The sequence below is a fragment of the Mirounga angustirostris genome, unplaced genomic scaffold, assembly GCF_029215605.1.
Source record: "Mirounga angustirostris isolate CCGP_5_RB_7025 unplaced genomic scaffold, mMirAng1.0.hap1 SCAF_3, whole genome shotgun sequence".
Lineage (NCBI taxonomy): Eukaryota > Metazoa > Chordata > Mammalia > Carnivora > Phocidae > Mirounga > Mirounga angustirostris.
Window position 1 is genome coordinate 137520985 of NW_026991711.1, and position 60948 is coordinate 137581932.

At 43.9% G+C, this 60948-nt stretch overlaps 1 protein-coding gene and 1 long non-coding RNA gene across 2 annotated transcripts; one reads left to right on the top strand and one right to left on the bottom strand.

Annotated features, from left to right (window-relative positions):
• Positions 1–15214: 15214 nt before the first annotated feature.
• On the bottom strand, positions 15215–17130 carry LOC135363775 (uncharacterized). The gene is made up of 2 exons (XR_010409839.1): positions 16612–17130; positions 15215–16053 (listed from the first exon to the last, which is right to left on the bottom strand). It is a non-coding gene; the product is annotated as an uncharacterized LOC135363775 (long non-coding RNA).
• A 13938-nt stretch (positions 17131–31068) lies between these two features.
• LOC123838385 (ferritin light chain-like) lies at positions 31069–36853 on the top strand. The gene is given in 4 exon segments (XM_064585825.1): positions 31069–31134; positions 36221–36594; positions 36629–36795; positions 36798–36853. Coding segments are annotated over 4 exon segments (663 nt in total).
• Positions 36854–60948: the final 24095 nt, after the last annotated feature.

Sequence of the window (60948 nt, forward strand, 5' to 3'; positions counted from 1 at the left end):
AGGGCCTGCAGCTAACGCTTAGCACCACAAAGGGGACAGTAGAGAGCTACCGGCCAACCATAAGCACACTAGAGCCCAGGACAGGGTCTGAACCCACTCTTTGCTTTGCCCACCAAGTCACCTTGTAGTCTCTACAACGTCAACCTCTGATGGGTCTCCATCCTCTCTGTCTCTATCCTTCTGAGGGAGGCGTGAAGGAAAGGGGAAGCATCTCTAGATCTCTTTAAGACAAAGAGAGGTTGGAACTGGGGGCCGACTCTGTGAAAACTACCCACAAAGGGAGCCCGCAGAGGATGGGTCACCCTGACCGCCCTGCAGACAAGGCAAGAACCACCCCCTCTGGTGCCCAAGGCCAAACCAGTTAATTCTCCTTCAGCATCCAGTGTGCTTGCACTTGGTCAGCATGCAAGCCACCACCCTTCATCCGGAGAGACTCAGAGCCCAAGTCTTCATGCAAACCCACCAGCCTTCTCCACATAGACAACCTCCTTCAATACACCCCAGGGTACCTGTAGGCTAAAGAAGAGGTGGGGTGACAAGATAGCCCCACTGGGGGTAGATGGAACAAATCAGCTGAAGACCTTTGAGGTGTTAGTTAGAGGTCCCCCAGCGATGCCATCCACGCTCAGCACAAGGAGGCCTAGGACTGTCCTGATCTTCAGAGTAGAACAAGACAGACTTCCTCTAGGTTCATATCAATCTCCTCTCACAGCTTGGCTGCACTACTGACTATTAAAGACTCTGCTCCCACCAGATGAGAAGGATCCCAAACGAGAGAGAGAGAAAGAGAACAGAAAAATGTGTCAGACTACATCTCGACCAGGTGTGGAAATCAGCCTATATGCCTTCCGTTTACTTAGCGAAGGTCAAGAACAACGTTTCACAAAGGCTAACGACTATACCAAAGTTATATATTTCAATTTCCGGAAGGAGGTGTAAAGAAAAAGACTGAATGAAATAAAACGTAAATCATCTTTCATCTTGTTTAGCATCTAAAATGATTTTTGTGTAAAGTGGTCATTTAGGCGCCTGGGTGGCTCAGTTGGTTAAGCGACTGCCTTCAGCTCAGGTCATGATCCTGGAGTCCCGGGATCGAGTCCCGCATCGGGCTCCCTGCTCGGCAGGGAGTCTGCTTCTCCCTCTGACCCTCCCGACCCTCCCCCCTCTCATGCTCTCTCTCTCTATCTCATTCTCTCTCTCAAATAAATAAAATTTAAAAAAAAAAAAATAATAAAAAAAAAAAATAAAGTGGTCATTTAAAACTGTTTTATAGATGGCCTTCTTTCATGCCTCAAACGTGCAGAACCCATTTCTGCCTCTGAGCCCTCACACATGCTGTTCCCTCTACAAGAACTCCATGCTTTGCGTGACTTCCCTCTTTCATCCTTCAGACCTCAGCCCGAGTATCCTCTCTTCAGTAAGGCCTTGGCGAACTGTCCCATCTAAATTAGGGCCTCTCCCCTTGTTGCCTACCCTAGCACGCGGTTTCCTTATAATCCACACTTGTAATCATCTATCAGTTTACTTTGATCTCTCCTGCTGGAATATAAGGATTACAGGCCCAGCAGCAAGCACAGTGCAAAGCACCTCAGAGTGCTCAGTGAAAATACACTTAAGTGAATGGAGGGAAGAACAAAAGATAGGATTTGGGTTGGTAAAAATGTACAAGGGCATTCTAGGAAGGGTGGGCCTACAGGTGTATGGGGAGGGGGGCTCAGGGGGAAGCCAGGAGACTGGCCTCATCTCTGAGGCTGTTCTTAATACCCCCTCTCCCAGCCCAGCCCTGTCTCAGCCAGTTCAGCATTAAGCCCCTACACTGCCCTCTACACGCGGCCCACGCCCTCATCTGCAAGAGTCTCAGGCATGAAGAAGGTACAAGGCTTAGTTTCCCGTACCCGCTGGCTTCCCAGGGGGCAGCCCCCTCCACTAAACCTTTCCAAAGGCCAAAAGGGCACCGAGACGGCCGGTGGTATGAGGGAGGGTCAAGTACAGTTGCAATAAGCAACATCACAGAGGGCCACACTCTCTGTCCACGTGGGGCATTTTAAATCCATGCTCGAAATAGCTTGCTAATAGAATTGAACCTGTTTTTTACATAGACTTTACTTTTTAGAACAGTTTCAGATTGACAGAAAACTGACAAGAATCCAGAGAGTTCCCATATACCCCCTATATAGGAAAACTAGATCGTTTTCCCTAATGTTAACAGCGCACATTGATATGTACATTCGTTACAATGAATGAATCAGTGGGGACACCTGATTTGTAACTGAAGTCCACATTTTACTAGATTTTCTTAGTTTTGACCTAATGTCCTTTTTCTGTCCCAGGATCCCATCCAGGACACCACAGTATATTTCGTTGTTATGTCTCCTTAGGCTCCTCTCGGTTCTGACAGATTTTCAGACTTTCTTTGTTCTTGATGACTTGCACAATTTTGAGTGGTTTGAGCAGTCATTTTGTAGAAGGCCCTTCTACCGCGGTTCTGGGGGTTTGGGATGAAGACTATAGAGATGAAGTGCCATTTCCATCACATGAGATCACGAGTACATACTATCAACGTGACTTACCACTGTTGATGTTGACCTTGATTATCTGGCTGACGCAGCATTTGTCAGAATCTCCACTATAAAGTTACTCTTTTCCCTCCATCCACATTGTACTCTTGGGAAAGAAGTCACTGCCCACAATGAAGAGATGGGGGCTTATGCACACCTTGAGAGGGAGGTCCACATAAATTATTTGGAATTCTTCTGCACAGGACATCTGTGTCTTCTCCTTCATTTATTTATTTACTCAATCATTTAAATCAGTATGGACTCTTGGATATTTATTCTATACTTTGGGTTATAATCCAATACTACTTTATTTTGTCACTGAAATTGTTCCAACTGTGGCCGTTGGGAGTTCTTTCAGTTGGCTCCCCTCTCCCTTCGACATACCTCCAATTAAGTGGAGTTTGGTTTTGTTGTTGTTGTTGTTTTAAGCACTTTCCTACTTTTCAGAACTACAAGATGCAACCTGTTTATTAAATCATGCTTACAGCAGACTCCAATTTAAGGCAGCCCCAGAGGTAAGTAATTAAAAGGAGGTCCCTGCCTTTTATCCATGGAAGAGGATATTTCTAGACTGCATGGTTCCCTAGTGCTCACTTTCATGGATCTTTCGTTTTTGCCCCTCAACCAGAGGTCATTTGTCAAGTGTCAAGGGGCACAGAAAGCCACAGGACAGGGGAAGCTCTCGACCATGGTAGGGGGGCGCCAATAGCAGAGTCCGAAAGACTGGATTAGCTGTGGCCTCCATGGTAGCTGAGTTACTTAGAGCAGGTCCCTCTGCATTTCTGAGCCCTGGTTTCCTTGTATGTTCCTTGCAGGACTTTGTGAAGATGAAACGTAATGCATGTGAATGCCCAGCACAGTGCTGGGCCCAAAGTTGTTGCTTAAAAAATGGTTAGACTTGGGGCGCCTGGGTGGCTCAGTTGGCTAAGCGACTGCCTTCAGCTCAGGTCATGATCCCGGGGTCCTGGGATCGAGTCCCACATCGGGCTCCCTGCTCCGCGGGAAGCCTGCTTCTCCCTCTCCCGCTCCCCCTGCTTGTGTTCCCTCTCTCGCTGTGCCTCTCTCTGTCAAATAAATAAATAAAATCTTTAAAAAAAAAAAAAATGGTTAGACTCATAGAAGAAATAATGAGCCAGTCCATTCTGTAAGGATCTCAGGGTTGGAAGGAAGAACATCCCGCTAGCTCCGGCCTCTCCAGCCAGCTGGGGCTCCATCAGTTCAAAACCAAACAAATGACTCATAAATTCTAATCCATTCTCCCAGTCTCAGCTTCCCTCCTTCATGCTGGGAGGCCAAATTACAGTATTTTATTATTTTGCTTCTTTACTCTGTATTTTATTTATCTCTGTTGTGTTGCCTAGTTTTTGGCGTTTTTTCAAAAGCTCTACTTGTTCCTACCTGCTATTTGTATCCTTGGTAAAACCATCAATCACTATAATGTACCTCTCCCAACGGTCAGGGAGATTTCTTTGCCATATTCTTCCCACAATGCCAGCTTCATTAATCTGGAAGCGATTGCTGGAATTCCATGTACTGTTTTGATTTATATGTGTGTTATTTTCCCAAATCAGACATTCTGCTCCTGGGTAGGCTGCTCATGGTGGCCCCCACCCACCAACCACCAACAGAATAATAGAACCGGTGTGGACAGGATAGAGGTAGGATGCACCAGATTTCTAAACTGACCTGAAATCCGAAAGCTCAACAGTGCTGCAGTCAGATGTCCTCTGAGTACAGAGCTCCCCGTCACAGTGTAAGCTGGTGTATGGCTTTCCTTCCTGAGCTCCAGGAGGTCAGGCCCACCTCTGTCCCACCTACCGCTGTGTCCCCACACCTTAGTGCAATGCCTGACACATAGCAGGTGTTCAGTGAATATTTCCTGAATGAATGAGTGGGTTTTTCTGAAAAGTGCCCACTCCAGCTGTTCTTTCATTTCCAGGTAGATACAGAAGTGCTCTTCTCCTTAGTCCAAAGATTGCCTCCATTTGATGAGTCCTACCATGTTGATTGTCTCCTAAATTGGAATCTGAGTTAGAAATTGGGAGTCCCCTGGATGGGAAAAGAGAGAGAGAACCAAGATGAATTTGAATAAGAATGGTACCTTAGGGACGCCTGGGTGGCTCAGTCAGTTAAGCGTCTGCCTTCGGCTCAGGTTATGATCCCAGGGTCCTGGGATTGAGTCCCCACATCAGGCTTCTCCCTCTGCCTGCCCCTCCCCCTGCTTGTACTCTCTCTGTCTGACAAGTAAATAAAATCTTTAAAAGAAAAAAAAGAATGTTGCTTTAGGCTAAAGGTTTGTGTCTTTTTAAAATTCATATGTCAAAACCTAGTCCCCAATGTGAGGATATTTGGAAGTAGAGACTTTGGGAGGTGATTAGGTCATAAGCCTGGGGCTCTCATGAATGGGAACAGTGGCCTTAGAAAAGAGACCCCAGAGAGCTCTCTCGCCCCTTCCACCGTGGGAGGACACAGTGAGGAGACATCAGTCTGATGGAGGAAGAACATTCTCACCAGACACCGAATCTGTTGGCCCCTGTACCTGGGACTGCCCAGCCTCCACAACTGTGAGAAATACATTTCTGTGGTTTATAAACCACCCTATCTACGGTATTTTGTTGCAGCAGCCCAAGCGGACTAAAACAAATGCCCCCTCCCCTCCTTCTCCATGGAAGCTGCCGAAGCATCCACACCGCATGTCCCTTCCAGGCCCGGCCCGCCCAGTACCGAGGTGGCTCTCTTCCACAAGGCCTTCCCGAGCCCACTGCCTCAGCATACTGACCCGTGAGGCTCATCCGCATGACAGATGCCGTCCGGCCATCTTCTCTCTTCTGCTAATCCTATATCATGACTTCACTTTTCACATGTTCCTATCTTATCTCCCCAACTACACTCTAAATTCCTTGAGAGCAGAGACTGCCTCACTTATTTATTTTTTTTATAATTCTCTCTTTCCTCTAGCACCGCCTCCAGCACATGGAAAGTTCTTTCTAAAGTCACCCACCTCCAAGGCACTAGCTCTATCACTTCATCAAAAAGGAGGAGAAACGAGGATGAGGAGAGAAGGTGGGAGAAAGGAAAGAGAGAGAGGGTGGGGCAAGGCCAAGAATATGAGATAATCAGCATAAAAATAATGGCACCAAGGGCGCCTGGGTGGCTCAGTTGGTTAAGCAACTGCCTTCGGCTCAGGTCATGATCCTGGAGTCCTGGGATCGAGTCCCGCATCGGGCTCCCTGCTCAGCAGGGGGTCTGCTTCTCCCTCTGACCCTTCCCCCTCTCATGTACTCTCTCTCTCTCATTCTGTCTGTCTCAAATAAATAAATAAAATCTTTAAAAAAAAAAAATAATGGCATCAAGACAGGCTCTGGCAGGAGGTCAGATTAAATTTCACCCAGGTCTCGAGTGCCTTCAAGAACCGGGTACGGCGAGCCCACTTCTCAGTGCCCTCGCTGCCTTTCTCACGCATGTCACGTGGCTAACTGGAGAAGCCCCTGGGTGCAGCTCCAGCAGCCAGCTCTGCGACCAGCGCGTTGAATTCAACGCCCTTTGCCATCAGCAGACCCTGAACCACCTGGAAGTGGCAGAACCCTAGGTTCTCTGAGCCGGGAGAGACCCATCCAGGTTGCCATTCTAAACCTAAAGTCCAGCGTCTCCTTTCAAAGTCGAGATGACCCTCTGGGAACGGTGTGAAAAATCTAGTGTAAGCCCACGTAAGCTCTTCCAACAGGAAGACTGATACATTTCATCGGAGTCCTCAAGGGGTCGTGCTGCCAGAAAGTTACAGATCATTCCTCTGGGCCAAGTCCTTGATGTTCCAGACCTGGGAGCTCTGACCCGGAAAGGTCAGCAAACACACCCAAGGACCTGGCGCCAGGTGGTAAAGGAGCCTGACTCCTGACCCAATCCTCCTGACTTCTAGCGGCCACTTTTCCTCCGGCATTTACTATCCTCCCTTTTTGGTTATAAAGAGATTTCCTTTGTGACACCATTTTCTCTAACAGGATTTGACCTGTGGTGTTCTGGGTGCTTTGCTCTGTTACATTTTAAGTACCTTCGCTTTGCCTGCTTTCTTTCACCCTAATGATGCCCGCAGAGATGTAATTTCCTCACTTCTCTCCTTCTATTATCACCTTAGCTGGCCTTTGCCCACTCTCTTTTCTGCTACACATGGCATGTCTCTGGGTGCCCTTTGGTCCTCCCATCCTGATTTTATGAGAAGTATTTATTTCCATGTTTTCTGTATTTGCCTGGATGTATTCTTACGGAGCTGATAGGAAGACCCTTCTGTCCCAGCAGGAGACGATTGCTCATGGCAATTACGCCCGCTGTCTTCCTTTTCATTTTCCTCCAGCTCTTGATGAAATTGTGTTTCCAGAAACCCTATGAATTCTTTCTCAGACTCTTACATAACTCAGTATATTCAGCCATTTATTTCTTTTTCATCCGTATTTTTGTTTGGTTGGTTGGTTGGGTATTTTGGCTCATTTTCTCTCCAAATAATTTGGTGGCTATTTTACCTTTGGTTTCTCTCGCACGATAGCCCATCTCCTGCATCCGAATGGACGGTCAAGATCCAGGCACATTTGGGGGTTGTTTGTAACATGAACCGCAGAATGAGTCTGTGACCCTACCAGTTGCTGTGTTGTTTGAGTCTGTTGGATTGATTTGTTGTTGCGGGGGGGGAAGTTTGTTGGTTTGTTGGTTTGTTTACTCTTTTGTGGGAAAGGGATGTTCATTTTGGGTCCAGTCTTAGGGCTATAGTTTGGAATGTGTTCTTTTGTTCCATGTTTATATCCTTTGTATCTTTAGAGAGGTTGCCCCTTAGGTAGAACTCTGTGTGTGTGTGTGTTTTCTGGGGATGATTCTAGAGAATATTTCACTAGAGTTGAAATATGGGTTCCAACATCTTCTCCATAAATAAATTGACACTTGAAGATTATTTCTCAATTCCACTGTCCCCGCCAACCCTACCGAGGCCCAGCCCCTTGCTCTGTCCCACTCTCAATGTGAGGGTCCCAGTTCTGGGAAGAACACCAGCAAAATTAAGGCAGAAATCCCTGACAGGCCCTTACACACCACTCTGGGGTTCAGAAGAAGCCAGTAGCATCATGGAAAGGGGCTGGGGATGAGGCAGGAGGTAGTTCAAGAGAAGAGAATCCCAAAGCAACTCAGCTACCTGGGGTCCTTTCTTTGGGCCATGGGCTTGTTCCTAATGTACCTTAGGAACAAATAAGACTGACTGATTGTATCTGTTGAGACAAGGGAGGAGAAGATTCATCCCAAACCCCACCGAATGAGCAAGGGAGTAGAGGAGGGCTAACACTGAACCTTGGCTGTATTTCCTGGCTGGTTCAGGAGACAGGGCAAGACAGATTCTACAAGGAGTTTGTGATGATCCTTTGGAAAGGATTTGGGGGCGGCAGAGGCAGTGAGGCAGGGCCTAACATCCTCAGGACTTTCATTATGACAACTGCTTGCATCCACCTCATTCCCCTCTGTGCATGGTACCCTGGTGAACTTCGAACCCTGCCGGGGGTGCCATCAAAGTTTGATCGATGTGTAAACTGTATTTTAGCAGTAATAGAGAATACATACTGGCAATGTCCGCCAGATAAAATCTTGAGCTGAATGGGTCACAGTATGCAGCCTAGAGTCTGGTACAAGTGCCTGCCAATGGAAGGAAACAGATATAGCATAATGTCAAGCCAGCCTGAAAAAGAGATCCCACATTCAATGCAGCTCACTAGACTTCTGCCCTTATGAATTTACAAGAGTGTAGCCCAGCCAGTTAGCAAGTCTAAACCTTGGTGCTGAAAGAGTCAGCAAATAAATAATGTGGAGACTATTGAAAACTTTTTTCAATGTTCTCATTTTTTTTCCTATGAAGAGGTGTTGACCTTCAAATGTGCTGCCAAAAACTCCAAGTATTCAGAAGGTCGCCATGAAGTCAGAAAGAATTGGCGGAAAGGATGATACGATTTTAGAAACCTAGAAATTAAAAATAAAAATAAGTCATATGCACTCTCTTCCTCCCCCTGAAGATACCCAAAATGTCACCACTAGAAATTTGAGAGACAGTATAATGGAGCAAATTCTGGCATCAGAAAAGGAAGGCTTTGACCCAAGTCTGCCTTTCATATGGCCCATATCCCTGGGAAAGTCACCAAACTTATCTGGTTCTCAGCTACTTTTTCCATATAATGAAAAGGTTGAACCTCATCCTTAGTGAGGACCAATACAAGAAAAATAAACATGTCAATGGGCCAAATGTGTCCCTTTGTTCACTCAAAATACAAATTACTTTATTGATCCCCAGGGCAAAAAAAAAAAAAAAAAGAATATTATTTCAATTATTCTATGTATAAAAGAATATGAATGATAATATAATCATGCCTTTGTTGAAAAGGTTGATATCTGGACATTTTTAAAGAAGAGACGATAAAGACACGATTTGCTAATCTTTTAATCCTTGCAGCTGTCTAAATTGCATCTGAACATTCGCACCATACATTCATAGCCATTATCTTATCTTTCCCTCCAAAACGGTAGGAGAGAAAAGCACAATTATCACCCCCATTTTACACATGGGAAACTAAGCCTAGAAATAACTTCCTAAGGACAGTGAATTGGAAGCAGAGTTGAAGCTAGAGTTAGTTCATTATAGGAAATGCACAGTACAAATGTGATTTTTTTGTATACTGTATAATGAAATGTGTCAACATTTAGAAGATCTACATAGCTCAGTGAACCATATGTTCCAAATGAACACTGAATAACATAAAATCATGCATGGGTAAGTGATCCATTCAAAACAAGATAGATCAATGGGTTATAACATAACAGAATATGAGAAGTTCATTGATGTGTTTTCAAATTTCATATTGTAATTAACCATCTAGTAACCACACTTGTTGAGTTTGAGAGTAGTGTCAGTGATGAATTTCCATGACTATCTGAAAAAGCTATTACAGTGCTGATTCCTTTTCCAACTACCTATCTGTGTGAAGCCGGATTTTTTTTTTTAATACTTCAACTTTAACCAAAACAACATCCCAACAGATTAAATGCAGAATCAGATATGAGAATCCAGTTGTCTTCCAGACATTAAGGAAGTTTACAAAAATATAAAGCAATGCCACTCTTCTATTTTTTTGTTTCAGAAAATAGAACTTCAAAAGATTTTTAAAATGTTACTTGTATTAACATGTAATGAGACTATTGCTATTATTTTTTCACAAATTATTAAATAAATACTTTAATCTTTTCTCAGTTTTAATTTCTAACATGGTGAATATGAATAGATATAACCCATACAAGCAAAATCTCTGGGGTTCTCAATAATCTTTAGGAAAATAAAGGGATCCCTGAGACCAAAAACTACCGAGGAGGCCACTATATGATGATAAAAGATTCACTTACCAGGAACATACAACAATCCTAATCTTGCATGCACTTAAAAAAAAAATAGCCTCAAATTATATAAAGCATAGAAACTGGCAAATCCACTGTCATAAAGGAAGATCTAATCCCATCTCTCTCAATTATTGTTGAGTCAAGTAGGCAAAAATGAGTCCAGAGTTTATATCAGTTGGGTCCCGGCGGCAAGATGGTGCCACACTGATAGGAAGTGAAGAGAGTTTAATGAAATATTCACAAGGTACGGGCCAGGTTAAGTTACCCCACCCGAAGATGGATGAAGCAGCAGGTGCAGGACTAGTGACGGGGCAACGGGGGCAAAAGGGCCCAGAAGAGGACTTAGTCACACACATCAGTGAGAGCTGTAGCTGAAGACGAAGGCTGACAAGGTCTGCCACCGCTGACAGAAGATTGCCATCTTTGCCAAGATGGCCCCATAGGAGGGAGCTGCGTGAGCTAGTGCTCTGAGCTTTCTCTCTACCTCTTTCCATCCACCTCCCCAGAGCTCCTCTGGCTGAGTCCAAAGAGGCCAGGGCTAGGGAGCCCTTGATGGAGTTCACACAGGTCAGCCTCCCCCAGCACATATCAGGGTGAGGAAACCTAGAACGTAAACCTGAAGGGGCCAAAGGAGAAGATTCAACACAGACATTGCTGATCTGAACATCATTTACAGGCGAAGGTGCCGAGGAAAGTAGAACCCTGGCTGCAGGCATTGGAGAATATACATTCTTCCGAAGCACAGCACATGGGTGGTGTGCACGACCACAGTTCTAGGTCGACAAACAAGTCTCAGCGAATTTCAAAAAATCCATGTCAACTAGAACCTGTCCTGTAACCATAAAACAATTCAGTTGTGAGGGATGAGGAATCAGTAACAAAAAGATGAGGGGGGAAACCGCATATTTGGATATTGTAAGAAGAAACTTTTAATCATGCAAGAAAAAAATCAGAGACATTTAGATATACTCAGAAACTCACGATAGTGAAAATACTACACATCAAACCTTGCGGATGCAGCAAAGATAGTACATAGAACTGTAAATCCTTAAATGCATAAGTTAGACAAGTTAGAAACTAAGAATTAACAAGCTAAGCAACTCAGGACATTAAAAGAAAAACCAAAAAAGATGATAAAAATATAAATGTAGATATGAGTGAAATAAAAAACAAAAAAATACAGAGCTCCACAAAGCCCAGTGTTGATTCTAGGATAAGATTTAAAAAAAAAAAAAAAAAGCTTCTGTGAAATCAGGTTTGTAAAAAGATGGGCCAGCGAGAATACACAAAATTGCATCTCGGCTTCGTCCTTCCTGGCCTCAGGGCCCACTCCGCTAACCTGCAGCCATCGTGTCTGGTGCTCTCCGGGCGCTGGAAGGGCGGGTTGGCAATCCGAGCGTCTAGGAGCTGAGGACACAAGTGGGTGGGCGGCCTTGGAGAGCCGGTGGAGGTTGCCCGCATTCTGCCGGCTCACGCTGGCTGGGCACTGGCAGCCTTGGGCCCTGCGCTCCTGGCCCAGAGAGTAGCCCTCGCCAGCTATATGCGGATAAGAAGAGCAAAGTGGGATGCTGGCAGCTGAAGTGGTGCAGACCCGGGAGGCCGAGCAAGCAAAAGTCAGTATTTTATCTACAGCCAGCTTTGCACTTGCTACTCATGCAGCGTGGGGTCTGTCTACTCGTCCCGCCACGCAGAGGGACATGGGGTGCTGGAGGGCTCTCACTGGCTCCCGGAAAGCATTTGTCATGCTGGTTGGGGAATTGCCTTCAGTGTTTGTATTTCCCACTTTTTTTCTGCCGTCTTCTCATGCCTTTCCTGCAGGGACCGCAGACCCCTCACAGACCTTGGTCATTGGTCCAATGGAGGCCCCTTCATGGGTGCCATCTCAACATGTGTAGGCCAGAAATAAAACACTCCCCCAAATCCTCTGAACCCTAAAGTTTTATATGTGTGGAAGGCCGTGAAAGGTAAAAAGAATTGTGAGTTTTGTACACAGAGGCATCTCCAGCTTCATAATCGCTGCGGGGAAGCAGCATTTCTAAACCATTGGTGTGGAACACAGGTGGGCTAGGACAGGTGCAATTACACGGTTAAATCATTGCCAGCTACACCATCCACTGTAAATGAGTAATAGCAACACTCTGCCTTTGAAATCTATCTGTTGTTACTGTATCTCAAACCACAGCCAAATAAACTCTTAAAATGGTAATACAGTAGTTCATTTTCTCACATCAAAAGCCAGCTACAGTCCTTTTGACTCTTGAAGTGATCAGTCATTAATCTGCGAAAATACTCCCTGCAGCTGGGAAGAAAGCCCCGAAGTCCGATTTCTCGGAAATTCAATTCAGAGTTCAATTAAAAATATCAATATTCTTCATTCAGAGAAACATCCCCAAATAACTCTTTCATTTCCAATTTTAATTAAAAGAACAGCCTAAGAAATTGCATGTCCCATTGCTTCACACACCCATTAAAACACAGAAATAGACTGCAAGTCTATTTCTTGGTAACTATCCTTGTGGTGATGACTTTAAAATTCTCATCCTGGTCACTTATAATCACCTGAAGGAAGTGAAATCTGCGTCCTTATTTATCTAACCTCTAAGGAAAGAGACCTTGTTTGTTACCCACTCATTTCTTCAACATAACAGAACTCAGACTTGAAAAAGAATTTTCTTCTGTTTCAATATCTGGGTATGATGAGATGTCCATGGACCATTATAGTTTTTTCTATATTTTTTAAACTTTAATCTGGATTATTTCTGTATATGCCCAAAGTCACCTTCTATGCCTTTTAATTCTATGACATAGAAATCAGGAACTATCTTCGTAATCTCTGAAAGTGCCTGGTGAATACGCTACATAAAGGTCTGACCCGCTACTCCAAGGTTTGCATTATACTGGCGGTTGGTATCCCTACTATCAAACCAAAGATGTAGATAAGGTGATAAACCTCTAGCTAAAGCTTATTACACAAGACTGTAATTTTTCTGAATTCTTCTTAAGAATTACCATGCGCGGGGCACCTGTGTGGCTCAGTCGGTTAAGGCACTGCCTTCGGCTCAGGTCATGATCCCGGGGTCTTAGGATGGAGCCCCGCATCCGGGCTCCTTGCTCAGCGGGGAGCCTGCTTCTCCCTCTCCCTCTCCCTCTGCCCCTCCCCCTGCCTGTGCTCTCCTGCTCTCTCTGTCAAATAAATGAATAAAATCTTAAAAAAAAAAAAAAAAAGAATTACCATACACAAAATATGAATGTTTTCTTGTTGCAGCCTACTTTTTCTCCTTTGAAGCCTGGGGTTTGTTTTCATTAAAAATTGTCATGTAATCCATGATATGTCTTACTGCAACTAGTTTAGAAATAACATGTGCAGGCCTGCACTTAGGGTACAAGGGACTCATCTTATTTAAATGAAAACATGGCTCCTGTGCAAGAGCAATACTGAATTTTCACCCAAAATCGCATAAGCCTAGCATGTAAATGATGTGTAAATGAAGTGCTCCCTGAATGGGCATTAAATGAGCATTAAGAGGGAAGACCATAACAGTCCATCATTTCAATGGTCCCAGCCCAAAGGTGCTTGAGTCGCTTTGACACAACAGAGTGTGACAGCTTCATAGGCATTGTTTCAGGCTGCTGAATCCAAACTCAGTGGAAAAGAGGGAATAAAAATCGGCCCGACGAGTCACTGATGGCTGGACCCCAGCCCTCCACCCCAGCCAACACAGTCCATCAGTTTTCTAGATTGGGCTCACCAACTTGATCCTCGGGAAGGAGGATTTTATATAGTTTTGCTTTAAGTAAAGAATGAATAGTTGACATGGAAATAAGCCAATCAGTTAACTTTTTGTTTGAATCCAAACCCTGGGCAGCGTTTGTGAGGTGCTCCCCAAAAGATTAAGAAGCGTTACTTGGAACAGCTCAGAGGGAGCTGTCTCTCGGGAGTCTCTGCTCCAAGCTTTGCCTCAGAGGCTGAAGGTGTGCAGGGTGAATGCCTAATGATCATCTTTTACTAGGAGTGTTCAGAATGAAAATGTGCTGCCTTTTGATGGCCAAGGATTAATATCTATACTATACATATTTCCCCATTAAAAGATGGGGAAATCCCCATACAACAGTCCAACTCTGGTAATAATCCATCATTCATATAGGAAAGTAGATCCAATGTTCTCATGGGATCACCACACAGCCCAGTACCTACTGCTAAGCCTTGAACATGATAGGTACTCAAAATTGTGTTATTCAAGTCAATGGGTTATTAATTATCAAGGATGAATATTTAGTCTTTCTCCACAAACTTTTATCCAATCCCATAGGCCTGCATTTGTACCTTGCTAGCTGGAGGTGGGAGTGAAATCTCTGTTACAGAACACAACATCATCACTCAGTTTGTGAGAAAATTACCCATCAGTTGGCCTCATTAATATCAATCTCCACTCCTATCAACAACCCACTGAATATTTTATTTCTCAATTATATTGTGGAAGGAATAGGTTTTAGGTCTAATAAGGAAATTAAATATCTAGGTGTTGGCATCGAAGAATATAGTTCCAGAAAATAAATAAATATACATATGTATACACATATACACCATTCACGTACATATATTTTTTTTTCTGCACACAGCATAGTCATCTGACCTCATCTATTATTTTCCAAATAATCTTTTCTTTAAGAACAAATCTTAATTTTTGTCATTTTTATGACATTTCTTTTTAATGTGTGACTACAATAATGTAATTTAACCTTTTCTTAATATTTAGGGTTGAGTTTAGAAATGCAAGTTAATGTTCTCTCCTATAACACAGTGGTGCTCTCGGGGCCTATTAATGTACATAGAACTCCCCTTTTTTGTTACACTGAAAGGCTTTGATTTGGGGGGGGAGGACCGTGTCTGTTTGGGGTTACTTCTTTGCCTGCTGCAGGATTTCTGTCACCTCAACCCAGAGAATGAGAGATTTATCACTTCTCCCTGTTGTCAGGTGTCTGCTTCTGACACTCTTCTTTCCTCCTCACCCCAAACCCTTCCACTTTCTGCTCCTGAAATGCTTGTTAGAATGATTTATTCATGGGCGCCTGGGCGGCTCAGTTGGTTAAGCGACTGCCTTCGGCTCAGGTCATGATCCTGGAGTCCCGGGATCGAGTCCCGCATCGGGCTCCCTGCTCGGCGGGGGGTCTGCTTCTCCCTCTGACCCTCTTCCCTCTCGTGCTCTCTGTCTCTCATTCTCTCTCTCAAATAAATAAATAAAATCTTTAAAAAAAAAAGAATGATTTATTCATTCATTCCTTCATTCTACACATATTTAATAAGGTTCTACTAGGTGCCAGGCACTGTCCTAGAGACAGCATAGAACCTGATTCTTGTAGAGCCCACAGCCGGTGAGTGCACAAAGACATTAGTCAAAGGATCACAGAAATAAATGCGACATCACCTCTTAGGAATGAGGGGGCTATGGTGGGAGAGCCCCTGGAAGTTTCAGGGAGGCCAGAGAAGTCTTCCTTGAGTAAGCGATGGTTGAGCTGACCTAAAGAGTTAACGCCATGAGGAAGGGCCAGGGGAGCATTCCCAGCAGAGGACCACACATGCAAAAGCCCTGAGGTCAAAGAGGATGCAGGGAACCCATGACACGGGACACCCATGGCCAAGACCGAGGCCTTTTGGTATCCATTCTCAGAGCAATGCAGGTGTAAGTGGGTGGGGGACAGGTGACACCAAATTTTGCATTTTGAAAACACTACCTTGGGTGTCAAGCGGAGGATGGTTTGGATGTGGGCAAGTGCGTGCAGTGCATCCAATGGGAGAGCGTGGCACCATCCACAGATGGTGGCTTGGACGGAGGCAGGGGTTCTCAACGTGGGCTCGGCAGACATCTGTGAACTTGGGTGGGAAAACAAGCACTTCTTTATTTCCACCAGCTTCGGAATGCAGTGTAGTATTTCCTTCCATGATGAATATAAACAACATGTCGCAGCACCTGTGACCACAAGCAAGAGGAATCTCCCGCGTTCGCAGATCACATCACGGTTGCTGCACACATATCAAGACATCACTTATGCTCGTCGCTCCTGGAGAATTACTGTAGTCGTTAGGCTTGCCGCGATGTCGGGTTACACAAGGCATTAATAAAAGAGCACATATGTCATTATAACTCAATTTTTTAAATAGTTTGATCAATGTATTCTTAATAGAATCAGTTTCCTCTGTAATTGTATGTATTTTATTTAATGACTTTAAGTCTTATTCTAAAAAGGGGCCCATAGGCTTTACCAGACTGCTAAAGGTTCCCACTGCACAAAATAAGTGAAGGACTCCCGTGGGTGAAGTGGGGTAGACGGTTTGAGAGCTATTTGGGAGGACAGTGGGGTATGACCTGGAAGGGATGAGCTAGGATGATGGAAGGGGTCTGGTTCATGCAAGAGGGTGGACAGGGAAGTTCCAGTGTTTTACTCAAGACAGAAAATACTAGATGATCACAAGAACATCTATGGATAAAGGGCAAGGGATTTTGTTAATGGACTTGGGGGCATTGCATTTGGCCACTTTTTTCTCACTTTTTGGGTCTCTGCAAAGTTGCAGCTAACAGAAATATTGGTAAATTAGGTGTCACCATAAACAGACATACACAAAAATATAAATAGGAATACTTACCAAGAAAATTACAAGTTTCGGGGCGCCTGGGTGCCTCAGTCGGTTGGGTGGCTGCCTTCGGCTCAGGTCGTGATCTCAAGGTCCTGGAATTGAGCCCCACATCGGGCTCCCTGCTCAGTGGGGAGTCTGCCTCTCCCTCTGCCTCTGCCCTTCCCCCCTGCTTGTGCTTTCTCTCTCTCTCTCAAATAAATCAATAAAATCTTTTAAAAATTTACAAGTTTCTATTCACAAAACGATTTCCAGCTACAAAGTATCTTTAATATTCACAGATGAAAGTTGTCCAAAAATCTGCCATTTCCTCTATATTCTAAGACTGTTTTTCAGAGGATCGAATTTCTTTTCCTGGAGGACAGTTCTCATTAAAACCTGTAGTTAAGCAATGGGTGTCGTCACCCAACGTCTTCCTTCTCTGGGTCCGGATCTCCATTCTATTAAGACCAGAAAATCAACTGCAGCTCCTTCAAAAAATCAGAAACAGCATCAACCCAAATACCCTCATTATTTCTATTTCTACACATGAGCAACATATTGACTTTGCCAAAACAGTTAAACAAACTTAAATCATGAGTCACTAGCCAGACAGTTCCCTGATGACTTCATCCAAGCCTCCTGCCAGCTATCCCATCAGGCATCTGCTGAATTCTGGACAAGGGGAGGGTTGCAAACAGAGGAGTTTAGATTCGGTGCATGTCTCCATTCCTGTTTACCTTAAAAATTGTACAAACCTTCTAAACACGAATGCATTCAGAATGAAGTTTTAAATATGAAAGTCAGACGATCCAAGCATGGTTTGCCCTTGGTTCTGCAGAACTTGATAGAAATTTTCTCATTTTCTACTGTTTTCCCTTTCACCTGTGGAAAGAACACATCAGACAAGAATCAATTCAAAAGCCAGTAGACAGTGTTGGAGAACAGTGGTTTTCCTTGCGCCTGTCATTCTCAGGTGCCCATGAACATTGTGCCAGCATTATGACTCTTGCAATGATGTTTTTCTTTTCATTTTCTTTTACTCATGCACCAGCCTACAGCCCTTTCCTACAGAAAGATCTCAAAGAAATCAAAACCTTCCCCATCAAACAAACTATGATTTACACTACGCTGAATGAAATCCATTTGTTGTCCTGCCTTCAAATTTCCAGAACTTAATACAAAAGGTAAATATTTTATTTGATTAACACACTGTTCAATGTTCTATTACTATATCTGATCAGGGGCTCGAGACAAAAAAAATTTTTTTTCAAAGGCATTACCTGCTATTCTAGGCTGCTTCTTCAGAGAACCAGTTCCTCTCTGTAGGAGAAAGCATTTCAACAAAAACTTTTGCATCAAACTGGTTAGTTTTCAAAGAAAATGCCAAATTAAAGTCTGCTTGGAAGACTAGGCTTCCTGGCGGTAGGATGAGCTTAGCCAGGTGGCTAGCCACCTTTCTCAAACTTTCTTTTTCTGATTTCCTATTACACAGTGATACAGAGTGAATGTTGAAGTAAGAGAGAAGTTAGAAAAAAATAATGTGGCGTGCTTGTAAATATCTGCCTCACACAGAGAATGTGATCTACATTCTAGGGTAGAGAAGGCATATTTGCTTAGCTAGTTTATCTAAGAAAGCAAAACAAAATCTGCATGTGTTAGAACTCTTTGAATGGTTGACTGCAAATCCTCAAAACACAAACCAGCAAAAAAGAAAAAGTGTATCTTGTTGTCTAATACCAGAGCCCAAGAAGAAGTGTGTCTCTCAAACAACTGGACCAGGCCCCACAAGGCTATCAAAGATCTCTTTCTCCTCACCCCCCCCCCCCCCCACTCCTCCTTTCTCCCTGCTTCTCTCTGCTGGCTGACTTCATTCTCGCAAGTCACCCTTACCTATCTGGCTAGAACCAGCGCTACCTACACTTCATATATTTGCAAATTCCCAGGATCAAGGCAAGAGAGTAAAGAACCTCTTCTTCCCTCCGACCAGCTGCTGTTCTCATAAATGTCACAGAAAGACATCGATCAGTCTAGCTCAAGACCCGTGCCCCCTTCTCAGACCAATCATTGTTCCCAGGGAATAAGGTCCTGTGATTGGCCCAGCTCTTGCCAGCTTCCTGTCCGGGGACAAGCACAATGCCAGGGAGGTGAGGCCCAATTTAAAAAGTGCAGCTCCCTTTCAAATCATGTATTAGACCAGGAACTTCCCGAAATACAGTCTCAGAAGGAAAGGAAAGTGCTATGTAAACAGAGTAATAAATGCTCACTCCATTTATGCAGCAATCATGACTGTCCAGTCTTTACCAGGGAAGGTTTTGCCCCGCTATGACTCTCGAGAGGCCAGAGACCAACATAAGTTATTTTATCTCAAAGGCCTTATTTCCACAAAATAAAATTATAATTGTGTGAATCATTAATAACGACGCAACATGGAAAAGAATAATTCTAGGGGGTAGGGGGATGGGGAGATGTTGGTCAGAGAGTACAGAGGTTCAATTATGCTGTTCCAGTTATGAACAAGCCCTGGAAAGCTACTGTACAGCATAGTGACTAGTTAATAACACTGTGCTGTGTACTTGGAATTTACTAAGAGTGTAGATCTTAAATGTTCTCACCACACACATACGAAAGGTAACTATGTGAGGTGATGGATATGTTAATTAGCTTGATTGTGATGATCATTTTACAATGTATGCATATATCAAAACATCATGTGCGCCTTAAATATATCCAGTTTTTATTTATCAATCATACCTTAAGAAATCTAGAAAAAAAATAAATATAGTCCATTCTTAGGTTTTTACACACACACACACAAAGGAATAATTTTATAGTGACATCAGGTGAAGATTTTTTTTTAATTTCTAGCATTCAAGTAAGTCTTTTGAAAGGTAAAAGAAAACATTTAAGGGTCCCTTTTCTCATCATTTATAATAGGCCACATTAATACTTTTAGAGTGCCATTAATAATCTTTCCACATAAAAATAAATGTTCCAAAATTGTTCTAATTCAGCAAATGTCAGCAGTGCCCAGGACACTAAATGGAAGAACCATAAACATGTGTTCGTAGTGGAAATGGCTATTTCCTCCACCCCACAGAGGTGACGGGCAATAGCAGGAGCCAGCATGAAGGTGGTTTTTCCGCTCCGTGTTGAGCAGCGCAACCAACCGATACACAGGACTCTGACCCAGGGGAACAGGAGGCCAGCCTTCACCAGAGGCCAGCGACTCTACCCCTCCCCACCATCCTCTCCTTGGCCATCAGATGGATAGGCTTGGGGGAGATACACTTTAAGATGCTTTCCAGTTCTAAAATATAACTCTAACAAAATAAGTTAGCGTAAATGGGATGTAAAAGAGCCATTTGTTTAATCACTTGGAGTAAAGCCAGTCGTCAGCCTCTCCTTTCCGAAATGTCTCTCCGCCCCTTGTCACCCTCTGGACTGGGCGTCCAGGGAGTACATTGCAGTCCTTGTCCTTAAGGAGTACACAGGCTTGGGGTGCAGAGGGGAGCCTGGCGTGGAAACAGAGCATGAGAACGCAATGTTGCAAGGGTTCTGGGAGAGGAGCAGGCAAGGAGCAGGAGAGGAAGTGACTAACCACCCTGGGAGATGCTTAACAGAGGAGGTGCTGTTCAAGATGAGCTTGGAAAAGTGAGTTCAATAGATCATCTGTGCAGATGGCCACATTTGAGGGAAGAAAATCTGGGCAGGGGAGAAAGCAAGTGCCAAAGGAGCCCAGAATGTTCCAAGAGAGGAAGTCTGGAGAGTGGACGGGTATGGGGACTTCTCTTGGTGGGAAGAGCCACTGAAGGGCTTCACACAAGAGTTAGGCACGCTCAGACCTGCCTTACAGAAAGCTCCCTGGAAGCAGTGTGGAGGGGGGTCAAGGAAAAGGAGCCTGAGGACACTGAGCCACTGGGAAGGTCCTGCATGAATAGCCGAGCCAGCTGAGAGGGTCTGGGTTAAGGCAGGGACAGGGGACGGACAGGACTGAAGAAGGAAAAGGTTTTCCCTGGACCCATGAACTACATTATTTTTACTATGTTGGGGACCCTCTTAATTTTAGTACCTAGGGACCCCTGAATTGAACTAACAAAGGACAGATTAAAAGGAGAAAAGGCACATGACTTTTGTTAATGTTTACCTGCATAGGAGAAAAGAACTGAAACTCAAAAGAGCAGTTAGACCTAGAGGCTCATGTACCATTTTAATGAAGGCAAAGGGGTTTGAGCTTCAGAGGGGGATAAATCATGGGGGAAGGAACCAGAAAAGATATAGGGGAACTAATGGAAGACAAGACTTTCCTAAGGTCTGTTTATGCGAGCTTAATCCAGTGTCAGCTCCGCAATCCTGCTCCTCCCTTCCTGGTGGGCGGAGAGGGTACCTCCAAAAAGGGAAATTTATGCCCCAGTTTTAGGCAGATAAAGGGAAGGCAGAGAACTCTTCCTGCATCTGTTGATTCTCAATTGCCTTCAGCTTAAAATAATCCTTACACCAAATCAGCACATGTTGGAGCGACATATTCTGCGGCTTGGAGTTTAACCTCACCGAGCCTCACCTTCCTCACCCCCAAAATGAGGATAAAACTTTGCAGATTTGCAGCTAAAATAAAATGACACAATCCGCTTAAGCCACCCAAGACGATATTAAGTCTTCAACACACATAGAGCCCCATCATTTTTGTTATCACGCACTGCTCTCCAGCTCTCCCTGAGGACACAGGGCCGGGCTGGCCGGGCCACCCAGCCTTGCCGTGAGGTCAGGGCAGGCTGAGGCTCGGTGGGCAAGGGAACCCAGAGGGATCAAAAGTAGAACAAGTCAAAAGATGAGGAAAGAAGTATCCTTTGGGCACCAAGGGTCAAAGCTACAAAAGCCAGAATCTGTCATCAGGGTTAAGGCACTAGTGGGAGGCGGCATTGAGAATCAAAGGCAAGAAGGGCAAGAAGATGTGGAGACTGAGTAGGAAGCCAAAAGCAAGGTTTCAAGAAAGGAGAGAAGGTCCAGAAATGCTGCTGTGGACAGAGCTGAAGAGCCCAGGTGGCCCCGATGGGTCAACTTGGTTTAAAAGACAGGATGGATGGGAGCAGACACCCTTGACCACCTCCCACTAGTGACCTTGAGGACACCTCCCAACAAAAGACTGAAGAACCTTCTTGCGAAGAATTCTCTCCACTCTCAAGAAAAAGAACATTAAGCTTTCTCCCCGAACCTTCCAGGTAAAGGGACAATACGCAGTCCTCTTTGTTCTTCCCATCCAACACTGAAGATATGAGGGAAGAGATCATTGAACAAAATAAGAACTTTTAACTGATTGCTTCTTCTAAATGTTTTTCCTGTTTTGATCCTTTTACCCCACAACTCCATGAGGTAAACACTGTCATCATCCCCATTTTACAGATAAGCAAGATGAGGCTTAGAGCTGGTGATAAGCTGGGTGAGATCATCTAGCCAGAAAGATCCTGGCTGTCATGTAGGAGCACCCCCCCACCCCGAACCACCTGCTCTGCTGTCTCCACCGGAGCAAGGCACCAGGTGGGGCGGGGATGGGGGGCGCGGTGAAGGAGAGGTCTCTTCCTCTGAGCTTGGAGGGAATGTGAGCAAGGTTAAAGAACTTGGGGGGTGGGGTAGGGCAGGGGCGCTCAGGAAACTAACAGTCTATATTTTCTCTGAAAAGCCAAGGTTGGTTTGTGTGGAAAAGTTGGAAGTGGGGTGGGGAAGCATGAGGCCTCCCAGAAGGTGCCCAGGACCCTGAAGGCCTGGGAGAAGGGGTAGCAATGGGTGCTGCCCTAATAAAGACTGGGCCTTCCCAGAACAGGGCTGCTTATAAAGTCAGGAAGCCCCAGAGGCCTTTCTTTAACAAGACCCAGCCCCGAGCTCTGGTCTCTTTCAGTGCTGATTCGGGGCTCCAATGCAATATTCATGAGGCCCCGTTGCAATGCTTGGCTGTGGAGAAGGTGTAGACCAGAACCTTGCTATTTATCATGTGGCCCCAGTTCAGCAGCAGGAGCACCTGGGAGCAGACTGGTCTCCAGATGTACTGAGTCCGAATCTGCACGTTAAGCGGACCCCCAGGGGATTCATGTGCACCCCTGAGGGTGAGCAGCACTGCACCAGAAGGCAAAATAGCCAGCCCCAAAGCTACAGTTTGAGCCCAAAGTCAAGAGTCTACTACTGTCTCATTAACGTGATTCTCATCAAGACATAGATCTCTGGAGAAAGAGAAGTGTGGGAGCCTGGGTCAGCAATTCTGCGCATGGTCTGGGTATCAAAGTCCAGAGAAAAGTGGAAGGGGACGATTCCCCAGTGTTCCCTGAAAAGGAGCAGGAAGCAGAGCTGAATGCACAGCCTTGTGCAGGAGAGTGTTCCTGTCACATATTCTGTGGCCTAGGGGGCAGTGTTCGCAATCCACCTTCCACCATCCAGTCATTACTGAGCTGCGACTCTGTGCCAGGCACTCCCCTAGTTGCTGGGAAAGCCACAGCAAACAAAACAGGCAAAAATCACTGCTTCCAAGAAGCTTTCATTCTAATGAGGAAAGAGAATAAATCAATGAAGTGAAAATATTCTAGATACTAGATGGGGTAAGTACTATGGAGGAAGATAAAGCAGGAAGAGGTATAGACGATATTGGTGGTAGTTTGCACTTTTAGATAGTGGGGCCCAGGAAGACCTCCCTGAGAATGTGACATTAAGTCAAGACCCAAAGAAGGGGAATGTGCAAGCTAGACAGTTGCAGACAGAATCAACAGCCAGTGCAAGGGCCCTAGGGCAGGAGTGTGCTTGGCTTGCTTGAGAAACAAGGAGCCATCTGTGGCTGGAGAGGAATAAACAAGAGGAGTAGGACAGCTGGTCAGAGACTCAGCACCGAAGCAGCTGCTATAAAGCCTTACAGAACGCAGAATTTTCGCTTTTACCATGAGTGGGGCACCTCACAGGCAGAGGTGTGGTGTGGGCTGACTTATGTTGTAACAGGATCACTCTGGCTACTACGCTAAGGAGAGGCAGGGGCAGGGAGAGCAGTTAGGAGGCTGCCAAGAGTCCAGCCGAGGGATCATGGGGACCCGGAGCCGGGTTGCAGTGGTGGCAGTGATGAGAAGAGGCTGGATTCTGGGTATTGAGTGAAGATAGAGCCAAGAGGATTTCCTGTGGGAGGACTCCAGGGGTTTTGGCCTGACTAACTGGAAAGATGGAGCTGCCATCATCTGCAATGGGGAAACCGCAGGCAGAGCAGGCCAAACAAAAGAATCTGGAGCAATAACGCATGGTGCAAAGCGCTCAAGGAAAAACATGTGTCATGTTTTCACTTCATGTGTTCTGGGAGCGAGTGGTTTTTAGTTTTAGTTGGAAAAAATAGTTAGGTGTTCCCTCTACCCCCACTTAAAAGGATAAACGAAAATATCAAATTACCAAGTCCTTGCCAAATGTCAGCAGTGAGCTGGCACCAAATGCATCTGGGCTAGTACATTGCCCTGAGCACAACGAGTGAGGATCCAGCTCATTGCGATGGAAACTGAGGGCTGGGCTTAACCACGAGCTTTGGTTAGCACTGTCAGTCATTCTTCCTGGCACTCCCCGGGCCCCCATCTTGATTTTCTCAAAAGGAACCCTTAGTTCATGCCACTTGGTGCTCGGCTTCTTCAGTCACCACTGAAAAGCACCTTTCTCTGCCTCCAGGGGCACCGATGGGGCCAAGAGAAGACCTGTCTTCTCAAGAGAAGACAATGCGGCTAGGCTTGACCGGCAAATGGAGACCTCTCTTTTTCTTCCGGTTTTATTGAGATGGAATTGACCTATAACACTGTAGAAGTTTAAGGTGTACAATGTGATAATTTGATAGACGTATCCATTGTGAAATGTTTACCACCAAAAGCTTAGTTAACACATCCTTCACCTCACATGGTTACCATTTTGTTGTTGTTGACATTACGGTGAGAACAGTAAAGCTCTACTCTCATAGCAACTTTCAAGTATGCAATATGATATTGTCACCATGCTATACATTATACATCCCTGGAACTTAGTCATCTTATAACTGAAAGTTTGTATCCTTTGACCAACATCTCCCCGTTTCCCCCACCCTCGGCCCCTGGCAACTACCATTCTACCCTTTCTATAGTTCGATGTTTTTAGATTCCACATGTAAATGAGGTCATATGATATTTGTCTTTCTTTCTCTGTCCAATTTATATCACTTAGCCTCAAGTTCCACCCATGTTGTCACAAATGGCAGGATTTCCTTCTTTCCTATGGCTAGATAATATTCCTCGGTATACATAGGCTACACTTTGTTTATCAATTGACCATCAGTGGACACTCAGGATGTTTCGTGTCTTTGCTATTGTGAATAACACTCAGTGAAAAGGGGGTGCAGATATCTCTTCAAGATAGTGATTTCGTCTCCTTTAGATACATACCCGGAAGTGCAATTGCTGGATCACAGGTAGTCCTATTTTTAATTTTTTGAAGAAACTCCACACTGTTTCCCGGCTGCACCAGTTTGCATTCCCACCAACAGAGCATAAGGGTTCTCTGTCCTCCACATCCTCACCAACAATTGTCAGCTCCTGTTTTTTATTTATAGTGGCCATTCTAACAGGTGTGAGGTGACACCTCATTGTAGTTTCAATTTGCATTGCCCCGATTATGAGTGATGTTGAGCACCTTTTCATGGATCTGTTGGCCCCCTGGATATCTTCTTTGGAGAAATGTCTATTCAAGTCCTCTGCTCATTTTTAATTGATTGACTTTTATTTTTGGTTTTGGTTTTTTGGGGTTTTTGTTTTTGTTTTGCTATTGCATTGTAGGAGTTCCTTATATATTTTGGATATTAAGCCCTTAGCAGATATAAGGTTTGCAAATATTTTATCCCATTCCATAGGTTGCCTTTCCATCTTTTTGATTATTTCTTTTGCTGTGCAGAAGCTTTTCAGTTTGATGTTGTCCCACTTGTTGGTTTTTGCTTTTGTGCTTGTGGTTTTGGTGTCATATCCAAACAAATCTTTGCCAAGACTGATGTCAATGATCTTTTCCCTTACGTTCCTTCTAGAAGTTTTACAGTTTCCATTCTTATGGCAAGTCCTTAATTCACTTTGAGTTAATTTTTGTGAGTGGTGCCAAGAGGGGTCCAAAATTCATTCTTTTGCATGCAGCTATCCAGTTTTTCCAACATAGGGAAAACTGAAGAGACCATCCCTTCCCCATTGAGTATTCTTGACAGCTGGAGATCTCTTTATTAAACCTTCATGAAAATCAACAAAGAATATGCCAAGACCACCTGACATGTCAAATCTGGTTGTCCTCTTAGAAAAAAAAATTTATACACAGCCTTCTGAAGAACATTTGGCTATCATGCAGTTTCAGCACTGAGATCCTTAAAAATCATCAATTTAATGATTTTAGAGACGATAAAAAAGAGTCAACAGATTAGCTGGAGTTACACAGCTCGTTAGGGGCAGAGCTGAAACAAAGACTCCCACGCTCCTGACTCCCATCACAACAGAGTCTTCAGTGCCTGGTTGACAGAGCTCACTGCAGGCTGGGAGAGTGCTATAGGTAGGCCAAGAAATGGCAAGGGGCCACTAGCTCTTGTAGAAAAAGAACTTTTGAACCTGCTTCTTATACTTAAAATGGAAAAAATATATATATTTTTTTAAGATTTTATTTTTTTGACAGACAGAGAGAGACAGTGAGAGAGGGAACACAGCAGTGGGAGTGGGAGAGGGAGAAGCAGGCCTCCCACTGAGCAGGGAGCCCGATGTGGGGCTTGATCCCAGGACCCTGGGATCATGACCCGAGCCGAAGGCAGATGCTTAACGACTGAGCCACCCAGGCGCCCCAAAATGGAAAATATATTTGACAGGAATTATGTAGCTTTCTCTGGAAACATCCTGAATTCCTAATCATTATTTTGACCTGTGAGATTTTAGCGTAGCTTCTGCCTCCAGAGCACGATCTAGAGTGGCCATACTACGCAGCATCTTCTCCAGCTGGGCTGCTCAAATTCTGTGTGTTTTGTCAGTGCCACGATGTGAGAAGGGTCGAGAACTTTCCCATTATATTTTATATCTAATTTTTTATAACAACCTTAAAATATATCAATGTTGGTGACCTCTACTTTCCAGCCCAGCAACCCTTTGACGATCTTTCATGTTTCTTAGAAAGTTTGACTGAGGGTCATCTTAGAGCCAGCCTGCATTCCGAAGGCAAAGGAAAGATGCTCAGTGAGGCATGACTGTGAGAAGAAAGAGAGCATCCCCTCATGGGCATCAGCCTCACAGTGAATACTCAGGCTCCATTAGGAAACTAGCAACTTGACACCCTTTCGACCATGATGGAGTCCCTCCTGGTGAATGTTTGAAGTTGCTTGGAAACTTTGAAATACTTGTATTGTTTCTCAAAGTCTTTCTTTCCTTACTTCACATCCACTTTTTAAAGGCTTCTATATCTTTTTTTATAACATTTTATTTGTTTATTTGACAGAGAGAGAGAAAGAGGGGGGCGGTTAAGGACATGAGCAGGGGTTAGGGGCAAAGGGAGAGGGAGAAGCAGACTCCCCACTGAGCAGGGAGCATGATGTGGGGCTCAATCTCAGGACCCTGGGATCATGATCTGGGCCAAAGCCAGATGCTTAATCAACTGAGCCATGCAGGTGTCCTCTATATCCTCTTTTTTTTAATCTTAAGAATAAGATGTGTGTAAGGCTGGCATAAAGGATGTACTCAATAAATATGTGAGGAAAGAATTATTGTAGCTAAAGTTTATAAAGTTGTATGGCAAAATAAGAAGTGATCATGTTCATTATCAGCTTTAACTGAATGTTACAGAGGACTTTCCTTAAGAGAAAAAAATAATAGATGGGTTCATTCAGCAAAACAAACCAACAAATATTTGCTAAATGGTTACCTTAAAAAAAATAGATTCACTGACACTAAATTCACCAGGTACCATCAATGCATTACCATTGAAATAGTATGATGAGATACATAGAATATTTGCTTAATAATCCACCAAACAACCAAAACAACCAAAAAGTAGAATGTCTCAATCACTGCTTTATTCTTTTATCCAAGGATAATGCAACCTACATGGAAATTACTATAGCATTTGGAAAATCGGCAGACTCTAGCTAGAAACGCACAACCGTAAATTAGATGAACTTCCACACTTTGTACTACTAGGCACTCTTGTGGGATTTCGATTATACACAGAGTAATTGATTTCTTTGAAGAGTTATTTAGTTGAAGATTTCATCTCTGCTCTTATATTTAAGTTTCTCCTCTACTTCTTTATTTTGGGGGGGGAGCAGAAATGAGAAGGCACAGAGTGCCATGTCATGTGAATATGAACTCAGTATTAACCCAAAGTGACTTAAACAATGTGTTCATAAAAATAGGCCTTTGTTACTCTTCATACTCTGAACAAGCATTTACACACACACAAAAGACAAACACTTCAATGCCTTACAAACTACCTATGTGAGTTTCCAGGAGTGTCCAACAAAACAATACCATAGGAATTATTCTAGCCTGGATTTCTGCCCTTATAACACACAAACACACAACCAATTTATGCCACCTGCCAAATGGCCAGTCTGATGCCTGTCAGTGACCATCTGGGAATACTCTACTTCTTTGTAAGTGCACATTCCTACCGCCTACCCATCCCCCCATCTCTTCTGTATTGTCAGAGATGATGCTAAACTGTCCCTTAAGACGTCACACCTCCAGCACTGCTCAGCGACCAAAGCTGCATGCCTTGTGAAGCCTCACGACTTTTTCTTTGATTGCAGTGCCCAGAACACCTCTCAAGTCTCAGCCCCCTTGCAGCTGGGCATGGCCATGGGACTGTCCTGATCAATGGACTATGAGAAGAAGGGAGTGTCATTTTTGGTATCTTCCAGGGTAAGGAGAAAGCAGCGTATTCCAGATGGCACAGCTACATGGTGGGGGGCCTCCGTTATCATGGGTTTTCAGTGTGTGGAGCAGAGCCCCCTGCCAACTTGAGGGGGACAAGTAACAAGAGCCAGAAATGAAGGTCCTTGCTGTGTTAAACCACTGAGCTTTGGCATCACTTGCTTCTACAGCATTCTGATGGATCTAATGACTTGAGCCGCCATTGCTTCTGAGCCATCTGGACCAGCTATTCCCCTATAAACATTCAGCCCATTTTCCAGCAAGCCCTACTTTCCGACCCTGGGGAAGATCACACACATAAATTTAGCTGCACAGACCCAGAACTCCTCCAGGAGGTGACTTCCACCTCCTGAAACACCCTTTCTTCTGGCCCACGTCCGCACACTTTCGTTGATCTTCCCAATCACATTCCTGGGCATTCGGGGAAGATAACCACTGGTGATTCTTGTGCAGCCAAGACGTGCTTCCAGCATCCTCCTCCCAGGAAGCTCATGTCCAGTCACCAGCTAGCTCCCTCAGGCTACTCTCCTGGTTTAGCTGGCCTCCTGGCTCCTCTCCAGTCCACTCAAAGAATTCAATTCACAGCTTGTTTTTTTCTAAAAAGCAGACCAAGAATCACCTCCGGACTTTAGTTAGAGATGCTACTTTCTCGCCTCTTCATAAGAGAACACTCGTATTTCTGCATTCTCTCTCTCCTTTACCATAGAAGGAATCAGCCATTTTGGACTGAGAGCCTGAAGCCGAAATCAGAAATGTAGCCCCATGGTCACAGGGATGATCTCATGTATTGCACCCTCCATCCCAGCTCAGGCAATTCCCGTGCAGATGCTCCAACTGAAACCCCGCCGTGTTCCACTTCTCATTTCCAGGGTTTCCCTGCCTTTCAGTTAAGCCTGTTCCCTCCTATTATTTTTAGATTTGATTTTACTCCTTACATAGGGCCAGGGGTGGGAAGGGGAGACATTTTTTTTTTTCTTTTTAATTAAAAGCAGATGACAAAGACAACTCAGTCATGGAAAATAATAGGAGTCACACTGTCTCTCTGGCTCCCATTCGTGCATTTCCGCCATCAGCCTCGACTGAACAGAGCTGTGGCAATGCTAATCGAGTCTCCCCTGCCTCTTCTGGCAGATACACATTATCTAAGCAGATGTCTACTGGGATTCCATTAGAGAGCTGCTTATGCTTTTCTTCCTTTCCACTGCGGCTCACAGAATGATGGCGTTTTGGAACTGGAAGGGAGCTCTGTGACTACCTCCATATTCCCCAGGAGGAGCCCAGGGCCAAGGGAGGTTAAGGGAGGTGACTGAGAAGGTCCAGCCTTGCCAGGTCTCTCCATCCCCACCTTCCAAACACTGAGCCTGTCTGTTGAATCCATGTTTCTCAGCCACCCTCATAGTCCAAATAGACTGAGAGCTCCTGCAGGTGTGACCCCCACCTTACATATTCTGTTCCTGGCTTCTCGGGAAGCTGTACAGGCAGATCGATGTTCATGGCGAGGCACTAGGTTTTCACACGTTCTTCCATGCACTCTTGTTGTTTACCTCTTTTCCAGTGACTGGTTTTTTTCTGTTTCTCAACCAAATGTAGCCTTGTGCATATTCTATGAGCTTGGACATTTGTTTGCTTACCTGTTTGCTAACTCAAAGACAGTTTAATTCCAGATTTTCTTGTAAGACTTCATTTAGATCCAGTCTCAAAGTCACATTATTCAATGTGTTTACAGTTAAAATGTTCTATTACCATATACAATAATTCCGAAGTCCTGGTCTCTGTGCTCAGGTAACTTACACGGGAACAGAATGTAGCACTTGTTCAGGTCATAGCAGAGAATTTAGTTTTGCCTTGTCAAACTCTTGCCTCTCTTCCTTATTTCCCAAAGAAGGCCACGGAGTGGGAGTGACCAGATGAAATCACTTATAGGTTATCCACAAGACTAAGCCTTGGAAGGCCTGATAAGGACAACTTCTGACCATGTCATATGGCAGACAGAAAAGGCATGTGTTCTAGAATCTAGGAAAAGTAGAACTCTTGATTGTAAATGACAGAGACCCAAGCCAGCTTGAGCAAAGAGCAAACTTATTTGAAGGCCCACATCCCCATCAGGGAAGAGCAGGAATGCTACTGGACATCAGAGGCAGCTAGGACTAGGGACTCGCAACCCCCAGCATGCTCTTTCCTCTACATCTCCCTCTGAGGCAGCATGATTTCTCCCACACTGGTGTTGTCCCTGTCGGGAAACCCTGAACTCTTCCTCAACCCCAGCTCAACCATTAGGGAGAGATTAGCCCCCTCTCCCCACTTCCAGTTGCAAAACGCCCAAGGAATGATTCAGTTGCTCTGACAAGGGCGAGGTGCTTACTCCCATCCCTGGATACTGGGGGCTTTTCTCAGAAGACCGGACATCACAGAGGGCTCTTCCGTCACCCTAATTCACATTTAGCATGACATGGGGCAATGGGCAAGTTTCTTAACGTCTCTGAGCCTTGGTTTCTTTGTTATAAAATGAAAAGTTCAGGGAGGAGGCAAAAATAATGCCTTGTTCAAAGAGCTGTTGATTTTACATAGACAAGCGATGTTAATGGCTGGCGCAGTGCCTGGTATATACGAAGCACCAATAAATGTTCGTTTTTCTTTCAAGGTGAGTCTTAAAGTCAAGGAAGAAGTGAGCACATTAAAATGGAGAGGAAAATGTTTTGGAGCATAGGGAACCAAATGAGAAATGCTATACAATCCAAAGTAAGAGGCACTATAGGAGTTGTTAGACGGAGGGTAATTGAGCCTTAAATCATTCCCACCCATAAATCACCCACAAGACCCGTGTTCTAGAAAAAGGAGGGGGGACAGCATTAGCTATTGGGAACCTGGAATGTCAAGTTGACCAATTAATCTGTAGCTTGTGAGACAGTCTTTGCTATCGAGGGAAAGATCATTTCAGTCAAGTAACATTTTAGGACCAACATAAAAAGAATTGTAAAAGATTTGGATTTTGATGAACTCTGAGGAACAAGAGCTGCATTTGCTCATATTCCCTTTATAACTTTTTGGAGTCAGGCCAATGAACATACCCAGCTGTGCAGTAGGATAACTTGAATTTACTACTAGTTCTACAAAAATATTCCCTATGTTGTCTTCCCTCATACCCTTCATCCTTAAGTTTTATGAGAGGAAAAAAGACTTCATATTACACATTTCTTCAGTAAGATTACCACACCAATGCAGCACTGAAATCAATAGATTGTAAAATTTCCAGTTTTCCCAAGGCTTTCCCAAAGAGTTTAATACATCTAAGATTTGGTGTTTTTTGCATTTGAATCAATTTGACTCACACAAACATCTGTTCTTGATAAAATAGTATGAAACTTAAATGTTTCCATGGTGGCACAGAATCAAACTCCACTCCTTCTCCTTGTCCTCATCCCTTTCTTCCATAGTCCCCACGTCATCTGCTCCCCCAGTTTGTAAATGACCGTGATGTCTTGATGACTCCCTAGAGTTCACCTGCCCCCAGTTTCCATTTCCCCAGACACACGTGGGTGACTAAAGGCAGCGGCCACACCTCCTCATCACCTATGGTTTGTGGCGTCTTGTACAGTCGAGTTTTAACACCTGCCAGGTTCATTCCACCCCCTTGAGCTTTGACTCAGCCCAGATCCTGGCTCTAAGATCCACTCCCTCCACGAAGGCTTCTCAACTCTTCCAGCCCATGGGTGCACTCTCCTCTAAGCTCTTACTTACAGTCTCAGTACTTGGCTCAGTACTTTAAGCAAAGGCTGCCTGGGGCTGCAATTTAATGTTTACAAGCCTATGTCTGGGACCTTGCTGTATACTTTTTCTCTGGTACCAAGCACAACGCTGATACATAGAAGAGGCTCCGTAGATCTGTGTATGAATGAATAAATGAGTGAGTGAGTTGACAGAATGCTTTTCTACATGGCTTGACAGTTTTAGTCTTTGGGAATCAAGGTTTATGCCAGACTTAAGTCTAAAGACAGCAGATTTTGGCTCAACCCTGTCAGTTACTCTTATCACAAATTACCTCATGCATCTGGGAGACACTAAGATTAGCATTCGGAGATAGAATGAAACAGGATGCCATTAGGGATGGCATGGAGTTGTGATCAAGCACAGAGGTGGGGCTGGGGACTGGAGATGGGCACTCATCCTGAATCTTGGTTCAGGAACCGAGTAACCTGCACTCCGTCCTGGCCAATCACTGAAAAGCAGGATCTGTGATATCGGGCAAGTCATTAAATCCTCCTGAGCCCAAGAAAGTTCATAGACATCTACCAATGTGTATACAGAGTGCCCTTTCATTAGCGGAACAAATTATTGCAGGGCTCAAGAAGCATCCATTTGAAGGAGAGCAGGCCCAGCAAAGAGCTTTCTTCATTTGTTCGCTACTTCAGAAGAAATGTTCAGGAGCACGGATGTTTAGGAAACTATCCTCTATGGGATAAAATGACTAGAAGCTGCTTCCCAGAAGTCACTGGACAATTGGAAATACACTCTCATCCTCTTGAATGTTCCTCAAGACTCAGCAAGAAGTAGGTAGGTCAGAACAGAAAGGATGAAGGCCCCTTGACCCTTTCTGAACACAGCTGAGCACTACTAGCATTTTAATTAACATTGACCCCCTAGTGGCTTGGTAAAGAGCAGGCCTGGGTCCCTGGGTACTGAATGATGGTGACAATGATGGTGAGGAAGGGGAGACAGGGAGGAAAGGAGGAAGGGGAGGAGGAGAAGGAGAACTAACCTCCTCGAGAGGTCCCCATATGCCAAGCTCAGGGCCCCAGTCATTTCTTTCCCTAACCTCACACAGCACCTCTTAGCTGCAGTGGGCAGCCTGAGGCCAAGGGCAGGCTAGGAACTTGCCTGCAGTCACATCATTGAGTGGCAGAGGCACTCACCAGTCAAAAGCACAGGCTGTGAGGGATCAGGGATGTCAGGGGACAGAAAAGAGGCTCTGAGAGGGCAGATGGAGGATGCTTGAGGCTTGCTAGGGCCACACCTGCAGCACGTAAGGCTCCTCAAACATCCAGCTCACCATCTGGTCGAATCCAGGTGTGACATTCTGCATCCCTGGGAAGCGTGGGGGCAAGGAGCATGTTCCGGTAGGGCCCAGAGCAGCTGTGAGGAGGGTGAGAGGGCAGCATAGGAGTATGGGGCGGGGGCGGTCTACCAATGGGCATAGAAGGGTTTCCACATTCACACAACCAATCACACATCAGTGTGCACCAGCAAAAGATGAGTCCTACTTTGACCCTGTGCTGATACAGAACATAAGGTTTTTTGTAGTGTAGGAGATTAAAAATTTTTAAAAGCCTTTGGCATCCTCTTTAACCCATCTTTTAAAAAAAATACTTTATTTATTTAAAAGAGAGAGAGTGAGCACAAGCAGGGGGAGTGGCAGACAGAGGGAGAGGGAGAAGCAGGCTTCCCGCTGAGCAGGGAGCCCGATGCGGGGCTCAATCCCAGGACCCCGGGATCATGACCTGAGCCGAAGGCAGACGCTTAACCGACGAAGCCACCCAGGCGCCCATCTTTAATGAGGTCCCAGATGTCTCAACTGGGCCACAAGCCCAAGCACATCTAACTGCATCTGTGAGGACATGGAGCCCCCCCTCCCTCCACCAGAAGGCCATCCTGGGAGCTCCGTTTAGCAGCTGAGGCAAATAATTGTTGCACACGAACCTGGTGGTTAGAGTGGTAAGGAAAGAGGAGAAGAGATTCCTAAAACAACGCCCAGATTTAGCTCAACTTTCACATTTGTACTGGGAAAAATACACCCAAAATATAACCAATGGGAGTAGCTCATTCCTTCAATGTTCCAAGTTTTCAGGCTGCTAGGCAAGAGCTTCACAGTTTGGGCAACTTTGAAGAAAATGTCCTCCCCCAGTGAGGGAGGGAGAGGGGGAGGAATGAGGGAGGGGAAGGGAGGAAGGGGAAGAGAGGAAAGAGGAGGAGGAAGGAGGAAGGAGGGAGGAGGAGGGAGGAGGAGGTCCACAGAAAGATCTGGAGGATTGCAACAGAGCTGGGAGTCTCAAGAGAACACAGTGAAAACAAATCACAACTTTGCTGCTTCAGAGATGTCAACCAAATTATGGAATAAAAATTTGTTGAGAAGAACACGACTGATACGTGTATATAGTTTATGCACTACCCCGGCTCAGACGTAAGGAAATCGGATCCCAAAAAGAGGGGGCATCCATCACCCGTCCCTATGCCAGGCAAAAGGGTAAGGGAGCCTGGTTCGAATTCCAAGCCAAACATCAAACCCTTAGACTATAGTGACAGGGTAACAGTGAAAACTGAGCTATTTGTATGCAAAATTCATCTAAAAGTTAGAAGTTAGCACTGCAAAGATCCCGGCTATGGGCACAGCATTCACAGTAGTAACACTTAGGGAGTGCTTCCCATGGGCGGGCCCCTGTCCTCTTGCTAGTGGGTGGAACCCACACTGCAACCCCAAGTGCAGGGTGCCACAGAGGAGGAGCTAAGGGGACCACACCAGTACGTGCAAGAGCCAAGGTTTGATTCCAGGCAGCCTGACTCCGGGACCCATTGTTTCTTTATATTTATGTCCGCTTTGCTTATATCAAGCACTAGCATTTACTGGGCCCTTAGTATGTTCCAGGCACTGTCCTACGCGGTGTACAGGTATTAACTCATTTAATTCTCATTGTTATGTGATAGTCTCCTCATCCTTTGTTTGCTGGTTTATTTGCTTTTGAAATAAAAAACCCGAGGCACAGAGAAGAGATCTAAATTTGCCCCAGATCTCAGAGTATGTGGTAGAGCCAGGGTTCAGAATTATGTAGCCCGGTTCTGGGACTCCTGCTCCTGGTGGGCCCATAACTGCCTAAGAAACACACACATCAGAGTTGAGGGAAAGCATTCACTGAGATCTTAAAAGCATTAAAGAACCCCGCTGCCTGAAATCTGATCAAGGTCATGGGTGGGGAAAATTTCCATCTGGCTGCCCACACGAGGGACAGAAGAATCATGGGAACAGATGAAAAACATACCCGTTGGTGTTTTTGCCTCATGAGCTAGGGCCCAGTTTAACAAACATGGCTTTGCCCTTTGTGCCACCCTCTTGGCACAGGTGGGATGGTTCTCCACCCAGGTCAGGCCCCCCACCCCCCGAACTCTGTTTTCTCAAAAAGATAGCCCTATCTATGTAATTTCCCAAGTATGCTTATCCTCCCCAACTAGCCCCACACGTAACTGGCACTCTAGCCTTCATCAGTGAACCCAAGGTCAGCCTAACTGCCAGCCTACTCCAACCCAGAACCCCACTGGAGGGAGTCACATTGGTGGGAAGATATACTTACACTGGGTTCGATTCTTGCATTTGGACAGACCACCAGAAAGTCAAATACCCAGGCTATGTCATCCTCCTCCCTTGCAGAATTTCTTCCCTTGAGTTGCATTTAGATATTTTGCTGTTGACATTTAGTAAAAATCTTTTGTGAAGCAGTTAAATGAAACTCTCACCAAAGGCAAGAATATGATGATATTGTCCAGTGTATCACCCAGCACCCATAGGAAACACCCCATAAAAAAACTTCCCTTTTTTTTTTTTAAGCTCAAAAAAATTTTACTTATCGCAGTGCGCCCAGCGGTCCTGTAGATCTGTCTCTTGCTTCAGCAGCGTTTGGACAGAACAGACCCAGGGATGCCCCTTCTACCAGCCAACCACCACCCTCCAACCTTTTTTCCAGTCGCAACCTTGGGAGCCATCTTCTTGGCCACCCGCTGCCTCCGGGACCAGCCAACACCCAATTTTGAGCTTAGCTCCTCATCACCAATCAACCGCGAACTCCCAGATTTGCCAGAACTATTCCACGGAGGGGGACGGCGCTGTCAACCGCTTGGTCAACATGCATCTGCGGGCCTCCTACACCTACCTCTCTCTGGGCTTCTATTTCGACCGTGACGATGTGGCTCTGGAAGGTGTGGGCCACTTCTTCCTTGAGCCGGCTGAGGAGAAGCTCGAGGGTGCCCAGTGTCTCTTGAAGATGCAAAACGAGTGCGGCGGCCGCGCCCTCTTCCAGGATGTGCAGAAGCTGTCCCAAAATGAGGGGGGGAATCCCTCGTCCCAAGATGAGGGGGCTCTTCTCCAGAACCAGGGAGCTGGAAGCCACCAGGGTCCCCGAGAAGAACCTGTCCCTGCGCTCTGGGGCTGCATGCCTGGGTTCTGCCAGCGCAGACCCCCAGCTCCCTGACTTCCCGGAGAGCCACTTCCTGAAGGAGGAGGTGAAACTCAACAAGAAGATGGGCAACCGCCTGACTCAGCTGCCCAGGTTGGGCTGGGCGAGTAGCTCTTCGAAAGGCTCACCCTCAAGCGCCACTAGGAGCCTCCAGAGCCCGGCGGCCTTTGGAGGGGCTCTCCTGGGACCCCCCTGGTGCCAAGGCTTGTACCTGAGTCTCTTCCTACAGCCACGAGGCAGCTTTTCAACCACCCCGGAGCCCTCTCCCAAGCCGTGGACCAAATGAAAACAAAGCTTTTTGCAGGGGGGAAAAAAAAAGTTTTACCTATCTTGAGGAAATAGTATGCTTTGTCATTTCTGAGCATGAAAATTATGTCCTAATAGTCCATCTCTTTTTCTATCTCCCTCTCACTTTTTAAAGCTTCTAGGAAGCTCAGAGTCAAACTTGAAATTGAAGGTATGGGCCTTTTTAGTCTATAGGAGGGACTGCAAAACTTTTGTAATCTCACCATCTCCTTGGGGGAAAATTTTAAGGACAACTCCCTGGTAGATGTCTATTTATTTCCTTATTTATAAATTATATGCATGTACCTGATTATATATTATTACCTGATTTTTCAAAAATGTTTTACATTACCTGATATTTTAAAGCACAATACACACAGAGGCCAAAGTTCATTGTTAATGCCTAAGGATATAAATCTATATTTCAAAGTGCCTTCTAATGATTTCAAAATTGTTTTAGCCTCTTCTTTCAGACCTAACTAGATTGGACTGTCATTATATTTATGCTTAATGAGGCTGACAAAGAGCGTGGCCAGGCAGCATGAGAAGCATCAGCTTGGCCATTTTCTTCTTGGCTTGAAGATGATACCAGTCGGGCAGCCCAACCCAGCAGTTTCTTTGCAGGAATATTTTTTAAGTTACTCTCCTCCTTTGCTGAGGACGTACTTAAACACAGGTAACAGAAACCAGAATCCACATGACTGGATGCACATGCGCCGCACGATGCCACAGCCTTCTAGAAGCAACCCAGTCAGCGAGGAGGCTCTGCAGCCTCTGGGTGTGGGACATGTGCCCAGAGCGTGCCTCAGGACACCTTCCGGAAGTGCCGAGGGCAGGCCGAGGGCCGCACGTGACATGCGCACGCTAGATATTACTAAATCATAATGCCTCTCATCTTAAGATGAAAAATGTCTCTAACTGAACATTCTAATGTGTGTTCTTCCAGTCCCGCAATTGATCTGATGCACACCCCTCTGGAACCGGGTCCATCTCTCCCCTCCATCCCATTTTACCTTATCCTGGTCCTGACCTCCTACTCATGTGTTTTCCCCACAGTCACTCTATTTTTATTTCTACTAACCATTATTTCTGGCCTGGGTCCTCCTTAAGTCCTTTATGGAACTTGCATGTACATTCCTACATGTCGTGAACAGGATGGCTTATAAGAAACTGTACAAGAATGCTCTTTCTCAATGTCCATACTACTACTTTAGCTAATCATACATTTGGGGATCTGTAGATATGGGAATAACCTTTGGATTATTCCATATACCTATGTCTCTAAATATTTCAAGGTCATGGTCAGCTGACATTGACTAGCAACTGAAATGGAAATACTTAGACTTTGACAAGACATTAAGTATCTACCAAATCAGAATTAGCTTTAATGACAGAAACCCTCAGGAAAGAATGACTTTATTTTTTTAAAAAGATTTCATTTATTTGAGAAAGAGAGAGAGTACAAGCAGGGGGAGGGGCAGAGGCAGAAGCAGATCCCCTGCCCCCCGCGGAGCAGGGAGCCCGATGCGGGACTCGATCCCAGGACCCTGGGATCATGACCTGAGCCAAAGGCAGACAGCTTACCTGACTGAGCCAGCCAGGCGCCCCAGAAAACAGTGACTTTAAACACCAAGCTTGATTCTTTCATGAAAAAGAAGTGTTGAGGGAGGTTTTCTAGGGTTAGTCTGGCAGCTTCACGAAATTCTCTGGGACTCAGCCACCTTCAGTCACTCCCAGGAGTGGTCTTCGTGTCTGTGATCTGCAGCAGTGGCCGGAGCTCCAGGCTGTTCTCCAGGCCAACAACCCAGACTGGTGCGGAGGGGTGACATCCCTTAGGCGCACAGAGCACAGGGCTCCACACCACTCCCCCTCGCACCGCCTCGCCCAGGTAGAGTGAATGGGTATCGTAGGCATTAAAAGTCTGGGAGAATGGAGACTGGGAGAACAATAAGCAGCCTCTGCCACATCCGCTTGAAAATCTGTGATTTTAGCAAAGCAGGATTTGGTATTAGAATTGCATTCTGGAGAATTCTCATTCTAGACCATCAACTTGTAACTAATTCTGATCTTTTTTTTTTTTCCATTCAAAGACCCATTATCAATTACCACTCAGAGGTAGTTAAAGTAAGAATTATCCCAGGAATACATTGTCCTTTGTAGAAGCCCTGGAAAATATCTCTGTGAATGCATAGTTAATACAGTCCGACCGAAAGGCAAACATTTTCTGCCTAATAGAAACCACAATAGGGATCTTCCTAAGACACGGTTGTACATCAGGTTTTGCAAACCTGATCCTCCTTCAAATGCATTTGGGAAGTTAACTATTTAATGCAACTTGCAGTGAATTTGGATGGGGGAGACTTCCATCTTATAATGTGAATAATCTGCCTCCGGATTTGAAAGGTTCACTTATCAGACTTTCCTGAGTTAACGCAAGCTCACTGGTGATGGTGGCAGATTAAAACAGGCCTCTGAAACAACCCCCACATGCAAATGTCATCACGGGCGTCGGCTCCTTCTGGAAGTCTCAGCCACCACCTTGTGACTCAGAGAGAGACGCTGGTCACTGGGATTTCGCTGCTTTTCCATGGAACTGACTTCAACAGCCAGAGATACGGGCAGATGCTGAGTGAGTCTTCTGTTGCTGAACACGAGTCAGAGACAGAATTCATTATGCAACAACACACATTTCTCATCTTTCAGATGCCAAATGTTCAAAGTATAAAAATACCTCCATGGGTCACTCACCAGAGAAACACAGGCAGTGTTCCATTTATGAGCTCACACTGTGTCAGTGACATCACACTTGACCAGGAGGGCCCATGGGCTTTCTAACGAATCAACGAGAAACCCTGAAATAGATAGGTTCTCCTTTCCTGGGCCTCACTGCCCCCATCGAACCTGGGGTGCTTGCTTGCTTGAGTGTACAGAAGAAGTCCAGGAATCTCGATAGTTCCGTTGAGCTGAAGGGTAAAATATTCTGGGGACGGGGGTTGAATTTAACTGTGGCTTATGAGTAATGAAATTGTCACAGCAAAAGGTGTGGTTTCCAGAAAGCTGTGACACCGCATGAACCCATTCACTCATGCACCAACATTACCTCCAAATGCATGATGGCGGCGGGGAGGGGGGGGGGAGAGGAAATCTCTTCCTCTGTTTTATGTTTTTGCCCCTCTCTGAATTTTAAGTGAAAAGGGAAAAATATAAAATCAGGAGCCTGCCTATCCCCTGAGACCTTTAAATTTAAGCTGGACCAAGCACTACCCGTGTATCACAGGCAACAATTTCACCCTGGCAGGGAAGTGGACTAAGTGACTTAATGGGTATTTTCCATCTCTAATTTCCATGATTAAAAGAAAGAGGTTGAGAGGGGTACATGTGGAGCCTATTGTGAGTTTGCCAATGAATCCTAATTTAGATCAAAGAGAGTCTATGTGACACTGAACCATAAACACCCTAGTGTGCGTTACTTCAAGGAAGTTGTTAGTGTGTCCCCGATGGCTATTATGTGATATAGTTGCACTCTAGAGCCTGCACCCTTTAATTACTAATATAGAAGAAAATCCCATATGAGCAGGAGGAATGTAAATGAGACCTCTGCTCTTTTGAACATTTTATGCATTTGCCAAATTAAAATTTGCTGTGGACTTGGGTTTTCCCTGATGGCTGTTGGTAGTGATCATTTGGCTCATGGGATTAAATCCGAATTTCCAAAAACTATTTCTGATCAGTGTGCACATTTCAGATCTTTATGTATGCTTTGCACTGAGACATGGATCATCAGAACCAGATTGGGAACAATTTCTTTGAAGTTTTCAAAGGTAGGGAAGAAATCCTCTTTCGTTCTCATCTTTCCTCAAGCCAAGCGTTGCTCAGCACAGGTGGAGGGGTATAACTGAGAGAGGGGCCTGTGGAAGCCAGAGTCTCAGGATCACCCCACACTCGTGCACTACCCCCAACATGGGCCCGTAGCTCCTGTGTAGAGAGGATCATGCTCTAGGGACACAGTCTGATCATTGCCACGACCACCCTTGCTGACGTGGGGTTTGCTCACACCAAGATTTCAAGATGAATACGACCACAAATGTGAACTTGAGCAGCACGATTTTAATGGCATTTCCTTCTCTAGGATTCTTCTACCCTTAGCCTCTCTGCCCAAAAAGAGGATTGATGACAACTTTGCACTTAAATTAAGAGCTGAGTGTAGGCCCCGGCCTTGTACAAAAGCAAAGATGCTCATTAGGCAGAATGACCACTGGAGATATTAACCATTCAGGAGATTTGCCATGCCCAACACTGCATCTTGTTCACAAAGCAAACTCCTTCTTTGCCATCTGTCTCATGCTACAAAGAGATAATAATAATAAAATCATTGCTTAATGGGTAAACTAAGTAGAGGATAATTCTCTGGTAGATCATATCGGCGTTCTTCTCCGAAGGATGCCATATTCTCAATGAGGCAGAGAACACAGGGGAGAGTGCGTGATCCTGCACAAACGGGATGCCTAAAATCAAAAACCAATGCAGCATATGTCAGTATTTAAAGCCCCATCAAAGAAACATCCAACTTTTCAGCTGTAACCCAAATACAAATTTTCCTTACCCTGTCAATTAGCAGATTACAAAACTCCTGTAGCAGGAAGACCTTTCTGCCAGCAAAGCCGTAGTGTTTGGAATGGGTCCAGGTCAGACAGATGGCGTGGAAAAGGGGTGAAATGAGACGTTCCCGATCGGCAGAGTCAACTGTTCTTCCATGCGACAAACGTAACCTTTGGAGGGCGGAGCGGCAAGGTGAAGAGCTTCTCCCACACAGCTGGAGAAGCATACATGTGGCTGGAACCACCCAAGTAGTCAGTGACAAGCACAACAACAGGCTGGCATAAGGGAAGCATTTAGAGAAAAAAAATATGCAAAATAGTAAATAAATGGAAACCTTATTCTCTGACACCTAGAAAGACCACCCCCTCATCGTAAGCCAATGGACGGAAAAAGCAAAACTGTATCTTCTCCAAGACATGATTGTTAAATTAGGATGAGAAAGCGTTCTTGCTGTCTTTGGAATGCTGACTATACTATAAACAATCAGATGATGTAACCAGGAGGGGAGGACAAAGGATATTTGATATATTGTTATTAAATGCCATCTGTACATGTCACAGTCGATTTGCAAAACCGGGTCCCTTACAAACAGCACCTATGAGCTGCACAGAAAGGCTTGGTTCAGAAGTTGATGCCTAATGAAGTGATTATGCATAGTAGTAACAGTAATAGCCCACTGAATTTCAGAAGTGAGTTCTAAAATGTAAACACTCATTGATGATTTGTTTTAGAAATTTAAGAATTTAAATTCCCTTTCATTAAGATCAAAGAAGCAAAGCTACTTCATTAAATATTTTTAGGCCAGTAAAAGTGTCTCTGTCACTGTCTCTTTAATAACAACCGGCCATTTTAAGCACATCAGTGCCCCTAAGCCTTGAAACAACTCTGCAGATTGGAAAGATTCTCATCGATTCAGAGGTAAGAAATTAAAGATCCAAGAAAGGAACCTGGTCACCCCCTGGCAGGAGTCGGAAGAGCTGCTATTCCAATACCTGGGGTCTGGCTCAAAAGCCTGTGTTTCCACTCTTCTACGGTGCTCCCCAAGGAGGGAGTGAGTACTCGTTGCAAGTTCCAAGTCAAACTTTTGTCTGCAAATGGAGAAGTACCAGGTGATGATGTGCAGATGAACTGGCCCAATGCAAAAGAGCCGGTTGGATGTATGTTCCTAATTTTGATTTCAGCTAGTTCTAGAGCTTTGCTAGAAATCACTTCCCCATGAAGTGATTTGTGCCCAAACACAAGCTGGAGTCTTACTTTTAGGCAGTTCTTCCTGAAGGTGTTCCTGCATGACCAGGAACCTGGTTCCACCCTGACATCAGTCTTCTGCCAAGAGACAGAGAGAGGCAACACATATAAGGTGGTCGTGGTACTTTTGATGCTCACAGTGCCTTCCCTCCACCAAATCCTGATTCTTTTCCTTCCGCTATTTTTGCTCACTAACTTATAGAGGCTCAGGTCTTTATGTTGCAATAGCGTAGATTGGAAAACACTGAGGTCATTATCCTGAGGATGCTGGGCTAAATTCTTTTCAGCTGCATTAGTAAGAGCAGACTCTGTCTTCATACAGAGGCTGGGTTTTCTTTGACATGAACTTGTTGGAACAAAGTGGGAGAAAACTCACATGTCATGCTCTGTCTACGATCGCCACTGATTAGAGGGAATATAGACCTGGCAATGCATTGGATGCTATAGAGATTTCAGAACCAAAGCAAGGTCAACCTACCAAGCCTGGCGTGAAATTTTATGACTAGCACCACTGTTTTACTTCAGAACAACTATAAGAAAGATGATCCAATGATCAACAACAAGCAAACAACAAGCAACTTGGTCATCAGTTTAAAGTTTTCAACCCAGGTCCCTGCCCTATATCCACACCCGGCGAAGAGAAGGAGGGAAAAAAGCATAACAGCCTCATAGAAGTAACAATTGCCTATTTTAATGTTGGCAATGTACAAATGACAATTATGTTGTTAATTGATAGTTATTTCAATGAGTTGTCATCCATGTAGATTGTTCAGATTAGCAATGTTGTTTTTGCATTGTGATTAAGCCCCTGGGTAGCTGCATAAAAGCTGTTGTATTCTATGGTAGACACATTCTAACAACTCAGAAGAGAAAAAGGGCCAAGCCCCTTTAAAGAGACAGTTGAGTTTTAGAGAGAGGCTGGGAGATCTAAAGCCTTGTTAAAATGTGATTTTTAACAGCATGCTACATTAATGAAGTGCAATATTTCATTCAAGAAGTTTCTGTGCAAATGAAGTATTAATAAGACAAAAGGCAGTAAAAGAGGGAGCAGCCTGGTTACCAAGCACACCAAAGAAAATATTAGCACTGCCTAGAACGGGGCTAACAGAGCCCCACGTTTGTCTCTGGAACACTCTCTCTCTCTCAAACTCAAGACAGGCACTGGTTTCTTTTCAGAGCTGGACACCAGAGCAAGCAAAACCCAAAGAGGCCTGGCCTGAAGGAAAGATTTAGAACAAATTCAAGCCCAAGACTAAAGAGCGATCATTAACTCTATATCTTTAAAAAAACAAAACAAAACAAACAAAAAACTCTCCATCTTACTTAAAAGTTTCCTGTGGCTTTCCAATTTTGCCAAGACAGATTGAATTTTGAAGTTTTTCCACTGTCTAGAAGCTTTAAGTTATAGCTGTTGATCAGGAATATAAAAAAGTGATCTCCAAATCTGCAGGCAGCAATTCAAGAGGGCTCGACTGGCCCCTCCGATCTCACTGGGCGTCCTAGTGGCAGTTGCTCAAACCTTGGGTAGAGTAACCTGTTGGAAGCAAGCAGAATCTCGAGGCCATGCCATGGAATTTCTGCATGAAATTGGACAAAAACCATCATGTTAATCAAGTTTCTCTTTATTTCTTCTTAAATTAGGTCAAGCCAACAAGCCTGGCAGTAATTCTTATTAAATTGGAGCAATATTCCTGTTCGTATCAATCCTACATAATTAAAAAAAAAAAAAAAAAACCCTCACCTTTTGGCAGTCATTTGCATCGTTGCAGTATACCTAGCTTCACTCCCCCACCCCTGGCACCTCCCAACATTGACATTGCTGCACTGTTCTACCACTTGATGGAGCGCGGACATCTGTGGTTTGAACCTTCACATAACTATTTCCCTACCTTCCGATAGGGACTCTAATTTTCTGAAAACCACCCCTAATCTACACTCATCCTCATGGTTTAAGAGGGACAGTCATCCCCTCCCAGGCTCAGGAGCGGGCATGTATCTCAGGCCTGACTCGTCAGGTTGTTGCATTCCTCTGGCCACAGTAAGTGGGTCAAGGATGAGCACAGAACCTAGCCTGATAAGAATCCACCTTGGAACTTTTTCTGGAACTCCTAGGAAAGAGAAAGAAGCAATTTGGTGACAACTTTATATTTAGGTAAATATATTGTAGATAATGAGAGCCAGGTTTCTCACTGTCAGAGAAAAATATTAAAAGCCAGGAAAGAAGGGAGGCTAAGTGAACCCCAAGATTTTGGGTTGAAATTGGAGATACTAGTAGAAATTTGTGGTTTTTAAATATGTACCCAAAGAGGTGGATGGATTTTTGATATGCTCAGAAATAAATATATGTGTGTGTATGCATGAGTTAGCGTATATCTTAGCTTGGTCTTCTGAGACAATACCCCAGGGGTGATACGCACACCTAAGGACCCAGATCTTGGGTTCCAAATACCGTTCTCCAATAAAAGGAACCAGGGCTTCTTGGAGACATGATCGATTCCAGGACTACGATAGAAAAAACAAAATATGAGTCTGTAGCATCTCAAGGTGCCCGAAAGTAGGGAAGGGCTCCGAAATAATGACGGAGGCATATCAAAGGACACGAAAGGGTTTCCAATAGCCAAAGAGGAACAATTTGAATGACAAAATAAATAATGACAGTATTGGATTATAATAAGTGTCCCTGAGTCCATAATGATACCAATAAATAATTGAATAAATAAGTCAATGGAGGAGAACAGACAGCTCTTTTTATAGAAAAATTCCAACCAATAAATATAGATGGAAGGAAGCAACTAGGAAATTACTATTAGAATAATATAGTAATACTCGTTGCAGGCAAGATCAACCAATGATTTCTAAAATTAGTGGGCAAAAGTTTGAGGAAAAATAAGGTATTTGTATGGTCTTAAAGTATCTCCTCCAAGATTTTTATTAGTTACAAAGATATTGTGAATTTTTCATTGGAGAAATGTAGCTGACACCATGTTAGATTAACATTGCCATTATCATGACATCCTGACATCAAGTACCCCAAATACGATGGACTGGGAAGGGTCTATCATTGCTGAGATATTCTTTTTTTTTTAATTTTATTTATTTATCTGACAGAGAGAGACACAGCGAGAGAGGGAACACAAGGAAGGGGAGTGGGAGAGGGAGAAGCAGGCTTCCCTCCCAGCAGGGAGCCCGATGCGGGGCTCGATCCCAGGACCCTGGAACCATGACCTGAGCCGAAGGCAGATGCTTAACAACAGGGCCACCCAGGTGCCCCTGTTTCTGAGATATTCTTAACACAAATGCACCATCTCAGTCTAATCGTGAGAAAACATCACCCAGACTCAAGTGGAGTGATATTTTGCAAAATAACTGATCAGTACTCTTTAAAAAGTATCAGTGTCATGAGAGACAAAAATGGTTGAGGAGCTGTCCCAGAATGGAGGAGACTAAGGAGATGGGACATCTAAATAAGATGTGAGAACCTCAATTGGATGCTGAAGCAGATTTTCATGGAAAATCTGGCAAAACTCCAAGTCTTTATATTGTATCAGTGTTAAGTTCTTAGTTTCAATCACTGTACTTTTGTCACATAAGAAGTTAGCATTAGTGGAAGCTGGATGAAGGGTATTCAAGAACTTTCTGAACGATTTTCGAAACTCCTCCACAAGTTAAAATCATTTCAAAATAGATTTTGTACAGCATGGGGACTATCGTTAACGACACTGTATGGCATACTTGCATTTTGCTAAGAAAATAGATCTTAAAAGGTCTCATCACTAGAAAAAGACATTTGTAACTATCAATAGTAACAGATGTTAACGAGACTTAACGTGATGGTCATTGAACAATATATACAAATATCAAATCATTATGTTGTACACCTGAAATGAATATATGTCAATTATATCTCAGTTAAATTTTTCAAGACTTAAAATAATTTTTAAAAAGTTTTAAACAGTTTTGGTTTTTTTTTAATATAGAGTGTCAATGTCAAGGGTTGTTGAAGATTACTGGGCAATGGGGCAGGAGGAAAGAGAGGCCAAGGCCTGGAGATATGAGCTCCTGGACCAAACCATGACTGAAGCTAATTTACTCCAAGACTTTTTGGTTGTTCCTGGACAAGCGTGCAAATAAATTTACTCTACCAAACAGTACATTTAAATAAGTATAGCAAATGTCCAGGCCATTGAGAAGAAAGAAGAAAAGTGCAGAGCAAGGAGAACGGCCAAATGTTAAAATAGTGTCATTAGTATTTAAAAAAAAAAAAACTTGAAATGTTTGTAAATATGTTTCTCCAGTTTGCCCCACACTTCCGAATACCACTTCAGGTTATCAGCTGAATTCATGTATTGTCTAGGGATACTACCTACTAGGGTGCCTGAGAAAGGCAAGAAAACTCAACCCTAAAACATCTTCCAGTTGGTCATGCCATAGTTCATGAAATTCACTGCATCCATCTCCTTTGCGGTTAAAGCCCTGAAGATCTCTACTAAAATGTAAATCCTGTGGCCCAATCTATAAAGACTCATCCAGGTTCCATCTGGAAGAGTAATATATTATCAACCATTAGCAACTTAGCCCCAATTTATGAACCAGATTAAGCTCGGCCCCTTCAGAGGACCTCGGAGGAATGGGGCAGAGGATGTGTAATTTGTAATAAAGGAGCCAAGCGGGGGGAAGAATCTGAAGTGCAAGAGGGGACATCTAGATAATGTGCTGAGACATTGGGGGTCCAGCTTGAAGGTCCCAGGTGGAGAGAAGAGGGAGGAGCAGAGAGAAAAGGAATAGGAAATAGGAATGGTGCAGTGCCGGAAACAAACCTGCCCAGGATTCCTGTCGGCAGCCACATTCGCAGTACTAACATAAGCATTGTTTAAGGGGTATGTTAGATTACAGCCGCCAAGTACAGTTGTGCTGGTTGTTCCCAGACAAGGGCACAAGTAGGGACTGAAACCCAGCCCAAGCGGCTCTTGCCAAGCCATGAGTCCAGGAGGGGGCTGCATCTGCCAACAGGGACGCCTTGCTGCAATTGATACAAATATTTTGCAGGGGCAGCCTTGCATCAAAATAATTTTCAAGCCTTTTTTATGGAGGGACAAGAGCGTGTTGAGACTTTCTGGTGGCCCCATCTGCTTCCACTTTGGGGAATGGGACAAAAGATCTTCTTGCCTTCCACATCAACGGGGCTCCCAAGCCACTGTCACCCAGTTACCCTCCTAATGCTCAGGCTTGTTTGGGAGGTGACAGAAGGCAGAACAGGGGCTGTAGTACTGGAAAGAACGTTGCAGCAGTTATCAAATTATTTTCAGTGACAGAGCTGCTGGAGAAGTCTGTGCCGGAAACGTTTCGTATGCGATCTAGGCTTTGGGGCGCTTAGAGGAGAGGGACAATGGTGAAAAGCTTCCCTTCTACTAGTAGCCTCAACAAAAATCAAAAATTAAACAACTTTATCCTCTTTTTTTCTTTTCCTGCCACATTTTTTACTGCAAAAAACACTATACAAAGTTAGGGAAAATGCCGTGCCCTGTGGGTTCCTTCTCCCTCTTGCTTTCAGGACAGTGTTAATTCGCAGGGCTGCTTCTAATATATTTTGACAGGGAGAAAGTGGCAAATTAGCTCATTATCTCTTTAGAGCTGAGCAGAGAGGCTCAGAGAAAACCCCACCCGGCCTTAGAATATCTTTTTTTTTTTTTTTAAGATTTTTATTTATTAGAGAGAGAGTGGGGGGGGCAGAGCAGACAGGAATGGAGAGAGAGAGAGAGAATCTCAAATAGACTCTGTGCTGAGCACAGAGCCCAACCCAGGGCTCGATCTCACGACCCTGATATCAGGACCTGAGCCAAAACCAAGAGTCATATGCTTCAGCAACTGAGCCATCCAGGTGCCCCTGGTCTTAGAGTATCTTTTTTTTTTTTTTTTTTAAGATTTTATTTGTTTATTTGACAGAGAGAGACACAGTGAGAGAGGGAACACAAGCAGGGGGAGTGGGAGAGGGAGAAGCAGGCTTCCCGCTGAGCAGGGAGCCCGATGCGGGGCTCGATCCCAGGACCCTGGGACCATGACCTGAGCCAAAGGCAGACGCTTAACGACTGAGCCACCCAGGCGCCCCCCAAATTTTATTTATTTATTAGAGAGAGACATAGCGAGAGAGGGAACACAAGCAGGGGGAGCGGGAGAGGGAGAAGCAGGCTTCCCGCCAAGCAGGGAGCCCGACGCGGGGCTTGATCCCAGGACCCTGGGATCATGACCTGAGCCAAAGGCAGACGCTTAATGACTGAGCCACCCAGGCTCCCCGGCCTTAGAGTATCTTAGCTCATGAAGATAACCAGCAAATGCTCATTTTTGTTTTGCCCAAACTCTGCTGCTTATTCTCTGGCCAGTAGTTGAAGCCCAAGGGTGATCTGCTGTCCCGCCAGGATTGCGGTTGCTTCTGTAGCACGTCACTCCCCTTTGGTGAGCCCATATGAGAGCCCAAGTTCCAGTTGAGGCGATCACCATTGGCATTCTCTTCCACGGTTTTTCCTTTCCATATTCCTAATCAGGACATAATGCAGATGCTGAAGATAGAGGAGGCAACCACCAAAGAGCTTTTCATCTGAGGCACCATCTGCCCTGAAGCTCTTCCTCCCAAGAGTCCGCTGCTGCCCAAAATATTTGCATCGGGCTAAGTTCGTGCTAAATGCAAGCATGTTGCATGGAGGGACAGCATGTTAATAGCCTTTCCTCGATCACAGATCCATTTTTTTACTGACTGCCTTAATCAAGTCTTCTGCTGAGCCCTGAGGAAACAGTGATGACCAAGACAGACACAGGGAGTGTCCCGTCCTATTCGCCCTTCGTATCTATCCAGCCCCTTTTCACCTCCAGCTTTTGTCACTCCGCTGGGAAACCTTCCCTAAGCCCTGATCCTGGTTTCAATGACCCCCTCCTAGTCTCCCATAACATTCTGTGCACCGTATGGCACTAACACTCAAAGGGAACTCCCAGTTCCCAGGATTTCAAATAGGGGCAAAGGTCAGTTTACATCTCAAAATCTCCTTTCATTTTCATTTCAGTTGTAAAGGAACACATAAAATAACTCTTAAAACGTCATCCCTAAGTGCTCCTCAAAGGAGGGAAAAATTGATATTCATGACCCAAAATCTGGAAAAAATAAAGTCTATATTGCTCATAACGGCAAATGTGGTTGTGGGTCATGAATCTGGTCTAAATCACTAAAATCCATAAAAATAGTTACAACTTGTTCATAAAACACTTCTTGCGAGACTTTCCAGAAGAAACTTTAGAAGTAATGAAAGATCAGGTAATGGGGAGTGCTGATTAACTCCAGCAAAGCCCTGAGAGGCTCTGCTTTGTTATCTTCATTAGGTGCGCCATGAACACCTGCTCCCACGGACAAGTGCCTTCTTCATCCAAGTTTCCAAGAATCAGTGGGCAAAGAGCCAGAGTCCTTCCTGCAGGAGACTTCTAGCCTAGATTTTATTTTTGAGTTGAGCAAGGTACCTTCTCATGTCTTCCTCCACATTCCTGGGACATCAGATTGATTTTGGTAAATAGATCCTATAGTTGAGAAGACTGTTAAGGTCCCAGGTCCCACATTCAAAATTTGAAATTGAAACCAGACCTATAATTCATAGTGAAAGATGGAAAACCAAAGGAAAACTAGAGAAGAGAAAAAAATCTCAGACAAGCTAAGAAAACCTTTTAATGTCTAGTTTCTGTCATAAAATTGGAAGTCTTGGGGAAATTCACAGAATCTTGGATTCAGAAAGCCTTTTTACTCTTTCTCCTCTTTGCATTTTTTTAAATCCATGATAGTCTTGGCCCATTTCTTCGGGTTTTCCAGACCCATCAGCCATTCTGTATTACCATGGTGTTTATTATAATCTTGAGCTCTTGACAAAAGTAGAGGCAATTTTCCATCACGGTGAAACATTTGCTAAGTACTGACAAATACAATTTGCACATCTCCAAATGGAGCTAATTTTGACATGATAAAATAAAATAAGATTACTGAGTATCTAGGCTTCATAATGACCCATTTGACTTCACAAAATAATTCAAAGGGAAGTAGAGAGAATCCACCAATTACTAACTGTCAAAAACATATTAAGAGGCATCATGGCAAGTGTAAAGTTATTAGGTTCATCTATGGAAACTTCTATTCTCCCCCCAACCAGTCTTCTGTTCAATATTGACTCTTGACAGTATCCTTTAATGCCTAAGAACTGCTTTAATAATCTTGAAACAGGAAAAAATAATTAGCATATATTTGTAACAAAAGGTGTATAGACATTGATGCTGTAATTATATATCATAATAGAGGATATAATTCAATGTACTAAAAGACAGCTTGCCTGAAAACACGTAGGAGATGATTTGGGGATGTGTGCAGGGAGAGCAATTTGGTAGTTGGAAAATAATTTAGGCAGCAAGCAATGTGGTCTGCTTACCCAAACCACAGAGCAGATGTAATTAAAAGGGGGAATGGAAAATATTGTGGGTTTGCCTAAAAAAATTGGGTAGGGACTTTTTCTGACTATAATCTTCTCTTATTACAAATGTCAGCATAAGGAAGTATTGATGCAAAGAACATGAAACAATGGCAGATCTGTCCAGGCTCTTCCTCTTAACCACCTGGTATGCAGACAAGTAGCGAGAAAGAGGTAAGTCTAGATGGTAAGGCTGGTAAATGTAGATACTTCATCCCCTTTGATTAAAACCCTGTACTAGTCCCCTTTAGTCTTTAGCTGAATTAATATGCAAGAAAAAAGAAGCAAAAAGAAGGGAAATAAAGAAACATGAGGTTAACATAAAAAGAGAAAGCCATGTTCAAACGAAACATGGCTATCCTCTCTCTTGTGCTACCACCAGGCTCCTGCAAACGTACCAGAGGGGCTCTATGAGAGAGTACCAGGGAGATCACCGTGCGCTCTATTATACTTTATCTATTTATACTTTATTCTTCTTGGAATTTCTTTCTTCAGAAAGTTCACATTTTACTTGAGACTTTCCAACAGCCCAATGTCTTGAAAAAAATAATTGGGTTAGAATAACTTGGTGGTATGTTACTATCTTCCACCAGTGCCACAGTCAAGACTAGAGGCAGGAGTTATTTTTCTTTTGTTGAAGTCAGGCTCCCCAAGGGGAGGCAGTGAGCTGGGGTGAGAGCATGCGGACCAACAGGACCCTGGTGCCAGGAGCCAGGGAGATGGGATGGGCTCCAGCTGAGGGAACCGGAGAATGAGTTGATTACACAGATATGCAGAGCAGTTCTTCCCTTTGAGTGCAGAATGACTACTGCCATCAATTCACTTCTCCCTGGGATGAAAATTGAGATTAATCCACTCTCCATCTTACTCAGTGGGTCCCATCTCCTCTGCAAGGCACACCCGTTCTTCCCAATGGGCATTTGGTACCCTCCCATGGTGCAGCAAAGATGCAAGAGAAGCATCTCAGATGGAAGGAATAGATGCAGGGTCCACTTAATCATCAGGCTCAGTAGGCACAGTGCCTAGGCTCACAATACATCTAGGGGTCCATGCAAATGTTTTTAATTCATTTTAAAATCAGGTGAATAATGAATCCATGATTATGCTAAGTATATACCCCCCAAAATTGAAACAGGCATTCGAGTAAGTACTCATACGTGACCCTCATAGCAGTACTAGTCACAAAATGGTTAAACCACCGGATGCCCACCAGTGGACGAATGGATAAACAAGAGGTGATATATCCATACAATGCAATATTATGCAGTCGTGAAAAGGAATGAAGTCCTGATAATGTTCCCTGGTAAACTTCCAAGACATTGTGTTAAGTGAAAGAAGCCAGACACAAGAGGAGACATACTGTACGACTCCACTTATCTGAAATATCCAGAAGAGAGAAATCCATGGAGACAGAAAGCAGATTGGTGGTTCTCAAAGGACTAGGTGAAGGGGGTTATGAAGAGTAAGTCCTTACTAGGTACAGGGTTACTTTTTCAGATAGGGTTTTGGAACTAGATAGAGGTGGTGGTTGCACAACATTGTGATTATATTAAATGTCACTGAATTGTACATTTTTAAATGGTTAATTTAAGTTATGTGAATTTTATCTCGATAGAAAAAAGAAATGAATCCAACCGGGATTATATTTATCTTTATACCAATGTTATCATAAGACATAATTTTTCAGAAAGTTTATGAAGGGGCCCATAAGGCAAAAGCGCCTGGAGCGCACCAGAGCCATCATGCGGCCTTGACAGAATCCGCAAGGCCAGAGGCAAGCTGGAAGGAGCCTGAGATATCTGAGGAAGTGAGAGAAGGCACGGCGGCTGGAGCACAGCAAATGAGGGACAGACTCACTGAGGAGGCTGGTGAAGTTGGCAGGGGACCAACCATGGCAAAGACTCAGGACGCTATTTGAAGTGCCAATAAAGAGTTTTAAGGAGACTGGTACTTTTTTAAAAAATCACTCTGGGCTACTGTTTTGGAGAGTGGACTAGTGAGGGATGCATGGCTCTGAAACACTCGAAATATCAACAGGCTCGATATGGGGGATGAGAAGGAGAGGACGGTCAAGGCTAGCTTTCACTTTTCTGGCATGAGCATTTAGATGCATATGAGGATGTCTATTCATTAAGATAGATACTGACGGTCCATAGTTAGGGGCAGACGTTCTGAAATGGAGTTTTGAACATATAAATTTTGAGGTACCTGTGAAACTTTCAACAGAGAAGACAAATGAAACTTCCAACAAAGAGTTCAATATCTTGGCAGCAATTCAAGTGAGGAACAGAGTAGCGATAGAAGACTTGGGTGCTGTCCTGTCTGGAGTAAAAGGAGATCACCAGAATGAATGAGATCATCCAGTAAGAGTGCAAAATGAGGAGAGAATTCAGCTCAGATCAGGTCTTGAGAAAACCCAACATTTAAGTGTCAGGTAGAAGAAGAAAAGCTAGCAAAGGAGAAGAGAAGTGGAAAGAGGTAGAAGGAAACTCAGGAGGGCCATGGATGTCAGGGCAAGAGACGGCTTCACAAAGGGGAGAATCACCAGCTGACCTCAACACTCTGGAGGTCAAGCAGGATGTGAATGTTTCAGTGTTATATGGTTATGACGTGGAGGTCAATATCAAGCTTTTCCAAAGCTTGTCAGTGGAGTGATGGGGCAGAAAGCAGACGAGAGTAAACCGAGAAGAGGAGGTGGAGAAAATGTTGACAGCCCTTCCAAGAAGCTGACTGCGAAGGTGTGCAGCAGTGATCGTGAGACAAGCCACACCCCGACTTCACTCACCCTCGCTGGCCATCTGGCAAGAGGGAAATGAAGGCAGCAGAGACTTTGCCCAAAACAAGGGAGTTAGCAACATGGTGCTGCTAATGTTTAGAGACCAGGGAAGAGCAGGATGAGGTCCTTCTGCAGCTGGAGGCCTGACTGTCCAGCAACTTGACAGGAGCCCCACTGCGATCCTGCTAATTTTGTGACTTGTTTGCCAAGGGACAGTGTTCTCCGCCCTTGCAGAGCAAAACCAAAGAGAAACTTAAGTTTGCAGCTTGCTTCCCAGCAGCTCTCAAGCTGTGGGGGGAAAGCCTCAAGGACACAGAAGGTATGATCACAATGGGTCGGAATCCAAAATGCCATCTTAGAATAAGATTAAGACTCTCTACAAGCAGCAAGTCATTGGCTCCTGTGAATGACAGCAGAGGACACCCAGTGCCAACGCTGAAGGCTGAGCCTGCCCCGCTATTCCCCTGCACACTCGTCTTCACCGTTCACCTCCTTCTTCCAAGCCTCTCCTCCCTGTGTCCTCATTCAAATTCTGGGACTGAAGAAATACCAACAACTGTCCCTTTATCCTTCGCCAACCGAAGAAGGACCAGCCCAGCAGAGAGGAGCCCAGATATTACAAGCCCCCTGGTTCCGGGTGGTGTTTACACCTACTGCTCCTGCCAATGTATGTCATCAAATAATGATTTTATGCGTAGAATATTACTTTTTCTTTCCTTCAGAACTGTGATTAGAAAGTTGTTTGCATGCATATGTTGCTGCCTTGTAGTTTCTAGCTGTTCTGTTTCAGGGTTGACTCACTGTCTCCAGTATTAGGGTAGACTTGAGGAGACTTGAGCCAGAAAAACAGACCCCGTAAGCAACTTTTCTGTTTCTTTTCCCCACCCCGAATTTGGCCTATCAAGCAAGCCTTGAGCTTAACGCTAGAGCCTGAGCAAGTAAGCCCCTATGTTCTTTCTTTGAATGTCATAAAAGGTTTATTAGGTGCCCTCATGCATATAACCCTGTGCCAAACAGACACAGGGCCTACACTCAGGCTCTTGCATACTTGGGGTACGATGTTCCAGATGTCACATCTGTGGACACTTAGCAGGGTTATGCTGGAGCTCTTGGAGGATAATGTTTGGCGGCGGAGGGGGGGCGGGGGGAAGCTAGTCCTCCACTAACTTTGAAATAAAGGGAATGTGTTGTTATAATGGAAAAAGTACAGGAAACTAGATTAATGAGAGAGAATTTTTTTAAAAGTCAGAAAGGCCACTGTAGTCAGAATGTCATCAGCCTAGTATCCTTTAGGACAGAAACTATGAATTGATCATCTTTTTTTATCCCAAGTGCCAAGCACATAGCACACGGATCAAATAAGGTTACATGTGGGAAAGAAAAGTAAATGATAGAAACAGAGCAGAGATGTCTGTTACCACCACTTCTAGTTAACAGTAAGCTATCAATGTAATGCAATATTTTTAAAAAGTAGAGGTATCAGAATTGGAAATGGAGAGACAAACCTTTTCTTATTTGAGGACAATATGACTATCTCCATAAAAAAATCTTACAGAATCCAGAGGCAAATTATTAGAACTAGCAAGAGAATTATGTAGGATTGTTAGAATCAGTTTATAAAATTCAACAGCATGTACATAGACCAGTATTGACCAATTCACATATTTAACTTAAAAAGAAAAAACCTATCCCCATAGCAACAACTAAAAAAAAAAAAAAAAAGCTACAGAGAAAAAAATGTAGAAAGATGTTTAAGACCTTTCAAAGAGAAAATAGGTTATAAAAGGAGCATTAAAGTGAAGATACAGACCATCCACAGATAGGAACATAACATTCTTCCTCCAAATTAATATATACACTCAACATAATCCCAATAAAAATTCTAACATGATTTTTCAACAGTACTTGACAATTTAATCCTAAGCTCACAGGAAAAGCTAGGGCTCAAGAATAGTCAAAACTATTTTGAAGGACAGGTTAGGGGTGAGCAGAGACTTGCCCTACCAGATATGGAGATGTGAAAGGCATGGTACTGATTGTATGATCCTAGCACAGGGAAGACAGAAAGGACTGAAGGAATAGATCCACACGCAAATGGAAACTTGATAAATGACAGAAGTAGCATTACAATCAATGGGGGGAAAGTTGGGCTATTCAATAATGTGCCAAGACATTCGTAGGAAAATATTAGAGACTTCACACCATAATGAGAAATACTTTTAAATAGGATTAATAAGCTAAACTGAAACACAAAATCCTAAAACTTTTAGAGGAAAATATTTTTATGACACCAGAGAATTTCTTCAGAAACAAAAGCTGCAACCAAGAGATTACATAAAACTCTTACAAAACAACAACTTATACACAAAACACCATAAAGCTAAAAGACAAGCCCCATATTGGGAAAAGATATTATTAGCCTATGTATCTCTAAAATAATACATATCTGGAATTTATTAAAAATGTTTAAAAATCGATGCAAAAATGCAAATACCAAAAAGGCAAAAGGGTAAAGGATTCAAGTAGGTAATTCCCTTCAGAGGGAACATGGATTGTAAACTTAGTGAAAATATGCTCAACCTCACCAGAATACAGGGAAATGAGAATCAAAATCATGTTATTTCACATCCATCATGTGGGAATATACGGCAATACTGGGGGTCTGCAAGAAAGGGTTTCCCCAATTTGAAGTTGGCTTATGCACCTGACAGGCTGATCAATTAGGGGGTACTTGGGTTTGGAGTGGGGGTAGGGATGCAGGGGAAGAACTGGAGAGAACAGGGCAGACACGAGGCCTGGGGGCAGTAATAGCCTATACTCCCAGCCCCTGGACGAAGTGAACACCATGGAAGACAGCTAGTTGGGCTGGAGACTCCTTTACAGTATTCGATTCAAGAGGGTGGTCTACTGTGTAGAGGCCTCTACAGTGAGAGGCTGTGGGGAGTAGCGTACCAGGGCAGGGGCTGAATGAGAGTTGAAAAGGTGGAACCTGTAAAAAAACCACACATTGTTTCTGCTACACTTGACAAATGTCTGCTTATACCTACTGGTATCAATTTCTTTATATATATGTGGCTTAGGTTTTCCGATTCCTTTTTAACTTTACACTTACTTTTCTCCCAAAAATCATTTTGTCAAATTTCAAAATAAAATTGCATTGTTTTTCATTGGAAAAAATATCTGCCAAGGCCAATGGTTAGAGAGGGTATGGGAAAATGTGAACTCCTATACACTGCCGGTAGGACTTAATTTGGTATGTACACTGTACAGATCAACTTGGCGATACTGATAAACTTGAAGATAAGAATATTCAATTGGCCAGTAATTGAAGTTCATGATACAGACCTCAGACACACAAGTGCACAAGGAAATGTGCCAAGTATTTCATTGCATTGTTTATAATGAAAAATCTTAAATAACCGAAACGTGCATCAGCAAGAAAATGGAGAAACTGTGATACACTTATTCAATCAACTTATTCAATGAATTTTAAATGAATACTTTAGAGAAACAGGTGTTCACATGGATACATCTCAACATGAGTGAAAAAACAAGTCTCATAAGGTTAATCTACAGTATGATACCATTTATTTAAAGTTTCAAAAACATGAAGATAATCCTATATATGCATATATATACCATTCATGGTATCATTCTGATTAACATAAAAACTGAGAGCAGCAGTTACCTCTGTGGGTAAAGGGAAGGAAATAGAATGAGAAAGGGCTGTATGGATTTCACTGTAGCTATAACTTTTTTAAAAGAAACAAGCAAATGTGTGTAAAATATTAAGACTGTAAAAGCTGGATGGTGGATACACGGGTATTCATTTATATGGTTTTCCATATTTTTTTCTCTCTGTTTGAAATGCTTCATAATAAAAAGGCACAATACAAATAATAGCAATCTTGTTAATGTTTGCTGACAGACAACTAACTAGATCAAAGTGGATAAACACATTAATACAAGACGCGGATAATTATTTCTAAGTGTAAGAAGAGTATTCATTGATTCCTCCAAGGCTTACATTTACTTAATACTTAGCTATGTGTCAGGCACTGTGAACAGTGGTTTACATGCATTAACTTACTTCATCTCCTCCATCACCCTGTGACGATAATGCTACTATTATTTTACAGATTAGAAAGCTGAGGCTGGGCGTGGAATGATAAGAGTCCGAGGTCACACAGCTAGGCCACAGAGCCAGGACATAAACCCAGGAATGTCTAAGTCCAAAATCTGTGCACTGTGTTATAATGTGAAAAGTTTCACCTTTATTAAATGATTCAAGATGAAAAAGCCACAGAAATTTACCAAGAGTAAAAATGGGAAAGAGGCAACTAACTCAAGATTTTTAAGGGATCAGGGTGTAAGGAAGACTCGTAACTGGGTATACACAATTAAAAGTGAGGCCTAAACCGAACCTGAATTTGTATAATGAAAATATAAAGGGAAGAACATATGGTGTGAGACATTAACAATAAAGCTGGCGTTGGCAAGAAAACCAGAATTCCTTAACCCCAGATACACAGCCCTTTCATGAGTCCTCAGACTGCAGGTAGACTTTCAGGCCTTTTAATCAGTTCCCTTGGGTACATTTGACTGGCCCTTCAAGGCTCACCCTTTCTGACTCACTCAGGCTCTATATTGTTCTCCCGCATCGAAACCTGACTCATCTGGCACTACGATGACTTTTTGTGGTATTTTTACAGGATCAAGTCATCAACTATTTCAGACCACTGTATTTTATGCAAGAAGGAATTTTATCACAGATGTTTTAGTTGGGCATTTGGTAGCGAGTAACAGTCTCCCAACCTTGAGAACTAAAGGTGGAGGGGGGGGGGGGGGGAGTCTCTCTGTAAGGTTTTAAGGGTATCTTATGGAACCCAGGAGCAGCAATGCAGACAGGCACAAAACATTGGGGAAAAAAGTGCAGTTATCAGCAATCAAGGCAGCTGTTTTCATCATCTTTTTCTTCTAAAGTTGTACGGTCTCTCATTTTTGCTTGATCCTCTTTTGCTTCACATCCATGTTCCAAATGCAGCTTCCCAGGACATTGGTTTTCCAATTCCAAATTCTTAGAAGAAATCACCTATTTGGCTCAAACGTCCACCCCTTGTCCAATCCTCTGAATAGCTCCTCTCTGAAAGTGGCATAAGTAATCCTCAGAAAATGACACAAAAGTTGGGCAGACATCCTAAAAGTTATCTACTGTAACATTTCCTGTATTTCTGTTGTCTATTGGAGGCTTAGACTTTTCTTGGGGAGAAATAAGCTGCATTTCTCAAGGTTGGAACCACTGAATGCTAAATTCAATCAAAATGAACCAAAGATTCTTTGGCTAGCTCTTAGGAATGTTAAAACAGGGACAGAATTCTACATTAGGGTGTAATTTCCTTAAGACGACACTTTTCTGTGCTTCATTCTTTGCTTATTTCCACCCTTTCTGATGGGGCAGTCACTTGACATACTGTGCACCAACAATTTAGATTCTATAGTTTTCACTTTTTTTTTTCATTTAAAAAATGCCCTCTTTCTGAAGGAGGAAATCAATGCACGAACCATAGTCAAACAATGGAAACCCCCAAACACTGGCCCCCTTACTACAGAAAAATGAAGTCTTCAGAGTTAGTAACAGATGAGGGAGAAAAAAATGAGTTGCTGCTATAAGCTAGAGACACTATGTTAAATGCTTACATTTTAATCCTCACAACAATCCTATGAAGGATACCACCGTTAGTTATCTCTTTTTTATGGATGATAAAAATTGGGTTTTAAGAACATCAAGTATGTTTTCACACATCAAGTATGCAGCTTAATATGGATTCAGAAGAGAAGCAAGGGACTTAAAAACTGGGGAGTGGGGGGGCGCCTGGGTGGCTCAGTTAGTTAAGCGACTGCCTTCGGCTCAGGTCATGATCCTGGAGTCCCGGGATCGAGTCCCACATCGGCCTCCCTGCTTCTCCCTCTGACCCTCCTCCCTCTCATGCTCTCTGTCTCTCATTCTGTCTCAAATAAATAAATAAAATCTTAAAAAAAAAAAAAAAAACAAACTGGGGAGTGGGGAAAGGCTGAAGGAAACAGAGACCTCCCATTCAGCATTTTTAACACCAAAAAACTGCATTTAAATATACCAAAAAACTGCATTTAAAACTGCATTTAACATCAAAAAACTGCATTTAAATTTAAAAACTGACGAAATGGTAAGAATACATGACAGCATATGCAGCTCTTTAAAAATTTCAATTCCAGCTAGGGGTCACTTAAATTTTTACTCTTATTTTAATATTTATCAGTATAAAAATGTACCACTATTATGAGAAACTTGAACAATTTTCTTTCCTGACTCAGCATCTGCCCTTCTGCTCTTTTACCACCAAATTGAATATGCTATACTTGTTGTCCCCAAAGCCTCTTCTTTCTCCTATGCTCTCAACCAGTCTTTCACCCAAATACTCTCATCAACTGCTTACAAAGATCAGCAGGCAACTCCTTATTGCCAAAACCAAGAGCCTTTTCTTGCCTTTCATCCAACTTAACCTCTCCACTGTTTAATGTTCATCACCATCGTGACACTTTCTATGGTTTCTGACAGCCTCCTTGATGACTCCTCTTTCTCCCCCAGTTCCCTAAGTATTCCAAGGTTCAGACTTTAGCTCAAACATCCCCATGCAGTGTTTCAACAACCTGGATTTGAATGAGAGCTAATGTGCATTTTTCTAAGAACTACGATTCCGAAAAGTTTAGGAATCACTGGTAAAGATTAAATTCTGAACTCCTCTGCAATTTGACCACCCTCCTCCAACTCTCACAACTTCCCCTATCATGCGTAACAAACCACACTG